At 37.3% G+C, this 72,089-nt stretch overlaps 3 protein-coding genes across 3 annotated transcripts; all 3 read left to right on the top strand.

Annotated features, from left to right (window-relative positions):
* Window positions 1–30,171: 30,171 nt before the first annotated feature.
* Window positions 30,172–36,212, top strand: LOC110899606 (protein phosphatase 2C 29). Its single transcript, XM_022146491.2, has 4 exons — window positions 30,172–32,105; window positions 34,038–34,151; window positions 34,646–34,910; window positions 35,677–36,212. Exons 1-4 carry the CDS (start codon window positions 30,318–30,320, stop codon window positions 35,799–35,801), a joined length of 2,292 nt encoding a protein of 763 aa, XP_022002183.1. The 5' UTR covers window positions 30,172–30,317; the 3' UTR covers window positions 35,802–36,212.
* A 9,927-nt stretch (window positions 36,213–46,139) lies between these two features.
* LOC110899607 (NAC domain-containing protein 71) lies at window positions 46,140–48,200 on the top strand. Its single transcript, XM_022146492.2, has 3 exons — window positions 46,140–46,634; window positions 47,250–47,527; window positions 47,614–48,200. The coding sequence occupies exons 1-3, from the start codon at window positions 46,478–46,480 to the stop codon at window positions 48,100–48,102; spliced, it is 924 nt and encodes a 307-aa protein (XP_022002184.1). The 5' UTR covers window positions 46,140–46,477; the 3' UTR covers window positions 48,103–48,200.
* A 2,008-nt stretch (window positions 48,201–50,208) lies between these two features.
* Window positions 50,209–53,650, top strand: LOC110899608 (bifunctional dTDP-4-dehydrorhamnose 3,5-epimerase/dTDP-4-dehydrorhamnose reductase). The gene is made up of 2 exons (XM_022146493.2): window positions 50,209–50,759; window positions 53,030–53,650. Exons 1-2 carry the CDS (start codon window positions 50,250–50,252, stop codon window positions 53,483–53,485), a joined length of 966 nt encoding a protein of 321 aa, XP_022002185.1. The 5' UTR covers window positions 50,209–50,249; the 3' UTR covers window positions 53,486–53,650.
* Window positions 53,651–72,089: the final 18,439 nt, after the last annotated feature.

Raw genomic sequence — 72,089 nt, 5'->3', positions numbered from 1 at the left:
TCAGTTATTTTAACATAACTTGAGATTACTGAATATTTTTTTGTAATTGCTTATCGATCATAACGTAAACAACTTAAATTTATACCGACCCACATATAAGAATAAACACCTAAAACTCGAATGGGTTAAAATAACATTTTACAAAAAGAAAATTGAATAGGTGTAAATGTTAATGTTAAAAATTAAAAGGGTAATTTTTAAAAGCAAAAAATAAAAATAAAAACAAAAACGATGGTCGAATCCACTGTAGCTAAGTGGTCAACCCTATAAATATATGTATAGGCAAATTGCATTTAAATAATCTCAACTTTCTTAATTTGGCCGATAATAATCCTAACTCAGTTATTTGCCGATAATAATCCGAACTAATCCACTTTTGACCGATAATAGTCTGCGTTAAAAATAACTTAACAGTGTTAAGGTCTTCTCCGAATTACAAACCGACGTTTTAGGGCTTTTAATTAGAACGAGGATACGAGTTGATTGATGTAAAATTTACCTCGAAATACTGCCCCAAACGACGAAAATGGTGCTTCAATCCGGGTGTTTAAACTTCCAATTAACGAAAATCAAGCCGTTTGGAGCACCGTTTCGAGATAAGTTTTACATAAATCAACTCGTATCCTCGTTCTGATCAAAATCCCTACAACATCGATTTGTAATTCGGAAAAAAAACTTAACTCCGTTAAGCTATTTTTAACCGCGGACTATTATCGGCCAAAAGTGAATCAGTTCCGATTATTATCGGCAAATAATTGAGTTAAGATTATTATTTGACAAATTGAGAAAGTTGGGATTATTAAATCGAATTTTCCTATAATATAATGACTTTGGGTATACTTTTATTCATCTAAACTCCACCTAAGTGTCACATTAACCTTTTTCCCCAATTTCATTTTACCTCACTCCAAAAAAATGGTTTAATCCCTTTAACTTCATCTAACATTATTTTTAGTGGTTTTTTGGTTTAGAAACTAAAAGAATAATTAATTCAGTCTTTAACATTCATTTAACATGTTAACATACAACACATTTAATGCCCTTTAACACAAGGAGAGAGTGGTTTGCAATCTCGGTTAACATGCCATGTCAGTTAACACCTCAAATGTTAGAGTACCCCATGACCTAATATAGTAATATTACAATGAAATAGTTGAAATGCACACCGATTTATTTATTTTTTCCAATCCTAAACATCTTTTCCTTTTGTTTCAAGGTTTAATGAGATCCATATAAAGTGAAGAACTTAAGCAAAATTCATCAAATATAAATGTTGTGGTTAGTAGAAGTAGTGCTATGCTTCTTATTTTCTCTAAAATCGATTAAGGATGACTACTTGCAGCAAAGAGAATAGCAAATCCATACAAAACCTCAAGGAGTAAAATCTGACTAATTTGTAAAAATGAAAAGACGAAACTCAAAAGTTTTAGATGTCAATCGATTCTTTAATAGGTGCATACAACACTAGCAAATAAACCCTATTGTTATTCCGTCCTTATATTATGGGAAAGACTTTCTATACTATTTATATATTCGATGATATGGTAAATAAGAGGAGTTGAATGAAGAATTAGAGTTAAAAAGAGATAAATATAAAGTTTGTGTAAAATAAGGGTAAAATGGTCGTTTATGTATTGTTTTTTATGGAATATGTTGAAATATGTAATTATTCCACTTAACGAAGAATATTAAAGAGGATTATGAGAGTAACAAGTGACTAAAGATAAGAAAAAAAAGAGAGATAAATTTAAACGTGACATGTGAGATAAGACTATCGGGTGTGCATTCCGAACATCTCCATTCCCCAACTTCCTCACAGGATCCACATCATCACCACTCATTTCATCCCTATCAATGGGGATGGTGTTCCTCCTTCCCGTTTTCTTCATATTCCTTCCGATCATAGCCATCCATTTCCTACCACTAGGACACAAGTCTCCATTAGAGAAGCCAAGTCTCTCTACCACTAGATCACAAGTGATGGATTAGCCACAACGCTCCACTTGTTTAAATAAATTATAGTTTAACCATCCCTATTATATCATATCATATTATTTATTGTGTTTTTTTTAAACGGCAAATGTTACATTGTTCCTACTTCTACTTCAAAATACACCAACAAATGGAAAATCACGAATTTGGCCATTGACTCACACAATAAAGTGAAAATAGCCATGTTTATTAAGGATGAGCATTTGGTACCGGGTACCAGTACCGAACCGTACCGGGTATATTCGGTACTGGTACCCACTTTCTCTGTCTTTCGGTAACGGTACCGGTATTTACAGGTAAAACACCGTAAGTACCGGTACCGAACCCGTGTATTCGATACCGGTACCCACTTTTCTTATTTTTCGGTACCGGTACTTTCAGTACCGAACGAGTACCGTACTCATCCCTAATGTGTAGAGTCTCTGTGGAGACTAACAGACTTAACCTTTTCATACGATAATATATGTATATATTTTTTTAAAGTATACCAAGTTAAAGATAATTTATTTTTTAAAATATTACACCTATCTTTAATTTGGTGCATTTTTAAAAAGATATTATCATATGAAAAAAAATTATTTCGTTTGAAAATTGTGATGAAAAAGAAAAGTTAAGGTAGCGTCTTTATGGAGACTCCACCCACATCGTTTTTTTTTGGAAAATTGGTATTTAATAAACCAACCTTTGCCCAGTTGGTAAATAATAATCCAACCTACAGAATTGGTATATAATAATCCTACCTATCAATATGTTGGTATTCAAAGAACCTCCGTTAGTTTTTTTTAACTAAAGTTAGTTTTTAAGTTTTATTTATTACACAAACAGTCCCTGTAGTTGTAATTTACTAGTTTTAACTATGAGTTAATAGCCAAAATGGTCCCTGAGCTTAATAGCCGCATCACCGCCACCACCACCACCACCACCACCACCGCCGCCGCCAACACCACCGCCACCACCACCACCGCCACAGCACCGCCACCACCGCACCGCCACCACCACCACAACCATCGCCACAGCACCTCCACCACCGTAACCATCGCCACATCACCACCGCCACCACCGCACCGCCACCACCACCACCACCACCGTCTCTAGAGCTGTTGGATCTGTGATGTTTTTGGTCAGTCATCGTCTGTTGCTGCATCTGAATTCAAACCCCTTAGGCGTCGATGATCAAAGACAGAGATGGTGGTGGTGGCGGTGCGGTGGTGGTGGCGGTGCGGTGGTGGTGGTGGTGGCGGTGCTGTGGCGATGGTGGTGGTGGTGGTGGTGGTGATGGTGGTGGTGGTGGCGATGGTGGTGGTGGTGCTGGCGATGGTGGTGGTGGTGGTGGCGGTGCGGTGGTGGTGGTGGAGGTGGTGGCGGTGGTGGTGGTGGTGATGGTGGTGGTGGCGGTGCTGTGGCGGCGGTGGTGGTGGCGGTGGTGGTGGTGGTGGCGGTGGTGGTGGCGGTGGCGGTGGCGGTGCTGTGGCTATTAACCTCAGGGACCATTTTGGCTGTTAACTCATAGTTAAAACTAGTAAATTACAACTACAGGGACTGTTTGTGTAATAAATAAAACTTAAAAACTAACTTCAGTTAAAAAAAACTAACGGAGGTTCATTGAGTACCAACATATTGATAGGTAGGATTATTATATACCAATTCTGTAGGTTGGATTATTATTTACCAACTGGGCAAAGGTTGGTTTATTAAATACCAATTTTCCTTTTTGTGTTGATCAATTGCCAAATTCGTGATTTTCCCAGTATAAAAAGTAGTTATACACTAATACAGTAGCAACTCGATAAATTAATACTCGATTATTTAATAAACTCTCTAAGATACTATTTTTTGCCGCTCCCGACTCGGGGATAGGGTGCTAAATTTATAATTCGCTAAAATTATAAGATAATACATTTTTGATAATTTCTTTAGATCCCATATAAAATATAAATTAATAATTCCTTATATATAGCATATTACATGAATGATTTATGAAGGTTTCTTGAAAAATGACTCAATTGTCTTTTGTTTTTTGTTGAAATCAATTTCCCCTTGAATCTCGTCTCTATTTTGATCTTGTATTTATATAGAAAATATTTTTAATGTCCATAAAGTGATACATTGAACACAAGAAGCATAATAAGGTGGGAGATTGAAGGTTTCTTTCAAATTGGGCCGTTCATTTGATATACATGCATTGTATACAATAATTAAGTGGAAGCTTGAAAGGTGTTTGTAAACTAAGTATTCTTCTATAAATTAATAAAATATTAATTAATATATAAATTAATAATTATTAATTTATCGATTAATAAATAACTCTTTTAATTAATAAATTTTGGTGGTCCCAAGTGTATTATTTTATAGAGTTTCTACTCTATATTAATAATTATACTATGATAGAGGATCAAATATGAAGTTTATTTTGGCTAGAAAGGATAGGAAACAATAGAATTATGGCATGTGACAAAATTTAAAATAAAGGAGAAAAATGTTTTAGTTTATCCAATCTTCACTTACTTTCTCTGTAACTTCAAAACCCACTAACTTCAACTTTTTCTTCACTTTCTATCTCAATAATCACTACATTATAGTGCGATTTTCGTCACCAATCAATGATTCAAACACCCAATCAACGTGTTCTTCAACTTTTTTTAAGAAAACCAGTTTAATTTTATACAATATCTCATTTTTTTCCCGTGATTTTGAAGCGAATCACTCGATTCATTCCATTCGATCGCTATAAGTGTTTCTAGCATTCAAATTTCGTCAATCGTTGAAGAAATTTGAAGAAATCGGCTTCGATCCATGTAAGAAAATTTTGAATTGCATTTTTACGATCTGAGTTTTTGAATTGAGTTATTGCGTTTTACAAAGGAATGCATATTTTTTTTTTGTATTTTTAGTCCATAACACATTTTATTGTGTTTTTAGTCCATTGCGTTTTAGGTAAAACACATTTTATGTGTTTTTAGTCCATTGCGTTTTAAAAAAAAATACATTTTCTTTTGTGTTTTTGTCTATTGCGTTTTAGAAAAACACATTTTGTAGGGTTTTTAGTCCATTGCGTTTTAGGTAAAACACATTTTTATGTGTTTTTAGTCCACTGCGTTTTAGAAAAAAACACTTTCTTTTGTGTTTTTAGTCCATTGCGTTTTAGAAGGAACACTTTCTTTTGTGTTTTTAGTCCATTGCATTTTAGGAAAAAATCATTCTTTTGTGTTTTCAGTCATTGCGTTTTAGAAATAAGACATTTCTTTGTGTTTTCTGCCCATTGCGTTTTAGAAAAATAGTAATTTTTTTTATGGTTTTTGTCCTTTGCGTTTTACGTAGGGTTGTAAACGAACAGAACGTTCAGCGAACAGTTCGTGAACCATTCGGCGGGAAGTTCGATTATGTTCGTTCGTTAAACGAACGAACATGAAAAAGAAGTTTCGTTCGATTAGTTAAATGAACAAACACAAACAGAGGTCTCGTTCGTTCGATTGAGTTTGTGAACGTTCGGTAAGGTTTTCGTGAACGTGTTTGTAAACATTCGTTCATTTGCGTTCGTTTATGTCGTATATTTGTGGTTTAATTAAAGATTTTTGTACTTCCAGATTTTTTTTCTATACTTTTTATATTATTAAACTCTTATTTATTTTATTACCCTAACAATTAATCTAGGAAACCCTATTTCAACCTGTTTATGCACCATTTCCCTTTCCTTTCTCATTAATTACATTGACGAATACGATCGACCTCCGTTCCATAATAAGGGATTCAAGTTCCAGTTCGACTCTCTAGGCCATCCACCTTTATCCTTCGCCACGTTCGCCAAATTTATTTGTGTTCATGAACCATTCGCGAAACGCTCATGTCCTTAATGAACGAACACAAACATAAAATCTCGTTCGGTAAGTGTTCATGAACCGTTCGTGAACATATTTATTTCCTTAACGAATGAACACGAACAAGGCCTTGTTCGTGTTCGTTCAGTTCCTTTACAACCCTAGTTTTAGGCAACTGGGTTTTTATTTTATTTTTTGAAAATATAGCACTAGTATACTCGTTTTAAAGATAAAAAACGCTCATTTTTTTGGTGCAATTTTTATAAAAAATAATGTCGTATGAAAGGGTTATTAACGTTTAAAAAATGGGGGGGGGAATTGGAGGAGAAAGAATCTATTGTGTTGGATTGACTAGAATGCCCCTATACAAACCCATGCGTCTTTTTTTTTTCTTTCAATTTCACTCATTTAATCTTAGCCTTTAATTAATAAATAGATGGTCATTATTACTTCCTAGTATTCTTACCCAAATAAACTTCCTATTATATCCTACCCTATTATACTATATGTTAGAATTTAGACTCTGGTTTTTTCCAACAACCTCTAGTTAGGGGGGACGGGGCGTCTTCGTGATGGTTGTCACACCCCAACCGATGGCAGAATCATCGGGGCGCGTCACTATGCGAATCAAATTGCTCAAGAGAATCCATAACAACTATATTTCGACATTATTTAATGTGTTCATTATCCCATACTAATAAACCATACAATCATATAAGGTATCACAGATTTCTTGTCCTCTCGAACAATACAATCCGACAACATAGATTTTTAGGTGAGTTTCTAGACTTCCTAGCTTGATTTGATGTAGACTGCTACTAAACCTCCAACATACGTTAAAACAACGTCAATACAAAAGTATTGGCGAGTATACAAGTTTTGATAGAGTAGCATAAAATAGTTAAAAGTGTTGCGAATTACCAAATACATAAACGGGATACCTCAACATACATGCAAAAGACAAATACTACCAGCTAAGTCACTCGAGCTGCGATTGCGATTGCTATTCATCCTAACTAGACCACGTCGGGTGCTATAGTACTATACTAGTTAAGGCGGGACCTCGCGAGTATAAGTCCTAACACATATGTAACTAGCATCACGTATAAATATGTATAACAGTTATTCGCAAGTGATAAATAGTTTAATTGAATAATTCGTTTGCATAAAATCGATTTAATAGGAACGTATGCTACACCCAAAATGCGATAAAAAAGGGGTTCGAGTATACTCACAGTCGGTGCTCAACAAGCAAACACAGCTTGGTTGGATTGAAGGGAGCGCGTCTGAGATTATCCTGATTATAGATTGATAGCGTAAGCGATGAACGGCGCGTAAATCGGTGCAAAGTGTCAGAGGATCGGGCGGTAATCTGATCGGATGGCAATTCGATCGGGTGTCCGGTCGATCGGGTGACAATCCGCTCGGACGGTCATCCGGTCGGGTGACTTTTCGAGTGCATCGTTTCCTCCTCTGGGAAGGATGTGTTTGTGTATGATGGTTTGCCTTTTGAAGTTTTTGTTGTAGCATTTTGAAAACAGAGAAGTATCTCTACCTTTCAGGTCGGTCGATCGAACGGCTGTTCGATCGGGCGATAACCCGATTGGTGGACACTTTAGTGAGAACAAGTTCACAGCAGTTGTCACTCGATCGGACAACAATTCGATCGGGTGGCATTCCTAGTGCATTGAACACGTTGAAAATTGTTTAAGTGCTGAAATAAAAGTCAAATGTGGGACCCAAGGTGCAATCCGATCGGATGGTAGTCCGATCGGATGACTGTCCTGTCCGTTCGGACGACTGTCCTGTCCGTTCGGACGACTGTCCGATCGGATGGCAGCCTGTCCGTTCGGATGCCTGTCCGATCGGATGACTATCCGATCGGACGACAATCCGTCCAAACAATCTAGTCGGCCTTGGCACTAGACTAACTTTGAAGATTTTCAGCGGTTTTGATCGAGTCGGTGTTGTGACGTGCTAAACAAGAGAAACCCCATTTCGAACCAAGGGACCTGATCGGACAGGAATCACCCAAGTCTGACTGGTTTACTGATTCATGATGGTCATTCTTGTTTAACCCGAAATCGGTCGTCTCTTTGTTAGAAACCATATCTTGAACCAACACGACACCTAGAATGAGTAGAAGGTTGGTACAAGCTCTGATTCTATCGGTCTTAAGTGCATTGAGTGTAAAAGAGTTGAAAGAAAGTTGGAAAAACCATCTTTCAATCCCTTTCACCATGAATATGTCCAGATCTGTGCAAGATCTTTGTTTATTTATGTGGAAATCGTCCAGATCTAAGTTGTTCTTGGTGGATTGAAGCCAAAACATGAAGTTCATAAGAACACCATGATGACATCATCCTAGAACACCTTGAATCTAGTGATTTCACGGTTAAAAGTTGAGATTCAAAAGATAGAAAGGTGTATAAGTGCGTGTAGATCGAGAAAGTACAAGATTTAGGTTGAAAACTTACAAGAATCATGAGAAATCAAGAGAAAATGGCCCCAAAGCGTGCTGGTCGAGTGGGAGCTGTCACATCATTATTCAAGTGATGTAACATGTGCTATTTATAGGCAAGAGAGGAGAGAAGGCGGTGCAGTGTGTTAGATCGGATGGTTGTCCGATCGGATGGCTGTCCGATCGGATGGCCATTCGATCGAAGTGCCATTCGATCAAACGCCTCCGGTGAGCTGAGTTTCAGCGTTCCGTTTCGATCATTAAGCGTTGCAATAGTTTGGGTACGCATTTTCATCAACATTTTTGTATATTTAGAATAATTAGTTACATTGGGTCGTATATACATATCCATATTTCATATCCTGCGATAATCGAGTCACGCGTGCCTGCGAGTGCGCTTTTGAGTATTGAGTTGCACTGCGACACATCACGGCTATCAAGAAGGGTAGAATTGGTCCTCACTTGACATCTTCGTGGTTATCAGCAAGTACAATATGATGCGATAAAATATTCGTAATATGCGAAAATACTGCGAAATAGCGGTGTATGCGATATAGTTTCATTATGATCCAAATCTCTGGTGCCAGGCGTAACGAGTATAACGAGTAGTAACAACGCACGAACGTGCGGGTTGTTACAGTCTCCCCTGCTTTAGGAAATTTCGTCCCGAAATTAATCCACAAGAAGGGTCGCGAGAGTTGATGCAAATGAGCGTAGCGATTAAAAGTGACGAGATGGCGAGCGATAGATAGAGAATTAACGCATGCGAACATTGCGAAGACTAAGCGAGAGCGACGAGTTAAAGTGATTCGTATGATCAAGGCGATAACACACATGATGTGCGTGTAGTGTAATATATTTTTGGTATATATTTTAAGCCCTTTTTACACTTTTTAGCCAAGTTTTAAATTTATAAAACACGATATTTACTAACACTAAACACACATATGGGCAAGTGCACCCATCGTGGACGTAGTATAGTGTTGGTAAGATACCGAGGTCGTCCAAGGACACAAGAGCTTTTAGTACCGGTTTATCCTCAACGTCTAATCAAATCAAAATGTTAGAAAAAAAATTTTAAACTAAGAAAATAAAACTAACTAAATGCTGAAAAATAAAATAAAAATAAAAACATATAGACAAGATGAATCACTTGGATCCGACTCGTGTATTAGTATAACCTTTGATTATTTTCGCACTTTTGCACTTGTTTAAGAGATTATCTTAGTTATTGTAGTAGGCCCCTCTTTTGAAGGCGACGTTACCCTCAACCCAGTAGTTTGAGTCAGCAAGGATACAATCCTAAAGGGTCGGATTATTGAAAGATAATGAATTAAGTTATTAATGCAAATTATGGTAGGCCCCTCTTTTGGAGGTGACGTTACCCTCGACTAAGTAGTCTGAGTCAGCAGGGATACAGTCCTAAATAGCTGGGTTATAGTATTAATAGTAGTTAACTTATGAGGGGATCAAAGAGTTTGGACCCCCGCCATCCAATACCTTTGGGTATTGAAGGAGGTCCTACTAAATTTGACCCAGATCCCTTGCAGGACCTCTAAACGCAGAACAAGGGCAAGACCCTTACCAAACCGTTCCCTTAACCCCCGACCAGGTAGCCAACATACCTCCATATAGACCGTGGAGATATGAATGGTGAAAATCTTTTATTTTATATAGACAGTAAAATAATGCCAAGACACCACGGACAAACGATAAGGAAAAGTCACCTTCAACATAAGCAACTAGTTATTAAAGTCATTAATACAAAACCAAATAAAAAGTGCAAAAGATTAAAAATAAAAAGTATTATACTAAACACTTGTCTTCACCAAGTGATGTAAGAGACTTAGGCAAACATGGCCTTGATTGTCAAGAACTCTTACGATCAATCTTGGATCCCGAGACGACTCACACACTCTACGATGGACAATGGATGACGGTGGTGGATGATGGTGTTGTGATGGTGGTGGGTGGAGGATGAAGTGTGAGAGAGGTGGTGTGCCAAGGGATGAGTTGCAATGAAGCCAAGCACTCCTATTTATAGGCTGAACAGAAGGCTGGGCACGGCCCCGTGTCCACTGGGCACGGCCCCGTGCCCGTCTGACACTATCTCTCCTCATTAATTGTAATTCGCAATTACAATTAATGCGCCTGCAGTACTTTGGGCACGCCCCCGTGTTCACTGGGCACGCCCCCGTGGTGAGCAATAGAAGCTTCTATAGGTTTGTCTTTTCTGCTGCTTCTTGGGCACGGCCCCGTGCTCGCTGAGCACGGGGCGTGTTCAGTCTTCTGCCATCTCTGTTTTGCTTGGGAGGATGCAGTCGAGGGGTCGGGCAATCCACTTTTGTTCCTTTTCTTGTATTTATGTTAGATTTAGGTGCCTTTTTGCTTCTTTTGTTAATTAGAGCTCATTTAATCCTGAAAATACAAAAGGAAGACAAAAACACACTTTTTCCAACATTAGTACTTAAAAAGGGTTAGTTTTGTGCCTCATTTGATGTAATTTATATGTTGCATTTTACACACATCAAATACCCCCACACTTGAATTTTTGCTTGTTCTCAAGCAAAACTCCTTAATATGTGGCTTACACTCCCAAATGGAATGGGTAGAAGAGAAGGTTTTGGCTTGTCATAGAGTGTCGGGATTTTCCAAGATTGTTTAGGTTTTATTTTTACTTATTTACAATCCTTATTCGTCATGATTTATTAAAAACTTTTCATAAGGTAAATTATTTATTAAGGCATAACATATCTTTCTAAAATTCCATTTATATAAAAGTTCACATACCTCACGGGAGAAATCACTCACACTCGGCCGAAGGTGTATTTTTAGTGAATCACTCGAGAGCGGCACGGAACTTATTCCTACCATAAGCTTGCCAAGCAATCAATCCTCCTCCTTTTTAACTTTATACCTTTGTAAATATCAAGAGGACTTTTTGGGAGAAGGGTTAGGCTTAGGCTAAAGGTGGGTAGTTGGGTTAGTGGTTAGTAGAAAAGGGCGAAAATCGTAAAAAGCGTCGGTTTTCGTAAAACATTTTGTTTTTGTGACTTTTTATTTTAAATGAAGTATTTATCCAAACAAGCTTTTGTTTGTGGAGCTTTGTTTGTTTGTTTCTAACTTCATTGTAATATATAATTTTTTTTATTTTTTAGTCACACGAAAACCGAGCTTGTTACTAAAATAAAGGGTAAAAATAAAAAGGGTTTTTGGTGGGAAAAAGGGGTTTTGGGTTAAGAAATGGAAAGGTTTAGGCTCAAAGGGGTTAACTATGGGGAATTTTTTTGGGTAGGTGAAAAGAAAAAGAAAAATAATGGTGTTGAAAGAAAAATGGTTAGTCCTAATGCCTCCATCATTTACTTACTTGGGTTTAAGTTGGTAAGGACCGGGAATGAATTGTCGTGGCAAGTTCTAGAGTCGTAAGAACCAAGCAGCTATTCACACAAGAAACGAAAAATGAGCATTTAGCGTAAAGATGTATATTTGTATGCTCAATAAAGGCTCAAAAACTCACTTTTGTGGGAATGGGTTTTTATGTGATCGAGTATATATAATCGAATTTTAACTAAGCTTGTCATGCCGTTTCATAATTTTCTTATGTTGGTTCTTTTTATCACGACGCTATCGGTTGTAAACTTATAAAAATATAACCTTGTTAGTCTTAGAATTCCCAACTTAAACTTAGACAAAATAAAATAAATTTTTTTTTTTGAAAAAAATTTGGGGTGATTAGCGGTTCCAATAGAGTTTTGTGTAAGGCTTGTTATTAGGACTTGCAAAATTCAAGGTTTTAGCATCCCCCCCCCCACACTTAAATTACACATTGTCCTCAATGTGTCCCAAAAATAGATTTTTAGGTTGATTGAATGTGTAACATTGTGTTTAAAAGCAAAAATTTATGTTACTGGCAGTCTGGACACGGCCCTGTGGGGACCGGGCACGGCCCCGTGTTCAGGTGCCAGTAACAATAATTAAAGAAAAGAAACAGAAGCCTGGACACGGGGGCGTGTTCGGTGAACACGGCCCGTGTCCAGTTACCTGAACTGGGCGTTTGTCTGCAGGGTGTTCAGCACGGGGCCATGTTGGATGGGCACGGCCCGTGCTGAACTGACTGTAAGGGAGAAATTGTTGTCGGGTGCCTTGTTTTTGTGCATGGGTTTATGTTTCTCGTTTCCCTTGTCATCCTTGACCACCATAAGTGTGTTTTATTCCTTACGACACCATCAAACCTTAAAATCATCATTCCATTAAAACCATAGAGAATTACATAGTCCTAAAATACTAGTAGTTAAGTAAACATAAGAAGTTTTTAACCCAAGGAGCCTCTAGCCTACAAGTTATTTTAATTAGCAAAATTTCCGAGAAGATAGTAGTCTCGGTTGAATGTGGCTTCATAGAACTCCTTCCTCCGGTTATGGGTTCCTCATATGTCAGCGAGCCATTCCTCTATCTCCCTTGGGAGGAGAAAGGAGGGCTCATTGGCATCGGTTTGAGGAGGTGTGACTTCCACCGGGACCTCTTGTGGATCTTCAAGGGGAGGTTCTGCTGGAATATCATCCCATCCGGTAGGGTTATTGACTCCGAATGCTAGGTTCCAATCCTCTTGAGGGAGGATGGGTTCCATGGGAGGAGTCACAAGAATATTTAACCTCTGGTGCAAGAGGTTAATTTATTGAAAACTATTTTCCAGCCCTACCGTAAGATAATTTATACGGTCTATTAGGACCTCCTCTACCGAAGTCATTTCATCGATTGCTTCCCGTAGTGCCATGACGTAGTGTACAAGGGTAGCTTCAATGGAAGGCCTTCTTCCACTTCTACTGTTTCTTGAATGTACGGACGATGTTTCACTGTTTTCACTTGACATTCTGTGAAAATAAACCGAAAACAGCTTATTTACTGAAACAGTATCTTGGACACGGCGCCGTGCTCAATGAGCACGGCCCCGTGTTCACCTTTCTGCAGAATTTTGAAACAAGGAATCTTGAAGTTTTAAGTTATTTTCTCTAACTTGTGAAGCCTTTTTGAGTAATAGTAACTTAAAACAATGTTATACAACTTGTTTTTTAACAAGATTCCTTGAACAAAACCCAATATTTCTTGCCATAAAGCTTGAATTCTCAAACTTTAATGGAGGTTTTTGGAGAAAGATGAAGAAGAGGAAATGGATAAAAGAGGAAAGGACAAGAAGGTTGTTGGAAACTTCTTTTAGAACATACCTAGGATAGTTGAGAGAAGATTCCTTCAAATCTCTGTCCCTAGATGGTCCAAATGTGTAGAATTCTTGGCTTCATTTATAGAAAACGACAGCGTGCTGGACACGGCCCCGTGTCGGCTGGACAAGGCCCCGTGTACAGATAGAATCCTGACACAGTTTGTCCGTATTCTGACGTAAAAGTCAGAAGAGAATCTTTTGGCGGACACGGGGCGTGTTGGCTGGACACGGCCCCGTGTCGAGGGGCTGATTATGAAGTTCGTCTATTTCTAAGGAGCCTATTCGGATCGGGCGGTTCCTTACTGGATGGAACAACCCCAAAGTGCCTAAGATACCTTAATTGCTCTAGACTAAAACGAGAACGCAAAAGGTTGTCTGTGAGGGTGATTCCTATTTTTATTCTAGGTGGACAAGTCCAACCCTTTCCCGGGCTCTCGTTAAAGAAGGTACATGCCGAATCGCTCAGGTCTATGTATGCACCGAACGAAGTCGATGGAGAGTCCTTCATGGCACAATCGGCACAGGGACGACTGTCGTCCAAGTCTTCGCTAGAACTAAAGGTATTTTTGGAAGCAACGAGGTTGTTGGAATGCGACCCCAACATTTCTTCATGGTCGTCGTCTTGGGATGGATTACTGAAATCCTTCCTAAGCTCCTTTAACCAATTTAAAATTAGATTTTCTAGTTGAAATAACTCGTCAAGAAGCATTTCTCCCAGAATATCTGGCTGGGCGCATTCGAGGGAGAAATATTGATTATTTTTACTTTCGCCCCTCTTAAGGTTATAGGGAGACGGTGGGTCTATATAGTGGGGCCTATAATTTAGAAAGTAACATTCTAATTCTTTATGTTTGCCTCCACATAATTGACACCACGTACCATAAGAGTGCCGAAAGTAAAAAGAATTACCATTACTCATGTTTGTGTCAGAAATTACCAACCACCAGGATCTAACGGTTCTGTTTTCAGTAACTGAATCTTGGGCACGGGGGCGTGTTGAGTGAGCACGGCCCCGTGTTCAGCTTACTGTCTGACTTAAAACAAGATTGCCAGTTCCAATGATTGAGCACGGGGGCGTGCTCAGCAGGCACGGCCTGTGCTGAGCTCTGCAGAAGCTGAAAAACTAAGAAAATCCTAATTAATTAAAAAGAAAATAAAAAAATGATTAGGCCGTTGATTCCTAACTTTCTTAAAATCCTTGTGTCCCCGGCAGTGGCGCCAAAAACTTGATGTGCGTGTAGTGTAATATATTTTTGGTATATATTTTAAGCCCTTTTTACACTTTTTAGCCAAGTTTTAAATTTATAAAACACGATATTTACTAACACTAAACACACATATGGGCAAGTGCACCCATCGTGGACGTAGTATAGTGTTGGTAAGATACCGAGGTCGTCCAAGGACACAAGAGCTTTTAGTACCGGTTTATCCTCAATGTCTAATCAAATCAAAATGTTAGAAAAAAGATTTTTTAAACTAAGAAAATAAAACTAACTAAATGCTGAAAAATAAAATAAAAATAAAAACAGATAGACAAGATGAATCACTTGGATCCGACTCGTGTATTAGTATAACCTTTGATTATTTTCGCACTTTTGCACTTGTTTAAGAGATTATCTTAGTTATTGTAGTAGGCCCCTCTTTTAAAGGTGACGTTACCCTCAACCCAGTAGTTTGAGTCAGCAAGGATACAATCCTAAAGGGTCGGATTATTGAAAGATAATGAATTAAGTTATTAATGCAAATTATGGTAGGCCCCTCTTTTGGAGGTGACGTTACCCTCGACTAAGTAGTCTGAGTCAGCAGGGATACAGTCCTAAATAGCTGGGTTATAGTATTAATAGTAGTTAACTTATGAGGGGATCAAAGAGTTTGGACCCCCGCCATCCAATACCTTTGGGTATTGAAGGAGGTCCTACTAAATTTGACCCAGGTCCCTTGCAGGACCTCTAAACGCTGAACAAGGGCAAGACCCTTACCAAACAGTTCCCTTAACCCCCGACCAGGTAGCCAACATACCTCCATATAGACCGTGGAGATATGAATGGTGAAAATCTTTTATTTTATATAGACAGTAAAATAATGCCAAGACACCACGGACAAACGATAAGGAAAAGTCATCTTCAACATAAGCAACTAGTTATTAAAGTCATTAATACAAAACCAAATAAAAAGTGCAAAAGATTAAAAATAAAAAGTATTATACTAAACACTTGTCTTCACCAAGTGATGTAAGAGACTTAGGCAAACATGGCCTTGATTGTCAAGAACTCTTACGATCAATCTTGGATCCCGAGACGACTCAAACACTCTACGATGGACAATGGATGATGGTGGTGGATGATGGTGTTGTGATGGTGGTGGGTGTTGGATGAATGTGAGAGAGGTGGTGTGCCAAGGGATGAGTTGCAATGAAGCCAAGCACTCCTATTTATAGGCTGAACAGAAGGCTGGGCACGGCCCCGTGCCCGTCTGACACTATCTCTCCTCATTAATTGTAATTCGCAATTACAATTAATGCGCCTGCAGTACTTTGGGCACGCCCCCATGGTGAGCAATAGAAGCTTCTATAGGTTTGTCTTTTCTGCTGCTTCTTGGGCACGGCCCCGTGCTCGCTGAGCACGGGGCGTGTTCAGTCTTCTGCCATCTCTGTTTTGCTTGGGAGGATGCTGTCGAGGGATCGGGCAATCCACTTTTGTTCCTTTTCTTGTATTTATGTTAGATTTAGGTGCCTTTTTGCTTCTTTTGTTAATTAGAGCTCATTTAATCCTGAAAATACAAAAGGAAGACAAAAACACACTTTTTCCAACATTAGTACTTAAAAAGGGTTAGTTTTGTGCCTCATTTGATGTAATTTATATGTTGCATTTTACACACATCAACACACAAGGATGCGATCCCAGAGCGTTTTAAATTTTCCAAAAGACGATTTAATTAGAAGGAACTTGTTTATGAAAATCTTCTCACGGGGCGGCTATGAAAAAGGGGTTTTATCCCGACAGATGCGCGGACACGGCCCCGTGTCCAGCGGACACGGCCCCGTGTCGATCAAAGTTTTTGAATTTTTTGTTTTATTATTTTGAAAGTGCTCGTGTGAGTGCCCTGTTCTCCCAAAACTCGGTTAGAAGACTTACCAGTTTCGATGTTTATCCGCTTGTTCGTAACTTACCAGGTATGATGTTGATGCCTTTATTCGTCAATCGTTTGAAGCGAGATTTCTTCCTCCTCATCCTTAATGAATCCTTGATAGAGTTTCAGCCGTTGGCCATTGACTTTGAATGGAAAACCATTCCGAGATTTAATTTCTACTGCACCATGAGGAAAAATATGGGTGACGGAAAAAGGTCCTGACCACCTAGATTTTAGTTTACCCGGAAATAATCGAAGTCGTGAATTAAACAATCGAACTTGATCTCCCACTCGAAATTCATTAGGTTTAGTGTGTTTGTCGTGTAAATTTTTCATTCTTTCCTTATAAATTTCAGAGTTAGAGTATGCATAATTCTTTAATTCGTCTAATTTATTTATTTGACAAAATCGATTTTTACCTGCAAATTCTAAATCCAAGTTTACATTTTTTATTGCCCAGTAGGCCTTGTGAGCTATTTCTACCAGCAAATGACAACTTTTTCCATAGACGAGCATATATGGGGTGGTGCCTATAGTCGTTTTATAGGCAGTTCGAAAAGCCCATAAAGCATCATTTAATTTATCGGCCCATTCCTTTTTATTTAATCCTATGGTTTTTTCAAATATTCGTTTTAAACCTCTATTAGTCACTTCGGCTTGTCCGTTTGTTTGAGGGTGATATGTTGTTGAGACCCGGTGATAGACCCCATATCTTGTTAAGATTTTTTCGAGTTGATGATTACAAAAATGGGTACCTCTATCACTTATTAATGCTTTAGGTGTTCCAAAACGAGAGAATAATTTTTTCAGAAATCTTACCACGACTCTTCCATCATTTGTTGGAAGTGCCTCGGCCTCGGCCCATTTAGACAAGTAATCTATTGCCACAAATATATATTTGTTTCCTTTTGACGGCGGGAAAGGTCCCATAAAGTCGAGCCCCCACACATCAAAAATTTCACAAACGAGAATGCCATTTTGTGGCATTTCGTTTTTGGAAGAAATATTACCTGATCTTTGGCAAGCATCACATGTCTTAACTAGACTTTGCGCGTCTTTGTAAATGGTCGGCCAATAAAATCCTGAATCAAATACCTTTCGTGCGGTACTAGCGGCACCATGATGTCCTCCGTATGGACCTTCATGACAATGACGGAGAATTCTTCTTGCTTCACTACCATGGACGCACCTTCAGATGAGTTGGTCGGCACACATTTTGAAAAAATAAGGATCTTCCCAAAGGTAATGCTTCACATTAGCAAAGAATTTTTTTCTTTGGTGATGTGGCCATCCTTTGGCGACTATTCCACTAGCTAAGTAGTTAGCATAGTCGACATACCATGGTTCTTCCTTGTATTCCACCATTTCTAGGGACTCCGTTGGAAATTTTTCGTTGATTTGCTCGTCCCTAGTTGCCTCCAAAGCTGGGTCTTCTAAGCGTGAAAGATGATCTGCAGCAGTGTTTTCTGCTCCTCTTTTGTCTTTGATTTCAATATCAAATTCTTGGAGGAGTAAAATCCACCTGATCAAACGGGGTTTTGCGTCTTGTTTCTTGAAAAGGTATCGAATGGCTGCATGATCTGTATAAACTATTGTTTTAGAAAGAACAAGATAAGAACGAAATTTATCATAAGTAAATACCACAGCTAGTAATTCTTTTTCAGTTGTTGTGTAATTTTCTTGTGCATCGTTAAGTGTTTTACTAGCATAATAAATTGGGTGAAAATGCTTTTCTTTTCTTTGTCCCAAGACTGCTCCAACTGCAAAGTCGCTTGCATCACACATGATTTCGAAAGGAAATTTCCAATCAGGCGCTATCATGATAGGTGCATTGACTAGCATTTCCTTGAGGGTTAGAAATGCTTGATTGCAATCCTTGTCAAAGATGAAAGGCGCATCTTTTTCAAGTAATTTTGTTAGAGGTCTTGAAATTTTAGAAAAGTCCTTGATAAATCGCCTATAAAATCCGGCATGCCCTAAGAAACTTCTGATTGCTCGAACGGAGGATGGTGGGGGTAATTGAGAAATAGTGTCTATTTTTGCTCGATCAACTTCCATTCCTTCGCTTGAGATCTTGTGACCGAGCACTATTCCCTCTGTTACCATGAAATGACATTTTTCCCAGTTAAGGGCGAGGTTAGTTTCCTCACATCGGGATAGCATTCGTTCAAGGTTATCGAGGCATTGGTCGTATGAATCTCCAAAGATAGAAAAGTCGTCCATGAAGACTTCCATTGTCTTTTCTATCATGTCATGGAAGATGGCCACCATGCAACGTTGGAATGTTGCGGGGGCATTACATAGACCAAATGGCATGCGTCGATAAGCAAAAGTTCCATAGGGACATGTGAAAGTTGTCTTTTCTTGGTCTTCGGGCGCTATCGGAATTTGAAAGTAACCTGAAAAACCATCCAAGAAACAATAAAATTTATGACCGGGTAATCTTTCTAACATTTGATCAATGAAGGGCAAAGGAAAGTGATCTTTCCTTGTTGCTTCATTTAATCGTCTATAGTCTATACATAATCTCCATCCTGTGACGGTTCTCGTTGGTATTAATTCATTCTTTTCATTCGTTATTACCGTCATACCTCCTTTCTTTGGAACTACTTGGACGGGACTTACCCAGGGACTATCTGAGATAGGGTAGATAAGTCCAGCGTCAAGTAATTTGATGACTTCGTTTTTAACCACTTCTTGCACATTGGATTTACTCTACGTTGTGGTTGTATTACCGATTTGTAGTCATCATTCATTAAAATTTTGTGCGTGCACATGGAAGGACTTATTCCTTTAATATCTACAAGCTTCCAAGCGATCGCATTTTATGTTTTTTCAAAAGTTTAATTAGTTTTTCTTTTTCTAAACTACTTAATTTAGACGAAATAATTACAGGTGATTTACCATCTTTGTCTAGAAAAGCATATTCCAAACCTTTCGGAAGTTCTTTGAGCTCAAGAGGTGGGTCTTTAGGAGACTCCTTATTTTGTTGCTCATTTTGATTAAGAACTTTAAAAGTTTGTTCTATGGCGACCTCTTCTTCAACAAAGTGGTCAATCTTTTCACTTGTATCGGGTGGCTCATCTTCATCTTCAATTAGGGGGTCATTGTTGCCAAAAGGATATTTCATTGAGTGCTCAAGATCTATGCTCCTTTTGAATGCCACTAGTTGAAGAGGTAGATTGTTGAACTTCCGTTTTTTCAAAGCTTCATGAGTTTTTACAAAAGGTCGTCCCAACACTAGAGGAGCGTCATCGAGGATGACAAAGTCGGTTGGGATTACCATTTGATTTGTTTAAACCAAGAGATCCTCAACTACACCGATGGATTTTATTACTTTCCGATCGGATAGAAAAATGGGTATTTGAAGTGGAGAAAAATCACTAATACTTAATTTTTCGAAAATGTAGTTAGGCATTATGTTAACACAAAGATCTTTATCAATGGCGACGTTACTAATAAATGAATTTTGAAAGAAACATGGAACCAGTGTAATGTTAATTTCAAAAGGGTCTTCTTTTATTAGCAAAGTTTGATCATTAGTTAACTTAACACTTACCATTTCCTCAATTTTAGTGTTAGTGTTTAACTCTTTTAAAAACTTAGCATGAGTTGGTACTAAACAATGATTTTCAAAAGAAGGTGACAAGAGATTAATTTCTTCAAAATTAGACTCTTCTTGAATTTTAACGCTATCATCCTCACCCCTTTCGTTGTTTAACTCATGAGTCGGTTTTTCACTTATTTGTTCTTCCATTTTTAACTCTTCAACTATCGTTTCTTTATTTAATTCTTCTCTTGCGCGGGACTCCTCTTCCCTTGCGTGAGATTCTTTTATGTATTGCTCGATAGTTTTAAGTTTTTCACCATTTCGGTGATAGAGAAAGGATCGGGATCCTCAAAGCTCGAATCCGGTTGTTCGATCCTTGGTTCCTCATAGTACTCATATGAAGTAGATGGTTCACACCATTGTTCTTCATTGTAAGTATATGATGGATAAGGGTTGAAATTGTGTTCTTCATAGTACTCATATGAGGTGGGTTGTTCACGCCATGGTTCCTCATAATAAGAGTATGAAGGTGGTGGCTCATATCTTGATTCCTCAAAGTATGAGTATGACGGCTCATACCTTGGTTCATCAAAATATGAGTATGAGGGAGAAGGTTCATACCTTTGGTCTTCATATGATGTGTATGAAGTCGATGGCTCGTACCTGGGCTCCTCATAATAATTGTATGAAGTGGACGGTTGAGATGAGTTGTAATATTGAACCGAGTGCGGGTTACCACAATTAGTGCAATAGTCTTCCCTATAATCATCCTCCTCATAGGTGTAATTGTAGCCTCCTGAGTATTGATCCATAAGAATCACTCAGCAGGCCACAACAGAGGCTCGGGACCAGAAAATAAAAATAAAGATGGAAACAGAGGCTGGACACGGCCCCGTGTTCAGTGGACACTGCCCGTGTTCAGGATCTGTATCTGGGCGTTTTAATTAAAGTTACTGGTTTCGTTGAGCACGGGAGCGTGTTCAGTGAGCACGACCCCGTGTTCAGACTCTCTATCTGGGTGTTTTATGAAAAATATGCAGCTCGGCCCCGTGTTCAGGCTACTGTAAATGCAAACTAAACTAAAATGCAGAAAAATGTGCGCGCGTTTTGAAAAGGTTTTGAAAAACTGATTAGGCCGTCGATTTTAAGCTTTCTTAAAATCCTTGTGTCCCCGGCAACGGCGCCAAAAACTTGATGCGTGTCAGTGTGTATATATTTTAGGTATATATTTTAAGCCCTTTTTACACTTTTTAGCCAAGTTTTAAATTTATAAACACGATTTCACTAACACTAAACACACATATGGGCAAGTGCACCCATCGTGGACGTAGTATAGTGTTGGTAAGATACCGAGGTCGTCCAAGGACACAAGAGCTTTTAGTACCGGTTTATCCTCAACGTCTAACCAAATCAAAATGTTAGAAAAAAGGTTTTTAAACTAGAAAAATAAAACTAACTAAAATGCTGAAAATAAAATAAAAATAAAAACAGATAGACAAGATGAATCACTTGGATCCGACTCGTGTGTAGTGTAACCTTTGATTATTTTTGCACTTTTGCACTTGTTTAAGAGATTATCTTAGTTATTGTAGTAGGCCCCTCTTTTGAAGGCGACGTTACCCTCAACCCAGTAGTTTGAGTCAGCAAGGATACAATCCTGAAGGGTCGGATTATTGAAAGATAATTAATTAAGTTATTAATGCATAATGTGGTAGGCCCCTCTTTTGAAGGTGACGTTACTGTCGGCTAAGTAGTCTGAGTCAGCAGGGATACATTCCTAAGTAGCCGGGTTAAAGTTTTAATAGTAGTTTAACTTATGAGGGGATCAAAGAGTTTGGACCCCCGCCATCCAATACCATTGGGTATTGAAGGAGGTCCTACTAAATTTGACCCAGGTCCTTTGCAGGATCTATACACTGAACAATGGCAAGACTTTTACCAAACCGTTCCCTTAACCCCCGACCAGGTAGCCAACATACCTCCATATAGACCGTGGAGATATGAATGGTGAAAATCTTTTATTTTATATAGACAGTAAAATAATGCCAAGACACCACGGACAAACGATAAGGAAGAATCACCTTCAACATAAGAAACTAGTAATTAAAGTCATTAATACAAAACCAATTAAAAAGTGCAAAAGATTAAAAATAAAAAGTATTATACTAAACACTTGTCTTCACCAAGTGATGTAAGAGACTTAGGCAAACATGGCCTTTGATTGTAAAGAACTCTTACGATCAATCTTGGATCCCGAGACGACTCACACACTCTATGATGGACAATGGATGATGGTGGTGGATGATGGTGTTGTGATGGTGGTGGGTGGTGGGTGAAGTGTGAGAGAGGTGGTGTGCCAAGGGATGAGTTGCAAGAGCTCCAAGCACTCCTATTTATAGGCTGAACAGAAGCTCGGGCACGACCCCGTGCCCATCCGACTCTCTCTCTTCATTAATTGCAATTTCATTAAATGTTGTCTGCATTAGTTGACCACGCCCCCGTGTCCGCTGAGCACGACCCCGTGTGCAGAAGCATATCTGTACTATTGAGATTTGCCTGGATTTAGCGAATCTTATAGTTGACCACGGCCCTGTGGTGGGCAATAGAAGCTTCTACCACTTTGTCTTTTCTGCTGACACTTGGGCACGCCCCCGTGCTCACTGAGCACGGGGCGTATTCAGGCTTCTGTCTTCTTGTTTTGCTTGGGAAGATGCTGTCGGGAGGTCGGGCATGCCATGTTTTGTTCCTTTTCCTGTATTTATGTTAGATTTAGCTGTCTTTTTGCTTCTTTTGTTAATTTGAGCTCATTTAATCCTGAAAATACAAAAGGAAGACAAAAGCACACTTTTTCCAACATTAGTACTAAAAAAGGGTTAGTTTTATGCCACAATTGATGTAGTTTATATGTTGCATTTTGTGCACATCAGGACGCACCTCCTTCACCCGTGAATTCCATCGGATCACAGGCTTTGAAGTGTTTGTAGAGGAAAGCAGATTGCGGCGCTTCTGTCTTGACGTCTTCCGTGGTTCGAGAGTGGCTGAGAGAGTGCACTTGAGCGACAACTTGAGGAACAACCTTGGCCATTTCCTTGACCACTAGCGAGGCAATCCTCTTCTCGGCGCTTCGTTTGGCTCTTCTCCTAACTGCTCGTCTCGAGATAGATTCATGTGAAGGCATCTAGACAGAGAGAGATTTGGAATGAGATTCGATCATAATGATTTTTGAGTTTGCGGTGCGATTGAGCGCGACCAAAACTTGTAGCGTGTAATATATTAGATTTCACATAGGAGCCACATAGGAGACACAAACTTCCTAGGTTCTCACACAATGGTTTGTTTGTAGATAGTTGTAGTTTACACTTATACACACATATCGATGTAGAATATGCGAGGGCGCGATGAGAGGGAGGGAGCGAGAGCGTAAGCGAGTAATTAGGCATTTGTTTTATTGCGAACATTCGGTCTTCGTTTTAGATTGCAATGGTTGTGCGAGTTATGCGTTTTGTAAAACAAGGAGCGAAAATTGATAAATCGAGAAATCGATAAGGCGTAAAGTAAACACATAAAGCGTAATCAAGTTCATTAAAGCGTAAAACAAGCGAGTCGTAGGCTTAGTAAAATAATCGGAGTGCCTCGGGTGTTTAGGCGTCGACTACCCAAGGTAACCCAACTATACTCAACAAGTTCGTGCACGCGCGTTGACCCTAGATGACTTATGCTTCCACTGGGATGCAGCTCATGGCATTCGTCCTTCTAGTCATCGCGTGGCTCGAGTCATCGTTATGGTCGAGTCCTTGGTGAGAGCTTTTCGAAAACCATTTTAGAGAGTGGAACGGTTTATTAAGATACGGGTTTCACCCCTGACTTAACAACTTCGTTCCTATTTGTGGTTATACTCCTCGAATAACTTCGTGAGTTCCACTAGAAGTCGAAATGGAGTCTTTCGTCGAGATGTGGATGTCACTCCTAGCTCGATGAAAGGTTCTCGTGCTGGAAAAATGCGCTGAGTGAGCGATCTCATCGAGAGTTCTTGGTTTTCACACCTGGTCTCGACTGGATCACTCGGTTTCGTTATGCGAGTATTTTCGAAAACGTTTGCATTGTGTCAGCCTAGGGAAAGGCTAAGTAGTATTTCAGCCATAGGAAAGGCTTCTTCGTGTGAAGCTGTAGTACGCGATGTTCACCCAAAGTTGTAGTTTTTTTAGCAATTTCGATCGAGAGTATCAAGTAGGCCCAATGCAAACCCTACTGGGTTCGCACGAGTCGGCTCGTTGGTACTTAGACAATAGACTAGGTTATTTCTAAGACTTCGACCCGGACTAGGTCGAGTCTTGCCTAATTCCCTATAGTTATGGCTCTGATACCAATCTGTCACACCCCAACCGATGGCGGAATCATCAGGGCGCGTTACTATGCGAATCAGATTGCTCAAGAGTATCCATAACAACTATATTGCGACAGTATTTAATGTGTTCATTATCCCATACTAATAAACAATACAATCACGTAAGGTATCACAGATTTCTTGTCCTCTCGAACAATACAAATCCGACAACATAGATTTTAGGTGAGTTTCTAGACTTCCTAGCTTGATTTGATGTAGACTGCGACTAAACCTGCAACATACGTTAAAACAACGTCAATACAAAAGTATTGGCGAGTATACAAGTTTTGATATGGTAGCGTAAAAATAATGAAAAGTGTTGCGAATTACCAAATACATAGACGGGATACCACAACATACATGCAAAAAGACAGATACTACCAGCTAAGTCACTCGAGCTGCGATTGCGATTGCTATTCTTCTTAACTAGACCCCGTCGGGTGCTATAGTACTATACTAGTTAAGGCGGGACCTCGCGAGTATAAGTCCTAACGCATATATAACTAGCATCACGTATATAACTGTCCGATCGGATGGCTGACCGATCAGATGGCTTGTCCGATCGGACAGCTGTCCGATCGGATGGCCATTCGATCGAAATGCCATTCGATCGAACGCCTCCGGCGAGCTGGGTTTTGGCGTTCCGTTTTGATTGTTAAGCGTTGCGCTAGATTGGTTACACATTCTCATCCACATTTTCATTTATTTAATATAATTATCCACGTTGGGTCGTATATACATATCCATATTTCAAAGTTGCGATACAATAACCGGATTTTGTTTCGAATATGCGTTACTTTGCGATGCTTCACGGCCATCGAGGAGGGTAGAATAGGTCCTCTCTCAATGTCATTGTGAACATTAATGTGTTGTTTGAGTAATGAGTTGCCCTGCGACACATCACGGCTATCAAGGAGGGTAGAATTGGTCCTTACTTGACATCTTCGTGGTTGTCAGCAAGTGCAATGTGATGTGATAGCGATAAAATATGCGATAATATGCGAAAATATTGCGATATAGGTACATTACGATCCGAATCTCTGGTGCTAGGCGTAACGAGTATAACGAGTAGTAACAACGCACGAAAGTGCGGGTTGTTACACCTTTATACAAAGAGTGACTATAACCAAGTCGATATATCTTGAATCAGCAGCATATGACAATTTTTTAACCTTATTAGTCATTTTTACAAATCCATGTTCAATATGCCCAGACCGCTTATGTTTCTTGAGCTACGATCGACGGATGCTCCTTGTTTAAGCCTCTTACCACCTAGTTTTCTTCATCCTCAGTATTCGTTCTACAATGGGTGTTTTCGATTGCCTTTCGTTCATATGTGAATTGAAAATTATGTTGAATACCCTCGCTTTCCTCATTTCAACGGCTTTTTATTATACACACTTATCATACTACTCATTTCAACAGCTCTTTAGGAGACCCACTTGCCAGATATGTGTGTTTCTTAACCTACTGTCAACTGATGCTCCTTGTTTAAGCGTCTTAAATAATTTGACACTAAAAATACAAAGAGAGCTCCTAAAGACTACTGCAAATGTGCTGATTTAATGTACCATTTACTGTACCTTGTGATATGAAAGATCGATGTAGTATCTCAAGTAATAACCAAAAGAAATTACTCCGGCCATCAAAGCTTAACTTGGAAATGATTTTTACTTGGAAATTTTCTAAGACCGTGTAACTATTAGTATAGAAAATAAACAACGATCAATCACAGCCAATGCAGGAGTCCAAGTCCAGTTAGCTAGTTATAGTAAGAAACAAACTAAATAAGTCTGCAAACTCCTACATGTGCACCCCATTGTTCACTACACTCAATAACCACGGCTACTCGCTTTTACAACCACTCATAACCCAAAACAAAAAGCTCCAATGACCTATATCATCATCAAAACTCCATGCTTAAAAATAACAAAAAACAGAACAACCCTACTTACACTCAAGACCATTAAATCAACTTTTATGCATGCATTCAATCAAATTGCACCAACACAAACCTGCAATTGCATAATTATACACATAAAATCCCAACAACAAGCCCTAAAAACATCTCCTAACCACTACCGACCCTAGGGTTTTAACTGCACACAACAATTCATCCAATTCTAGGGTTTCTGAATAAAATACCTGAACTCTGCAACAATTTGAAGCTCACAAATGTTCCCCCTGCTATTATGATTCTCATTTGATGTGTGTAGCGTCAATTTCAAATGATGAATACGAACCTACGACTTACTCCGGTGGACCTTCATTGAACCGGTCGTCGCCGAAGCGGCCACCTCTGCCGCGTCCGACACGGCCTCCGCCGTCCCTGCCGCCCCTGAAACCCCCGCCTCCGCGACCATTGCAACTGAATCCGCCGGTTGTGTTGCGGTGGTGAAAGCACATAGCTATTGTACGTAGGAGGGACAATGGTAAGTGTCAGCAAGCAAAAAAGAGGGACTAATAAAAGAACAGGGGTGAGTATTGTCGGTGGCAAAGGCTACCGACTTTGTACTTTAAGATAGATAGAAATATCTTTTATTAATATGTGAAAATTCAAATTTACAAAATTTCAAAACATTTTTAATTCAAATATTGGTTGTAATAACTTCTCATAAAACTAATTATTTGTTCAACTTTGAAAGTAGATATTGGTCGTTTTATGAAAATAATTTAATAAAGTCTACAAGATGTAGACAAAAACAAATGGCCTTTGACTATCAGGTACAGCACATAAAGCGACAGGCATCATCCTTCATCAACACTTCATATCCACCGTACACGTGTACAGATGTCCCCCAAAGTTCCTAGTTTCGTACAAAATTAATAAATTATTTACCTAGGGTTTACTGTCAAGTCAAACTTACACATTTAAATATATTAAATAATTCTTACTTTTCAAATAAAACAACCATCTTTATATTTTATTCCATTAAAATATTCAATACCTTTTCGAAACTCAATTTAACCTGTAGTTATTACAATTATAAAATTACTTTCTTTTATAAACCATACATATGATAAAATTACCATGCTTCAACCCACCCCTTTGGTGAATTTACTGATTAGATTTTAATAATCCAAATTATAATTTTTATTCAGTAATAATCCGTGCCGAAAATACAACCAATGTTACTTGTAAATTTTAATTTTACAACAATTTCATTCTAAGGGAAAAGTAATTCCCGGTTGTCTCTAACCTTCAGTTGTGTCGTTTCACAACACCTTTTACAATATTTTGTCAGTCGATTAGGGGCGTATAAAGTTACTTTTCTGTTAAAGCAAGGGAGGAGCAAATGGTATCTGGTACCAATAACCGAACCGGTATTGTACCGTACTGAGTCATTTTCGACGCCAACTTTTTTCCATATTTGGGATCGGTACTTTCAATTTGGTATGTACCAGTATTTTAGGTTAGTTTACCTTCGAATATTATATCATTCCGAGCACACTTGATACCGGTATTGATACCCATTCTTTAGGATTTTTGTGTACGGTTCAGTATGGAGCTTGGAGCTGGTCCCTAGTTAAAGCGGTATTGTTCTTGTCAACGAGAGTAAAAAATTAAATGACTAACTAAACGCCCATGACATTATAGCCTAGTGACATCTTGGGGGGTGAGATAAGGCTTAGGGACTATTAGGTCATCGGTTTGATTCTCACAAGTTGGTTTTTCCCAAATTTATTGGGTTTTCTCATGAATTGGTGTATAGACATTATTGCCTAGTGGAGATGGATATGATCGGGTGGCTCTGCTAGTGCCACGATGATACTCCATTGGTCCTATACTATAGCACCGACACCAAAAGTCGAGCATACATACAACGATCTTCATGTGTGAATAGTGGGGATGAAAGAAAATGCTGTAGATGATAATGAGAAAAGGCGTCGCGTCTGGGCGGGCGGAGTGGATGAGCGAAAGGTGTCATGCCATGGAGCGGGTAATATCCCGAGTCTCATGTAATATAACTAAATGCACCTTGAGGTGCTGCTGAGGGACCTTCTCGAACACATGATAGGTAATTGAGAGATAGAGCTACCTATTCGTTATGGGGAATAAATGCTCCGGGCCGAATAGAGCTTACCTACGACACCTGGCTTTCTCTGATGCATATTAGCTTATTTGCGCTTAATAGGCCAGTTTGCCTTCCTCTCTGGCGGCCTCCTTACCTTACCCCCGCTACATTCTCATTCTAAGCTACGCCCGCTGAGCAAGATGCATTGCGATTTCCTCTTCTGTGGACACACCTATGGCCTGGGACGGGAATATAAAGACTTTTTTTCTATGACGAGCTTTATCTTGTAAAGCCAAAGACGCCCCAAGACAAGTTCCAAATGCTGGGAAGGGGACATGATCAATAGAACCTGGTTGGATTCGGGTTGGGAGAGGGCACCCATTCCTAACCACTTCCGAAAAGGTTCGCTCATGCTAGAGGAAACATCCCCACTTAGTGATCGGTCCGCTAGTCGTCAGTGATCCAAATTTGTCATTAAAAAAAGACTAACTAAACACTTTATAAATTTATCGGTAAGAAGTATTATTAGACCACCCGTAGTGGAAGGGGTTTTGGGTGTTTTCCTCCAAAAACGCCCAATCACGCTTGCGTCACCGCCCCGTAGGGCGTTTTTGATGTTTTTTTTGTTGGCTGTTTCCTTAAACACGCCGGATCGAAGAGAGAATGACTAATGGAACGTTAGGCAACAGTAAAAAAGTAACACCTATTTTTTTAATTCAATATCAATATCTATATATATACACACACTCACAACCCACAATACCTCAAAAATAAACACAACACCATACCATCTTCTAAAAAAATGGATTCACCCACATCTTCCTCATCCGTTGGCAATTATTATCACAAAGTGTTTTTAGCCGATGAGAGTAAGTCGACCGACGAGGAGGTCGAGCAAGAGACGTCTACGAATGCATATTTTAGGGTATACGGTGTGGTCGGTAAAAGGGCGCGGCAAAGTCGGTTTGCCGAGCGGCAACACCGCCGCCAACCCCTTTACCGATCGGTGTGGTAAATGGAGCGGCAACCGCTTGCCGACGCGGGGAAGAAGAGAGAGAGAGTGAGGGAGCAGGAGAGAGAGAGGGAGTGTATGAGAGAGAGGGTGTTGTGGGGTGGGGTCCATGCCATCTCTCAACCAATCACACCTTTTTCCTTTTTTAAAAAAAAAAAGTTTACCACTTCACCAAGTGTTTAAACCATTGCCAACACTTTTCACCAAAGTTTAAACACTTTTCACTGATTGACGTGGCACACTCTCATTGGTTGATTTTTTAGTTTGCCACTCCAAAGTGTTTAACCACTCCTTACACCCTTAGTAATATGTCATTTTTATTTATTTAGTGAAATATTATTTATTTTAGTTTTCAAAATTTAAAAAAAAAATAAATAATAATTAAGTAACCATTGCAAGAAATATTATACTACTACATGTTTAATTTTTAAGCCCCATTACACATAGGAGTGATTGTCTCATAGTTTGAATTTTCAAAAATCAATTGAACAACTCAACTTGCATTTATTTTTCAAAATTCGTCAATAATAATTTTATAAAAGTTGCTTTCACTGACGACAATTTTCCTCCTATTTAAACACCAAAGTCTCATCTCTCTTCATTTTTTCAACTCCACCAGGTCACATTCTCTCTCTCTCTCTCTCAAACAACTCCACCATTATACATATACATACACACTATATCTCTATAATGGTCGACACTCTCATGAATCTTCATCTTCATCTTCTTCCTCAAATGTGATGGGAGGCGGTTTCTCGCACCTCCTCCCCTGCTTCAATCCGGCTGAGCACCGCCGTAACCACTCACCGGACCTCATTTTCACGGCCGCCGAACCTCTTGACGAAACCCTAGGTCACTCCTTCTGTTACGTCCGTTCCTCCGCTCGCTTTATCTCACCTACACACTCAGATCGCTTCAATTCGCCCTCTCAATCGCTCCGATTCTCGCCGGAATCCTCATCTAGGTCACGCCAGGTTAACGGCGTTACGGAGACAGGTTTCAGATCCATTTCCGGTGCTTCTGTAAGTGCGAATAGTTTAACTCCTGTAACTGTTGTTAAATTAGATAATATTGTTGATGATGATGTTAATCGTGTTGGTGTTGGCGGTGGTGTGAGGTCTAGTGGTAGTCATATTGTTAGTGGATTTGAGAGTACGTCTTCGTTTAGTGCTCTACCGCTGCAGCCGCTGCCGCGAGGCGATTCGGCTAGGGCAGCGGTAGGGCAGATGGAGAGGGCGTTTTTTATGTCTGGACCGATTGAGCGAGGGGCTTTGTCTGGTCCGTTGGATTCGAGTATGAATATCGGTTCCGATTCGGTTAATAGTAACGGTGTGCCGTTCTCTGCGCCGTTGAATGGTGGTGGTTATGTTAAAAAGAGGAGGAAGAGGTCGGTTAATGGGATTCGGAAGGCGTTTAATCGGAATTTTCCTCGGCCGTGGGTGGTTCCTGTTAGGAATTTTGTCGGACGGAAGGAGAGTTCGGTTAAGGGAGGGGTGGAGCGATCAGATGTGAAGAATGATAGGGATGTGCAGTGGGCTTTAGGGAAAGCTGGTGAGGATCGGGTGCACGTGGTGGTTTCGGAAGAGCATGGTTGGTTGTTTGTCGGGATTTACGATGGGTTTAACGGTCCGGATGCTCCCGAGTTTCTGATGGGGAATTTGTATAAGGCTATGTATAAAGAACTCGAAGGTTTGTTTTGGGATTTAGATGATGCAGCTCAAGCTCCCGCTCCAGCTCCTGCTCCTGCTCCAGCTGAATCCTGTTCGGCACAATTACAAGAAGAAGCAACGGATGTAAAGAATGATTCGTTTCGTTCAGGAGGAGAAGAGATAGTGACTAGACGGAAACGCTTATGGGAATATCTTGCAGAGGAAGGACCTAGAGATGGACTTGATCTTTCCGGTTCCGAACGGTTTGCGTTTTCAGTGGATGATGCACTCAGTATAAGCAAAACGAGTTCAGGCGCTAACCACCGGTCATTTCTTCTGTCAAAATTAAGAAACGGGCTTACTAAGCATAAGGAGGGTAGTAAATTATTCGGTTGGAAACTCGGGTTGGATTCCAAAGAGCAAAAAGAAGCGGAAACCAGAGTAGAGGAGACAGATAATGTTGTTAAAAACGGCAGGAAGAAAAAAACCGGTCCGGTAGACCATGAACAGGTTTTGCGAGCAATGTCAAGGGCTTTAGAAGTAACGGAGTTTGAGTATCTGGATATGACTGATAAGGTTATGGATCAATATCCTGAGCTTGCGCTTATGGGTTCGTGTTTACTGGCTGTTTTGATGAGGGACGAGGATGTGTATGTGATGAATTTAGGAGATAGTCGGGCTATCGTTGCGCAAGATGATGAAACCAAAGAAGCTGTTCTATCTCAAACAACGGATAGTGGGACGGTCATTGAGGATGTAGTTAAAGAATCCATTGATGCAGACGGAAAGGAAAATTGTACGGAAAACGAGGGGCACGCTCACGATAAGAGGTTGACCGCGTTGCAACTGTCGACTGATCATAGCACAAGCATTGAAGAAGTAAGTTCTGACTTTTGACTTGATCTTTAAATTAAACTTAATTATATTATGATATATCAGTTTAAATGTTCTTGTTTATTTAAAAAAGAGGGAAGTTCTTGAAATCTGAATTCTTTATCGTATAGTTCGGTGATTTGGATTTTGGAAAACTAAGCAAACTATCTAGTATCCATGGATAGGGCTGTGTAAACGAACCAAACGTTTAGCGAACAGTTCGTGAATCGTTCAGTGAAGTTCGTTCGTTTGCTAAATGAACAAACACACATGGTTTTAAAAAACGGTTGAGGCGTGCGCCTCGAGGCGCGCCTCAAGGCGAAACGCCCAAAAAACGATTATGAGGCACGCCTCATGGGGTTTCTATTGTATGTGCGCCTCAGAGGGGCTGAGGCGCTAAAAAGGCTGCGCCTCATGGGTTTCTGATGTTTTTGATTTTTTGTGTCAATTTTAAGCAATTTATGCCTTTTTTATGAGTGTTTTCGATGATTTTGATGATGAATTTAGTTAGTATTATTATTTTTATAAGATATATAATTTTTATATTTATTTTTTAATTCCGCCTCGGGCTTACGCCTCGGTTCGCCTCGAGGCTTACGCCTCTTGAGGCGAAGGGAAAACGCCTCGAAACTCGTTTTCGTTTTTTTAAACCTTGCAAACACAAGCAAGAAATTTTGTTCATTTGGATAAATGAACGAACATGAACAGAGGCCACCTCATTCATTTATGTTCGAATGTGCAGTAACATGTTCGTTTATGTTCGTTTGTGTTACATAGTTCATTAGGGTTTTTAATTCTAATATTGTATTTAAGTACTTCAAAGTTCTCACTAATGAAAAAATTATAATATGCTGGTTTGTGTTTGTTTCCGTTCCCGTTCATGTACGTATGTTTGTGTTTGTTACTTAAAATTAACAAACGGACACAGATGAACATGAACACGTTCACTTCCTTAATGAACGATCACGAACAGAAAATCTTGTTCGGTAAGTGTTCATGAACAGTTTGTGAACACATTTATTTCCTTAACGAACACGAACAAGGCCTTGTTTGTGTTCGGTTAGTTTGCAGCCCTACCATGGATCTTAGGAGGAAAGATACAGCTTGCAAGTCCAATATTGGTAAATGACTCACATTTGGACCACATTTCAGCATTTCCGATTACATGATCACTTGAAATTTTATTTCCATTGGGATGTATTCTACTACCCATGACACATGTCCATAGTTTCTTGTCTTATCTTTACCCAATTTTTCTTTCGTCCCATTAATTTTTTTTTTGAGTAATGTGCTATGAAGATGACTGTTCGAGGAGTACAGGCCCTTAAGTCTATTATTTTTAGAGCCCCTATTTATCTAAACCTTATGTGAGAGAAAGCCAGCAGTCAAGCACACCGAATTAGAAATTCATTAGAAGTATTGTCTTTGCTCTTTGGAATATATGTCATGTCAGTAAGTGTAGGGTCAGTTTTAATCTAGTTTATAAAAAGTAGTTGCACTAGAAAAAGTCAATTTTATCGTGCTGTATGCAATTTAAAGGAGCAAATATAACTGATATCAACCAACTACTGGACATTTTTTGCCATAGAGCTGTGTGCTTATTGCGACTCCAAAAAAGATCAAGGTTTTACACTTTTACTGTATATAGAGTATATATTTTGTCTAAAAGTTCTGATGAGTGAACTCATATGCATGCATAATCCGGTAATTTTGACCCATTTACTTATGAACGGGTCAATTTGGGTTATTATCTCTTAACGAGCGAAATTGGTGAAGAGAAACTAGCTTAAATGGAAACACGTCAAGTACCCCTTTGACTTGAATCAAGAGATTTTCCATAATATCAGAAATCGCCTTAATTATTATGTCTATTGTCTAAATAAGTAAATATACCAGAGATTATCCGAAATTATAGCAGAAATCTTATTACTTTTGCAGGAAGTTACTAGAATCAAGAACGAGCATCCGGATGACGATCATTGTATCGTCAATGATAGAGTCAAAGGTCGTCTTAAGGTTACTCGTGCTTTTGGGGTTGGTTCTCTTAAACAGGTTTGTTGCTTAACTCTCTCTCTCTCTCTCTCTCTCTCACACACACACACACACACAAATAGAGGTGCACAAACCGGTTATTTTCTTTAACCGGTTCGGTTTAACCTAACCGCCGGTTATTTTCTCATTTTCTTTTCTTTAACCGGTTATTACTTTAACTGGTTCGGCTATTCACTTTAACCAGTCCAGTTAATAACCGGTTAGTTTCGGTTTATTAACCGGTATTAAAAAAAAAAAATTTCCGGTTTTTTTCCTGGTTAACCGATACATCAGTTAAAAGCCAATTAAAAATAACTGGTTATTTCTAAGAAAATCCCTAACTGGTTACTAAGCTAGTGTTAAAAATAACCCCTAATCAGTTGCTCCTCGATCAACCATTAACCGGTTACGGTTTTGGTTACTGTTTACGGTTATCTAACCGGTTATTTTGTGCACCTCTACACACACATTCTTTTATGACATTAAAGTTAATTTTTGTCACATTAATGTTTCAGGCAAAATGGAATGACTCATTACTTGAGATGTTTCGCAACGAGTATATTGGAAATGCACCCTACATATCGTGTGTACCTTCTCTTAGACACCATCAACTATGTAAAAAAGACCAGTTTTTGGTACTTTCGTCAGACGGTTTGTATCAGTATTTTAGCAATCAGGAAGTCGTTTCACATGTCGATAGCTTCATGGAGAAGTTTCCGGATGGTGATCCAGCTCAGCACCTGATAGAAGAGCTTCTGTTACGCGCAGCCAAGAAAGCTGGTAATCTTCTTTCTTATGATCTTCTTATGTTTGTCGTTTAAACTTTAATCATCATGGACTGACCAACTTTTAGTATGGGTCAAACGGGTCGGGCTGGGTTGACTGACCAACACTTCTGGTTCCACTATCTTTTTTGTTAAAATTATAACAAATTGAGTAAAATGTCATTTTTCGTCCCCGAGGTTTGGCCAGTTTTGCAACTTTCGTCCAAAGGGTTGTTTTTTCGCATATGGAAGGTTTAAAATCTTGCCATTTTCATCTGGCTTGTTAACTCCATCCATTTTCTCCGTTAAGTCAGGGATATTTCTGTCTTTTTTGCTAACTTAAAGGGCAATTTGGTCTTTTTTTGCTTTATGTAAAAATACCGAATACCCTTGAAAAAGACCAAATTGCCCTTTAAGTTAACAAGAAAAGATAGAAATACCTCTGACTTAACGGAGAAAAATGGATGGAGTTAACGAGCGGGATGAAAATGGCAAGATTTCAAACCTTTTGGATCCGGATGTGGAAAAATAAACCTTTGGATGAAAGTTGCAAAACTGTTCAAACCTTAGGGACGAAAATGGCATTTTACTCTTAACAAATTAATATATTTAATATGATTACAAAAGCTATACTAATACTTCTGCCTATTTGACCCGTTTGCAGTTTAGTCAACTCCTTTAATTTTATTAATTTCACTCCTTGACGAGTGGATGATATATAACACGAGTCGGATGTATTTAGTTGTTTCTATTAAAAAGATAATTTCTTGATCTCCGAACAGGGATGGATTTGCACGAATTGCTCGACATCCCACAAGGCGACCGCCGGAAATACCATGACGATGTTACAGTCATGGTCGTTTCTTTAGAAGGACGAATTTGGAAATCATCAGGAAAATATCTCTAAAACCACATCGAACCCGGACATAATTTCACATCATGACCCCAAGGCAAACCCCGACAAAACAAAGTAGAGACTTCATGTCGGGTCTCAGAATTCTTGGTCTCGAAGCGTGTACTTCAAGAAACGTTCCAAACTCGAGGCGTGTATCGATCAAGAACTGAGCTTGGTTGAAACCGGAGGAAATGTGCAGGTAAATGCTCTTGACAAAAAGGGACTTGTTTTTCTTTTCTTCTAATTTTGGTGATGGGATTGGTAAAGAATGGATTTTTTTTTTTTAATTTATGATTTCGGTTTTTTTGTTAGATTTGTTCATAGGTGGGAAATGTTGTTTCATTACTTAACCTAAGAAGGTTGTAATTGATCAAACTGAGTAGATTTTTTAAAAAAAATCAGATGCGTATTACATTCTTGTTTGTTTTATTCTACCAAATGGATTAGTATTTTAGTGGTATAACTTTTGAATCAAATATAATATATCATTAAGAGCAGTAAATTCTTATTTTTAGTGGAGGGGCTAAATTGTTCAATTGCAAGAAGAATCAAGTAAATTATAATAAATAACTAGTTTGTGGAATAAGGGGTATGATTGTTGTTATATGTTTCAGTTTCACCTTTTATACTATAAATAACTTTTATACTATAAATAATGACATACGCTTTTAACCTATTTAATTTTTAGCTGATTTGATTTTTCTTTTATAAGTTACTTCGTTAACTTTTTTTTAATAAAAAATTTGAATACGTAGTTGTGTCAATCTTCTCTCAGCATTCTGGTATAAATTTTGTTAAAGACGAAATTGTATTCAAAGCATGATGGTTTTTTGTATTGTAAGCGATAATGAGTATGCCAGTGTTGTGCTGAACCAAACTGATTCCGACCGAACATCGGTACCGGTATTGGTATAATCGGAACCGGTATTTATTTTTTATGGTTTTCGAGCAATAGAAAACATGTGTCGTTATCTTTTTATGCATATCACAACTTTAATTTTTTGACTCTCTATTGATTGATTGCTTTATGAGTGCTGGTACCGTGCAAATATTGTCATGGCCCGAACTATGCGTGACCAAATTCCTGCTGTAACATAAAGGGAATGTTATAATCAAATACCAAAAGATGTTTTTAGATAAAACTTTAGGTTCTTGTTTTGTTCATTTTTATAAGATAAAAAGGGTTACCTTGCAATACAATTAGTGTAATTTTATTAACAAATTAATTTCAGAACCTTATATAACATGATGCCGATTAACGTACAATATTCCTTAACATATGAGCGTATGCTGTTAAATTACGCACGTTGTAAAACTCAAAACCCTAATTACGCATGTTGAAAAGACATAATCACGCATGTTGAAAACCATAACATGATTCATTACATAATTATAACATGCTTCATTACATAAGTATAACATGCGTAATTATGGTTTTTTAACATGCGTGATTGGAGTTTTGAATTTCACAACGTGCGTAATTTCACAGCGTATGCTCGTACATTAAACAATATTGTATTTTACACTTTCACTGTATAACATGTGAGAAAATAATTTTAAGAAAAGAGTGAATTTCAAGTTTTGTCCTTTATCTTTAGGCCACTTTGCAAGTTTTGTCCTTTATGTTTAAATTTGACGAGTTTTGTCCTTTATATTTAAAAATCAAGCACGTTTTACCCTTTATGTTTAAAAATCAAACACGTTTTATCCTTTATGTTTAAAAAATCAAGCACGTTTTGTCCTTAAAAATCAAGCATAAAGGACAAAACGTGCTTGATTTTTAAACATAAAGGACAAAACTCGTCAAATTTAAACATAAAGGACAAAACTTGCAAAGTGACATAAAGATAAAAGGACAAAACTTGAAATTCACTCTTAAGAAAATGTTAAATCTAAACCCGACCCCACCAAAACTCCATGCTAGCCCGCCCGGAGCTCCACGAACGTATATGGACGATGACCACGAGTTCTAAGAGCGAAGACTCCCTCAACACTAAAAACGGACAAAAAAGCGCCCTATCGGGATGCTCTAAATTATGCATTGCATAATTACATAAAACAAAATTAAATGATGCTGTCACCTTTCTTTTCTTTCAAAGTCAAATATTTGTGACTTCGGATGCTACGATGTGGACAAAACTTAAATCATATGTCCTATATTATAATCAACATACTATATTTTTTTGATTTCTTATATTTTCTTGTTGATTTGATCATGTATTATTGATTTTTTTTTTAATTTAATCTTATTGGTTTTCTTGACCACATGTTTTCATGTTGAGAAACATTTGTGTGTACTTTTTTGTTATATTATTTAAATTAATATTAATAATTGATAAAAAGTTAGTAACACGTTAAGGAATGCATTTGCAATATAGTAATTTAACACAACATTTGAGTATTTTCTGTTATATATTAAACTAAACCTTGTTTTTTTTTCTTTCTGAATCCAATAAATTTGCTTTTTTGTTTTTTAATGATTGTTATAAGATATGAAATTAATCATGAATTAATTGTAAACACAATAATATAATGCAAATCAACCTTTAATTCTTGACAATGAATTTTTGTATAATATCTTTTTTTAATCCATTATAGACAACGAAGCTTATTTTTTTTCAGTGATATGTAAGAACTATATCTGTATTAGAAAAACGTTTTAGTTACTTTAATAAAATAGTGATAGATAAGTTACCGAATATGTGCTAAGAGCATACGTACTGGGGCGCGATATGCCCCTATAGCGCCAGTATGGCGCCGGCCACACCAACACGAAGGGCGCTATGCCCAAAAAAAAATTCACAGCGTTATTATTTTCGCGGCGTTATTCGATGGATGTTTTGAATTTTTGACCGTTGTCAAACGGTCATATATTAAAAAAAAAATCAGTTTTTTTTAATTTTCCCACTATAAATACATTCCTACTCTTCCATTTTTTTTACAAATCAATACATTCCAACTCTCATTCTCTATATATTTTTAAAAAAGTGTTGAAGCTAGTCTTACCTTATTCAAAAAAATGGGTTCCCCGTCGGAAGACTCTTTCACCGAAATTTACCGAAATTTTTTTTCGCCCGACGAAGACGCGGCCGAGGAAGAAGCGGTTACGAGTGCATGTACTTTTGTGATACAAGCATTTGAGCACATTCGGCCTACTCCCCCTCCACGACCCATCTTGCGACGCACCTATATCTTGCGAGATCGTGAAGCCGCGAACGAGCGTTTGATGAAAGACTATTTTGATGCGACATCGGTTCACGGACCGAATGTTTTTAGACGTCGTTTTCGGATGAGCCAAAGGTTATTTTTGCGCATTAATAATGATTTGGAAAATAGGTATGATTTCTTTAAGCAAAGAATGGACGCGCGAGGATATCTAGGCTTCACCTCAATTCAAAAGGTCACATCCGCCTTACGCGTATTATCATGCAAACGGGAACGATTACGAGCATGGCTACTACTTGGCCGATGGTATCTACCCGGAGTATTCGATTATTGTTAAAACGTTTTCTGAAACGTTCGATGAAAAAAGAAAGTATTTTAAAAAATTACAAGAGTCTTCGAGAAAGGATATCGAGAGGTGTTTTGGGGTTCTACAGCAACGATGGCATTTTCTCAGAAATCCTTGTCGCATGTGGCATAAGGATAGAATACGAATGACCATGTATGCTTGCATCATTTTGCATAATATGATCATTGAGGATGATGGAAGAGCGATATGCCAAAACTATATTCCCGAAGATTTAGTCGAAGGAACCCAAGCGACAATGGAAGAGAGACTCGCAAATGCTCAACTATTGCGATCTAGAGAAATACATAACACGTTGAAGGCGGATTTGGTTGAGCATGCTTGGGCGATTCGCCCAATTCGATTCAACAGTGATCACGACGAAGATTCCGAGGAAGAAGAGGTTGAGGAATTCGAAGACGGGAACTTTGAAGACGTAGGTTTGGATGCTGGAGAAAACGAAGAGGAAGAAGGAGAGAACGAAAATGAAACCGAAGAATAAATTTATTTTTTAGGTGTAATTTTTTTTCTTTAACTTTTTTTTTAATTTTAATGTATTGTTTTTTATTTAATGGAATGTTTTTTAATTTTATAAAACTTATAAATTAATTAAAAAAATGAAAATTAAATTAATTTAGTAATGATGACGAATGGGCTTTATGACTACGGCCTCAAATTGCATAACGCCCCATAAAGCCCCTTGCTGACGTGTCATGCCACATGTCGCATAACGCCCCCAAAAGGACTTTATGACTACACATGGCCTAACAAGAAATATATACTATTTTTACTAATGAACTCGATTACGTTTTAAGCCAAAAAAAAAAAGTCTTCGTAACTTATAAAGTATAAGTATGACGCGGTTAATAATATTATTTATAATTTTTTTTTTAAAACATGAAACTTTAGTTTATATTTCACTAAAAAACTTGTCAAGTTACATCAAAACGGAAGGTAGACGGACAACAAGCTGTGCCGCCACTTCTTTCTAAATTGCAAACCCAGACTGGACAATTGTTGTGGATAACCCGTTGGACCCTGATCCAGAAGTGGATAGCTTCTGGCGTTAGGGAGCCAAATGTATCAAAGGAAAAAGGGACGAAGATATGCTGGTTCTCTGCGCAAGCTTTAGCGTGCTTATCCACTTTCTTTGATTTTGTCTTTCTTGCTGCTTGTCCAGCTACAAACCCGTTTTCCCTTAAACCAACCAAAGAGGAAACCCCCATGAGGTCCACACAAACATGTTTCCCCTAGCCCAGCCAAAGACGAGCAGATCCGTTTGTCGCAGAGTAGATCTCCCTTTCATAGAGTCCGTGAGGAAATTCATAGGGCCTCTTTCTTAGCAGAAATCCCAACTCTTCTCTCGAAAATATTCCGCTATAGTTAGGGCCCGATGGGGGTTCTTTTCACCCTTCCCAGGATGTTCTACAAAACATCCCGTACCCAGTCATGCCGAGGGAGCTCTTTACAATGATCTGCGTGCTCACCGTATTTGAGAATGACTCTGTATCCATACAAGCTTTACGGCATATCGGGCAGGTTTCATCTTCCGAGTACATAGAGATCATCAACCGGTATTTGAGAATGACTCTGGATTCTACTGCAGACATACATTGTCCTAACCCTTCAACCGGGATAGCGATAAAAAAATCTTGAGCATGAGGACCTTCACGCACTAAAGAAATAAAAACATATAAAGTTTTGTTTTAACAACAATTCAATTTTGTTGTTTCTAGACGTATGATCATAATACAATCCTAAAAAAAGACAAACGGGTTGAATTTTGAAAATAACATTAGAAAATGACATGAGTCCACTTAGTATAATTGGGTTGAATTTTAAAGAGCCACGAGCATAAACCAGCCGTTAATTAGGGTGAGACCCATGGGCCATGGCTTCAGAGACAATGAGCCAACATTGGCCCCAACAAGAGAAGGATAGGCTTATCTCAGTCATTTTCATCTCCCGATTATAACATCATTTTTTTCCTAACCCATTTCACACCAACACAATAATTAACGGACATCTAATTTTTGGATTATAATAAACATTTTCATAGCATTTTTTTTTGTTGGAATGTGCTTAAATAATAAACAACTATTTCCCTGTATTTTATTTTTCAAATTAGTATTTTCATCTCATATATAAGTGCATTCTCAAACTAATCTAAATGACACGGATATGACGAGTTTGAAATCCTGGAGGAAGTGTTCGTCATCCTGGTAGAAATAGTTGAGGGAAAAACAAACCAACTTACAACGTTAATCAATTCAAAATGACTATTGATAATTTAGACTCAAAAATTGATCGACTAACCGTGTTTAAGGAAGAAAAACAAAAAGCCCTTGATTTTCAGTTCCTCAATTCTAAAATCAATCATATGACTGAGGTGGATCGACATCTTCGAGTAGAGGAAAAACAAAACCAGAGAAAAAAACCACGAAAAATAAATTTAATAATTTAATCGATCTTTGATTTATCATTCGTTTGGTCATTTGATTGGGGTACGCCTCGCTAAACAACAACACACTATCCCTTTGTTTTCCCTCTTTTGAGCCTAAAACATGAAGTAAATTAGGTTAACGAGTCGGTCTAATTAATTAATTATGTGTATCTTAAATTCTAGTTTTGGATCAAATCAAAAGACCGGGCAAAAACTTAAGACGGATAACTAGATTGACTAATGATTGTTTACGGTTAATTAAGGCTTCCTTAACATCTTCAAATGGTATACATCACGTTTAAAAAAACAATTCGGTCCCACCTAAGAGTTCTAAACACGTTGATGACTTAAAAGCATGTATGAAATGGGAACTAATCAACTAAAAAAGAAGATCACCAACCAAAAGCTTTAAGCTGTCATCATCAAGCTTCATGTTATCACCAAAAAAAAAAAAAAAAAAACCGATTTTGTCATCTTCCAGAGACAAGATTGCTAAATCCAGAATGATGTACATCTAGTAATGAAGAAAAATACAAGTCACTGTAATGGTGTTGCTCTGTAATTAGGTATTATGGGTCTGGAAATAAGGATTTGATAGTCCAAACCAAACTCCAAAATGTGGCCACTAAACTGAAGAAATACTTTTTGGTTGATGACAATGATTAGATTCTGAGCTTTAATAACACGGTAAAGGGCAAAAAAGGAATTTTGTCCAATTTGATTGGTACTTTCAACTTTTAAGTCGTCTCGAAGCCAATGAGGTAGTGGTGGATTGGTTGGAAAAAAAAACTTGGTGTTCCTTTTGACTCAGGTTCGACTCTCACTCTCCCCATTATTTTCTGCGGCATCCAGGTCGAATACGGGTGACGCTGGTTCGTCTTGGATGAGAGGCGAGGTTTTACCGATTATTCCACTGCCGTGCCTTTAGACGAGTGAAGGTCGAGTCTCCACGCATCTGGGAGAGTCAAGGGGCTGACGACGATCTAGTAGTCGACCTTGGTCACAACACCCAGTGTCACAGTAGTTGACACGTCATTCTTGCCGTTAAAAAAAAGTCGTCTCTCCAAAGTTATACCACCATATCATTTACGAAACAAATATAGTATATGTTCTTTGGCTTAATGAAATATATAATATTTTGTAGTTAATTAAAAAATATTGTCAATCTTAGTTTTGGTAAGTGTCCTTACTTAGTATAAGATTCATTATATCATTTATAGCAAAAATGTAAGATTATGTAGGAAAGGTTATATCACAAAATTAGGATGTGTTCTTCTCTATTTGTTATATCTAATATCATTTTATGTTCGTTTTCTTTCAATGGTAGTATGAAAGGCTTTTTCTTTTTAGCGCTAAAGCTAAAAAAACAAATAGTAATGATTGATAGAAACAACTATGATATGATTCTATACATCAAATTTGTATTGTTAGACACACGGTTGTAATAGATTATACACATCATTTATATTTATGTGCATTAGAATTCATTACAATGCCGAATTAAGTGATGAACTTAGAGATGAATGGTTGTAATAAGATAGATGCTTAGTTAGATACATGTATGTCAAAACTAATTACAACAACAATTAATCAAATCTAAGAAATCAGATGCACATGTATAAAAATTATTTATGTCTCAAATGATTAACTGCTGTAATTATTTTTGACACACAAATATAACATTTGATACACATATATAAAACTCGTGTCTCAAAACACCTTATAATAACACACCAAACTTGCGAAAGTTTGACGCGCTGGACCCATGCTTCTACCTCCATCGGTGAACAAAATTGGTGTTGTTGCCAAATAAGTGGAAAAAGAAAAATTAAAAATCCTCAAAAGTCCTCGACCAGGTTGAAGCCACAACCCTTGGTTGTTATTTTTTTAATAATTTAAAGAAGGCCACTTGTCAACCATACAATGGTTGAAATATTATTAAGTTTTTTATTTTTATTCTATAACAATTAATTTTACATAAAACATGATTTTCTTTAATAACTTATTAATACTTAATTTTTTTAAAAATCTGAAAACACGTTCTTCTTTAACTTTTTTTTTAACATTTCGATATAAATTTTATTAAAAATCGAGTTCATTCAAAAAATATATATTTTTTAAAAATATTATATATAAAAAATGCATTAGCTTTGTTTTTCCACATGTACAGATCCTATTGGTTCGTTAGATTTTTTTCGATAACTTTATTATCTAAATCGGTTTCAAATAAAAATATTTGTGTATGTATTTTTTTTAAATTTCTTATATTGTTGTTATTTATTTTACGTTTAAAATAAATCGGTTTTAAATGAAAATATTTGTTTTAATTATTTCTAATACATTTTATGGATAAATAATACTTATAAAACTATATATTTAATAAAAAATGTTTTAAAGGTTGGTTGTGAATAGGGCTGTTCAAAAAGTTCGCGGCTCGGAGCTCGCTCGGAGCTCGCTCGGATTTAGCTCGGAAAAAGCTCGCTCGATTTGGCTCGGTTTAAAAGTGAGCCGAGCCGGCTCGGCTCGGTTAGAAAGTGAGCCTAGCTCGGCTCGGCTCGTAACGAGCCGAGCTGGCTCGGTTCGGCTCGCTTTGTAGCTCGGCTCGGTTTAGCTCGAATTATTTTACTTATAATAAGTTTTAATTTTATATACATTATAATATATTACAAAAAAACTGATTATTATTTACATGTATATAGGTTTGTAATTTGATATTTATGGCATATTTGAAAATTGATTACCATACTAATGAACTAATATTGTATTTTATTGAAATTAAAACTTATTTTGCGTTGTTAAACTTGATTTTGGTTTGAATTGTATTAGGTTGAACTTATTTTGAATATATTCTTTTAAATTATTGAATATTTTAGGCTATTAAATTTTAAGAGGTATATATTAGTTTTTTTTTTTTATAAAATCGAGCCAAACCAAGCCGAGCCGAGCTAGCTCGGTTTAAAACCAAGCCGAGCCCGAGCTTAGATTTTCAGCTCGGTTTCAAATCCGAGCCGAGCCGAGCCAGCTCGGTTTATAATTGAGCCGAGCCCGAGCTTGGCCTGGCTCGGCTCATGAACAGCCCTAGTTGTGAATGTGAGTAAAAGGTTGAGTTGGGTTGGGTTGGGTTGGGTTGTATATTTGGATGAGAGAAATTAGTTTTTTATTAAAAAAAAATGGTTGGACAAGGTTTGTGGATGGAGATAGCCTTATATAGACACATCATTATACATAGTTTGACACAATATAGTAGCAATACACATAATTTTATAGGTACGTAAAACATTTGTAATACCACCACCTTATTCCATTACCAAAAGAATTTCTCTTCTAAATTTTATTTAGAGTTAAATGCCATTTTAGTTATTGTGATTTGAACCATTTTACCAGTTTAATCAAAATGTTTCATTTTTCATTTGTGAGTCTAAAAAAGTTTCACCGTTTCTATTTTAGTCCACTAGGTTAACTTAATTCATTTTTTCTTGAGTAAACTGCCAAAATGGTCCCTGAGGTTTGGTCACTTTTGCCACTTTAGTCCAAAACTCAAACCTTTTGAATTTGTGTCTCTGTGATTTCAATTTTGTTGCCATTTTCATCCAAAATCAAAATATGGTCAGACTTTTCAATTAATATCTAGTTTTTTGGTCTTTTTCTCACTTTTAATAAATGGCAAAATGGTCTTTTAATGTTTTATTATAACAATTAAAAAAATATGACCATTTTGCCCTTCATTAAAAAGGGAGGAAAAAGAAAAAAAATTTGAATGTTAAATGAGAAATCTGACCAGATTTTACTTTTGGAAAAAAAATGGAAACAAAATTGAAACCACAGGGGACCCAGATTCAAAAAGTTTGAGTTTTGGATTAAAGTGACAAAAGTGACCAAATCCTAAGAACCATTTTGACAGTTTACTCTTTTTTCTGTTAAAAAAAAGGGTAATTCAGCCATTTTAGTTAACAGAATTACATATAAAATGACAGAATTGCTTTTCTCATTAACAGAGTAAATGTATAAAGTTAACCCAATGGACTAAAATGACAATGATGAAACCTTTTTGGACCCATATGCAAAAAATGAAACCTTTGAGCTAAACTGACAAAATAACTCAAACCACATAGACTAAAATGACATTTAACTCTTCGCCCATAAACAAATTTCAAAAAACAACACCATGCTACTATCGTGCTTAAGTCAATTGTACATTATGCAATAGAAGATATAAAACAAACTCAACGGCCACCATGCTACTATGCTGTCTATGCTTTTCCGCGGGAATAACCGTTTAGGTGTGAACCCATAGGTAGTTATGAGGACTTTTATCTTCAAATTTCTTTATTATTATTTTTTATAATAATAATAATTTTAAAATCTGGATCTTCTATAAAACCCATCTGCACCACAATCTTACACCTCCAAATCTTGAAACCCCACAAAATTTTCATCAACAAAATCTTGAAATTTTTCATCTTTTTTGCTTCATGTGTTTACAAAATTCAATCTTTTTACATAAATTTAAAAGAATTTGATTATTGGGTGGTGAGTGAGGGTTCTTATCCTCAAGAATCCATTGAAGTTTTTGAAAAAGATGATCTTGTTGAACAAAACAAGAATTCTTGAAAACAAATCTTGTGTTGAATTTTTTTTATTTTATTTTTGGATCTTTCAGATATTCAACAGCTACTTTAAATCTTCTTTTTGTTCCAAATTTTCTGTAAAAGATTGATTATTTTTGAGTTGGAGATAATGGACAAAGCATTGTTGCCACCCGGGTTTCGGTTTCATCCCACAGATGAAGAATTGATTGGTTATTACCTTAAACGGAAGGTCGAAGGGCTTGAAATTGAACTTGAAGTGATTCCGGTTATCGAATTGTACAAGTTTGATCCATGGGAGTTGCCTGGTAAGCTTCAGTTTTTGGGTTAAGTTTTGAAGGTTTTAATGAATGCAAGGTGTTTGTTTTAATGCCTCAGTGAACTCATTTGTTTTAAAGCTTGAGATTATGAAACTTTATTACACCATAATCATGTTTAGGGGTGTAAACGGGCCGAGTCAAGCCTGAGCTAGGCTCGTTGAGCTTATAAGAGCTCTAGTTCTGCTCGAACTTGGCTCGTGAGTAATTATTCAAGCTCAAACCCAACTCATTTATCATGTATTAATTAAATTATTAGTTATAGTTATTTTTTATATTTATTTATAATTATAAATTTTTATTATAACTTAACATAAATTACCAGTTATTTTTATCATAATTTTATATGTTTTATTAAATATGTATTTATATATATATAATAGGTTCATTTAGGCTCATGAGCCAACACGAACTTGATAAGTGAAGCTCAGGCTCGAACTCGTTTATTTAAAGAGCTTGTTTTTAGGCTCGAGCTTGGGCTCGGGATCATATAAGTGCAGCTAGTTTACACCCATGATCATGGTGCAGAATCTTTCTTTTTATCTTAAGAGCAACAATAGAGTTCTTTAATCATATTATACCTTCTGATTAGTGTGTTAATCACAGATAAATCTTTCCTTCCAACGCGTGATATGGAGTGGTTCTTTTTCGTTCCACGCGATCGCAAGTACTCAAACGGATCACGCACAAATAGAGCAACAAAAGCCGGGTACTGGAAAGCCACAGGCAAAGACCGAAAAGTGATGTGCCAGTCTTCTTTAATCGGCTATCGTAAGACCCTCGTCTTTTATCGTGGTAGAGCACCATTAGGTGATCGAACTGATTGGCTGATGCACGAGTTTCGGTTATGTGATGATAATTCTAGAGGGGCACCAATATTTCAAGTAACACTTCCATAAAACCTGCATTTTAACAATTTTTTGTTAAAAGATTTTGTAATAATAAGTTTAATAACAAGTTGGAATCGCAGGGACCGTTTGCTTTGTGTCGTGTGATGAAAAGGAACGAGTTAACAAAGGAAGTTGGAAGTACTGCCAATGGGGTTATCATTGAGCCGTTGGTTCCTCAAACAAGCGCCCCTTTGTGTAACGAGAGTAGTTTATCGAGTCCTCTTTTGTCTTATGAGAAAGCGACTACTTTAGAGAATGAACCGACTTCATCAACGGGCCTTAAGAGTCCTTCGATGTTTTGGGTCTCACCTGATTTGATTCTTGATTCATCAAAAGGACAAGAAGGGCACTTTGGGTATTTGACACAAAACGAGGTTCCAAACCCGACAAGTCCATTGCAACCATATCAGCAGTTTGAGATCTCACCAAGTTCATCGTACTCGAATTATACAGAGGAAGTTGAACTTGTTGATGATGTAAACCGATTTGGCTACTTGTCACCGTATTCAAGTAGCCAAAGCTTAACTGGATTATTTGGAAACGACGATCAGTTTTCGTACAAGTTCTAATTCATGTAGAATTGTAGAATACAAAAATTGCCCATGAGTAACAATCACTTGTATAAGCTTTTTGGTTACTCTATTGCCATGATAGTTGTGGTTGTTAATTAAGTTATTTAAACTAATTGATAGTTGTAGTTGTTATTTAAGTCATATGACAGATAAACGGCTAGTAAAGGGATCTATCTAAACAACATAGGGACAAAGAGTACTAAAATACAGTATTAGTAAGCTACCAATAACAGAATAAAAAAATGCAAGTTCTTGCTTGGATATAGATCTTATAGTTATTTGAGTGTGTAATCTTCATCTAATGGACGTATTCTCTCTAGCTATTGTAGTAGTGTGGATGGCATATCATTATTCATTTATTTGTTTTCATCAACTTTAGTTAATATCGTCGTTTTTGACTTTACTAAAACACCTTTGGCTCACTCTTATCATTTGAACATTCTTATCCGAGTGTCATCCGTTGATTGCCATTGTTGTAAACTCATAAGTTATACTTTCGATTTTGTTGTGTATTTGATAGAAACTATTGAATTTTGTAAATCAAATATCATAACTCATATTTTCACTTAACCATGGATCTAGTGTTGGGCCGTTGGCTGTCTATGATTTCTAGCCCAATGGGCCAAGTATTACTTTGGGCATAGCACATGCCACATAGGTAAACTTCTGAGGTGTTTTGACTTTTGACTAATGTTTTAAAAAATTAGGTATTTTAATCGTATCGGGTTAGACTTAGAAATGGTTTAACCGGTTGAACAGAGTTGTACGGGGCAGTTCAACCGTGTTGACTAATTAACTCTATAAATCCATAAATATAATTTCAACTAAAAAATAATCCAAAACTAAAGTTTGAATCGTTAAGCCACGTGCACGTTAAGGGGCTTTTAAAATACTAAAGGAATGTTAACGAGTGATAATGGAATTAATAACAATGGATGAACCTTAAGATGGATCCATCGCCCACAGATTTGGTGTTTGTACGCTTGCAAGGATTTAAGGCACGCAATGCAGGCCACACGTGTGAAGTACTTGCTTGATGTTGTTTACGGATGACATCTAATGACGTCACTGAACTGCTTTTGTGCTCCTTCACTTAGTCGGGTGTAATGGGCTTTCTTGCGAACAGTCTACTCGATACGCATAGCTAACCATGTGAGATTTGATGACCCAAAGATTACCCTTTATGTGGTTTTACGATGACGAAAATATAATGATGAAACAAGGAAGGATAAATAACAAACCACATGATAAGGACAATATGATAGGGAAATAACTAAAAGGATAAATATGGTAAGTGGAGAAGAAAAAAATATGATAAGATTAGTTTACGGTAGGCATGACCTTAGGATGAGTTGTTAAAATTTGTTGTCTTGAATCATGACTTGCAATCTGACGAAAAGAGTCAATGAATTTTAAATGATGAGTAATTATAAAATGATTTATTAATTTATGACTTTAATGTTTATCTGGCTCAACTTTAAAAGTTTGACATTTATTTTCTAAAATCGACGTGTACCATTTTAGGTTAGTTGGCACGTCGTTGGTTAGAAACGCGTAGAGGGACTTTGGCAAGACGACCAACTCGGATCCATCGTAGGATAGTAATCGGGTACCGAAAAAACGTTTGGGTTTGGATTTGGATTCGGGTTGTTTGAATTGTATGGATCCAAACAAAATTAAAAAAAAAAAGTGAAGAATTTTATAAAGTTGAGAGAGAATTTGTGTTGAAATGGTTTAAAAATTGGGGTGAAAGATGTGTATTTAAAGGTAAAATAATTAATTTTTTTATAAAGTAGCCGATAAATTGATTTTTTCTAAAAGTAGCCGTTGAACGGCATTAAAGTGATGAGGTGGAGGGCCGGCTGCAACGTCTAGGCCAAGAAGAAGAGGACGACGGCGGGTTAGAGGAAACGGTGTTGAAGACCGTCGACGAGGTTAGACAGGCCACGGCCGTCGCAGTACCGAGTAGCCTTATATTCAAGATTTTATTTTATTACACACCGACAAAACTAAACTAAACAACACAAACAAAACAAAACACAAACATTGCATTTTATTACACACCGACACAACTAAACTAAACTAAACTACACAAACAAAACACACACTTGTCGAATCTCCATCCCCATAAATCTCTCACTCCTATGTTTTATAACTCCCACACTCCACCGGCAACAAACTCGCCATCTCTCTCCACCCCACCAAAACAAAACATGGTCTCCCAATCCACCAGTTTACCCTTAAACTTCCTCATCTACGGTCGAACCGGCTGGATCGGCGGTCTACTTGGCAAAATCTGCGAATCCCAAAACATCAACTACACCTACGGCTCCGGCCGGTTGGAGTCACGCGCCACCCTCATCGCCGACATTGCCGCCGTGAACCCGACCCACGTGTTCAACGCTGCCGGAGTCACCGGCCGGCCGAACGTTGACTGGTGTGAGTCTCACAAAGTGGAGACTATTAGAACTAATGTTGTTGGTACGTTGACTCTTGCTGATGTGTGTCGTGAAAAGGGGTTGATTTTGGTTAATTGTGCTACTGGGTGTATATTTGAGTATGATTCGGAGCATGAACTCGGGTCGGGTGTCGGGTTTAAGGAGGAGGATAGTCCGAATTTTGTTGGGTCGTTTTATTCCAAGACTAAAGCTATGGTAAGGTTTTAGTTAAAGATTTTGTTTTTATTTGAGTTTTGGTTATTTGTGCAATGCTCATTTGGTGTGATTTTTGAAATTGGGTTGGGAAAAAGAAAGTCAAATACTTGGTTTGTTTGGTTTCAAGATCTTATTTTTATTTAGATTTTGGTATAGTTTTGAAGATTTGTGCAATGCCCATATGACGGATTTGTGTTTTTTAGTTTTTATGATATTTTTGTGTGATTTTGTTGAAAAAATTGGGGGTGTATCTAGGATTTTGATGTGTATTTGAAGATAAATTTCAACTCTCATTGGTCTTTGTAGAATCTTGTGCCTAATTTCAAGTAATATTTGTAAGAACATTGGGGCCCACCAAATATGAGAAAAAAATAAGTCAAAACTTGGTTATTTTAATTGGGTGCTACTTTCTACACCCCCTATTTACTTTTTTCACCCCCCTCCTCTCACATACTTACAGGTGGGGCCTGCGTGGGACCGACAGTTTTCCTCTCACAAGAGGGGGTGTAATCAGGAAGGAGGGGGGTGTGTATAGAATGAGCCTTTTAATTTCAAGATCTCATTTTTATGTTGATTTTAGCATGGTTGTAGAAATCCCTACTAGAGTCCGATTAGTTGCCGATTAATCACTAATCGGAGGTTCACCGATTAATGGCCGATTAATTGTTAGGCGGTGGTGCTATTCTGGCCAAATTTTGGCCAGACACTTACTGGGCAAATTTCGACCAAACCTTGTATATTCCTTCCAGTTACTTAAAAAATGTGTCAATGAGAGATTAAAACATGTCTACTTTAGAAAACTACATATAAAAACGTATGTGTATATATATAACAAAAAAATACATATTAAAATCTTGATCCGATTAATTTTGATTAATATCTATTAATCCTGATTAATCGCTAGTCGGTACCCCACCGCCCAACTAGCGCCTAGCAATTCTTACAATACTGGATTTTAGTACAGTTTTGAAGATATGTGCAATGCCCATTTGATGAATTTGTGTTGTTCGCCCAACTAGCGCCTAGCGATTCTTACAATACTGGATTTTAGTACAGTTTTGAAGATATGTGCAATGCCCATTTGATGAATTTGTGTTGTTTTTATGTTATTTTGTGTAATTTCTTTTGAAAGAAACTGGGGAAGGCCGAAGGCCATGTAGGCTCCTCGAGCCCTTCCGCCATCCCACACCCTATAGCCTTATAACGTTGGCACCCACTAAATATGAGAAAGAAAGTCAAAAGACTTGGTTTATACTTTAAAAAAAATCAAGATCCCATTTTTATTTAGACTTTAGTATTGTTTTGAAGATTTGTGCAATGGTACAATTTTGTGTTTTTGTGAAATTGTTGATAAAATGGTGTGGATCTAAGGTGTGGTACACTTTTATGTTTTGGGTCATTTTCTTCAACTCAAACTAGAGCTATGATCTAAGACCCACTAAAGAATGAAGCCACAGTGTAGGAAAACATGATATAAGATTCAAGATTTTTTATTATTAAACTTTAAGACAATGTTGAAGATTTGTGCAATGACCCTTGTGATAATTTTGTGGTGTTATGAATTATAATATTTTTGTATGAGTTTGTTGATCATAAGACTATGGATCTAAGATCTTGAATAATGTTAGAACTTGTTTATGTGTTGGACATTGAGGTTTGAGGTTCTTCTTTACCTTATTGTTTTTTTATTTAATTTTAAAATTTTAAATTTTAAGTTGATTTGATGCAATCTGGTCTTTACTTTTTAGTACCCCGGTTCAACTAGTGAACCGGCTCGGTTTTGGCCACTAGCCTTTGTGATGATTTTGTGTTGAATTAGATGGAAAATGTGGTGGATCTAAGTTCCAGAAGTGTTATCGAAAGAGAAATCTAAGCTTTTTTCGATTTATACTTTATGTTCTAGCGTCGGCTACCTAAAGAAGATGATAAAGACTGGGTATCTGCTTCAATCTTCTATTTCTTTTATACGTTAATACGCATTCGACAATTTTGTGTTCTTAGGATATTTTTAAGCCAGTTTGCTAGTTATATATGTTACAAAATTGCTAAATACAAGACTTGGTATTTTTGTTTCACTTTGTTGAACTTTAGTACACATCTTGAAGATTTATGAAATGATTCATTTTGATGCGTTATTATTTTTATGATATCTTTTTTTTGTTTGAATTTGTTTATCGATGTGGTAGATCCAAGATCTTGATGTGCATATTCGAGTCGATTAACAGTCTTGATAAAAGTCAAACCTTACCTTCTCGTTGTTTGACCCGCAGGTGGAAGAATTGCTCAAAAACTACGATAACGTATGCACATTACGCGTTCGCATGCCTATATCTTCAGATCTTACAAACCCACGAAACTTCATCACGAAAATAAGTCGTTATGACAAAGTGGTCAACATCCCAAACTCCATGACCATTCTTGATGAACTCCTCCCAATCTCCGTAGAAATGGCTAAAAGAAACCTAACCGGGATCTACAATTTCACAAATCCGGGCTGTGTTAGCCACAATGAGGTCTTGGAGTTGTATCGCGAGTACATTGACCCGAGTTACACGTGGAAGAACTTCAATCTTGAGGAGCAAGCAAAAGTGATCATCGCACCAAGAAGCAACAACGAGCTCGACACCACCAAGTTGAAAACTGAATTTCCGGAGCTCTTATCGATCAAAGAATCACTAGTGAAGTATGTGTTTGAGCCAAACCGAAAGACACCCATTGCAGCCTAACCGTAAGGTTTGAAGTTGCGCTTGTTACGCGTTTTCTTGATGATATTGTTGGTGTATGTTCAAATTGACAAGGTGGTCTTTGATAAAATTGCGTATTTTTCTTGAGTTTTGTTTTCTGGATTGTTTTGATTAATAAAATTGTTGGAAATGATAGTTTGATAAGCATCTGGTCATGTGAATTTGCATATAAGGTTTTGGATCATGTGTGTGGTATACTATGTTTTATATACCAAACATTGATAGAACTAAAGGTTAGATGGAGTGGTTGGGAAAAGACTTGGTGTTCCTTGTGACCCAAGTTCGATTTCCACTCTCATTATTTTCTGCGGCATTCAGGTGAAGGGCGAATACGGATGGCGCCAGTTCGTCTTGGATAAGAGGCGAGGTTTTACCGATTATTCCATTGTCGTGCCTTCGGGCGGGTGAAGGTCGGGTTTCCGCGCATCTGGGAGAGCCAAGGGGCTGGTGGCGGTTGAGTAGTCGACCTTGATCACAATGTCCGGTGTCACGGTGGTTGGTATGGCGTTCCTTGCCTTTAAAAAAAATATTGTAATGTTCCAGGTGGTTCAGGTTGTTGTGACATTGTGGACCTTACTTTATGTCGAAAACATTCTATCTGGGCAAATAGTTGCATGCATAGGCAATATTCATGAACAGAGAATTTATGGTATATTAGAATATGGGGTATGGGGTGGGGTTGTGGCGTGTGTTGGGTACAAATGCCCAAGTCATCACCCTAGGTGGGCTTGGGTTTCGGCGTGCCCCCTTGGGTGGGGTACCTTTTTCTTTTTAAAAAAGGTCCACAATGATCATTATCATGAACAGTGAATTTATGGTATATTTTTGATGGCTATACGCAAGTATATTCATTAGAAATACGAGACAACTTGTCATCCTCTGACTCTTCAACAGAAGACTCAGAATGAATTATGTCCACTCTTTTATTTTGATTTTGGCAGGTATTGTTAAATGAAGAATCTCAGTTATTAACTACATCCACATGCCCAAGATGATCATTATCAATAAAATGAAGAATCTCATTTTTTTAAAAAAGAGCAACATAGGCAATATTCATGAACAGTGAATTTATGGTATATTAGAATATGGGGTATGGGGTGGGGTTGTGGCGTGGGTTGGGTACAAACGTCCAAGTCATCACCCTGGGTGGGCTTGGGTTTCAGTGTGCCCCCTTGGGTGGGGGTTTCAGCCCGGGCGTTGGACGGGGCTATCAAGATGACATGGCGGGATCTCATTGGCCAAGACAAGTAGCCGTTTGGGCTAGCCGTTGGCCAACGGCTATGTGTTTAAAAAAAATTTTATTCACTATAAATACTCACACATCTATTCATTTTTTTACAATATGGGGTATGGGGCGGGGGTTGTGGCGTGGGTTGGGTACAAACGCCCAAATCACCACCCCGGGTGGGCTTGGGTTTCGGCGTGGCCCCTTGGGCGGGCGTTTCAGCCCGGGGGCGGGGGTTGTGGCGTGGGTTGGGTACAAACGCCCAAGTCACCATCCCGGGTGGGCTTGTGTTTCGGCGTGGCCCCTTGGGCGGGGGTTTCAGCCCGGACGTTGGACGAGGCTATCAAGATGACATGGCGGGATCTCATTGGCCAAGACAACTAGCCGTTTGGGCTAGCCGTTGGCCAACGGCTATGTGTTTAAAAAAAATTATTCACTATAAATACTCACACTTCTATTCATTTTTTTACCACAACTACTCAACCTCTTCTATAATCATCTCTATCTTATTTTTTAAAAAAAAATTCTCATCCAGCCACAATACGAAAAATGAATCCTCATAATCGTGGTTTTGACCCGAGCAATCCGTTGGCATTCCAAGAAACACCTAGCCCAGCATCCAAACGTCCAATTGCTCCCTTTTTAATACATTCCACGATACCGGATATGGCTGATTACGCATCGTTTATCTCGAATCGTTTGAAGAATGATGTCGGTCGAAAACACCAATACCTTTCGCGCAACGCGCGTCATTGAAAAACACTAGTTTGTATTTAAAAGAGAACTAAAATTCTTAATATGGTTTATATTAATAAAAATGTAACATTTTAAATGTATAATATGTTTTTAAGTTTTTAGCAAATAGAATTATTGGCTAACTATCTTAGAATCTCGTTGAATAAATGTAATATTATATGCTTAGTGTTGTCCATTAACGCCTAAGCCACATCACCATTTTGATAGTTAACCTACGCCCCCTTTTAATGGCGACACCAACCACAACCATCGTCATTCCAATGGTGGCGTTAATGATGAAAGGGGGGGGGGTTCTAATCAATCATATTATTTCTTCTTTTTTCTAAAAAAAATTATTCCACAATATATAGTTATTGCAAAAATTTTTATGTTATAGTGACGTGGTGACGATATGGCAGCAGGTTTTAGTTATTTCACAACACATAGCCTTAGTAAGGCTATGTGGATGCTCATCACCACCTTACACCTCAGTTTTAAAAATAAATGACCAATGCAACTCCCACCCCAACAACTACTTTCTCTCATGGCCTTCGTGGAGATCTTCATGCCCCTCACGATTACTAGTGAGGAGGTGGGGCAGTGTTCCACTAGTGGTCACAATGCTACCTCACTCCACAACAACCCTTCACGAATCCGTACCGTTTATTCTAACAAAAATTGTCTTTTAAAATTCAATGTATTAAGCACGAGTTGACACAAGATCTAACCTTGTTATTATAACAAGATAAAGACATAACTTATTTATTACTAATTTTGTAACCAGCGGTGGAACTAGCCCATTAATTTAGGAGTATCCAAAAAAAAAATTACCGTTCAATCATACAATAATAAAAAAAATGATAATAAATAAAGTAAAACAGATACCTAATACATTTGTCTTCTTCTTGTTTTCATAGCTTGAAATTGTTCCATTACATCGTCGTCTTTTACCTTATCAAAAGTTTCTTTCTCGACCACACAAATCATAGTATTTGTCCTTAAAAGTTTCTCAACGCCGGTCAACGAGCAGCATCAGGGACGCTGAGTAGCAGCAGGGACGATCGCAATTCGCTGTGACGTTCTGTTTCCCATACACAAAAGGATATTTTATTGTTTTGGGACTTAGGCTAGTTTATCAATTGAGTCTCTTTTAATTATATTATTCTTAATTAGGGTTAACTCTATCATTTGGGTTTAATTATTATACAAGTTTGGTGTTGTAAAAGGTTTTGACTTATAAAAATTGATTCGGAATTTTAGTAAATTAAAGTATCCTATTTTTTAGAAGTATCCCCGTATCTGTTCAGGGGTATCCTTATATAAAACCGAGAAAAATATAAATAATTTGCACTACAAAGACTGAGTTAAGCCGTAGCCCATGCTACTCCTCCTAACACTATACAACATTTCATATTTAATGCATATATACACAAGCTTTTAACTAACCTAGTTATTATAATATGATGTGTGCCTTCTCTTAACCCAAGAAACCCATGAAATATGCATATACAAGTAGTAAACGTGCATCTCTAATTTGCAATTCCTTTTATTTCTTTTAGAAGTTGTTTATGTATTTCCTACTTTTTAGTAAACTAGTAGTGGATGGGTTAATAGTGGGTTGTTTTTTATTTGTCATGTGTTTAAGGCTATTTATAAGCCTCAAACTTGTATCAGATGGATTATGAAGGATAATGATAAATTGAATCTCTTCTAAAAAGTCTATCAATTCTCTCAAGCTTCTATATTTTTTCTTGCATCAATTGGTTAACGATTAGATTCGTAACATAATATTTATGTCGAGTTTCTAAAATAAAAAAATTGGAATAATATCAACAAAACAAAATATAAATAAGGTACTGTTATTCAATAGGATAAAAGTACACTTAGAAACAATAAGGCTGAAAAATCAGATGACATTTTAACGTTAGATAAAACGCATGTGTATGGTGATCAATCAATCACTTACTCATACCGAGTAAATCTCATAAATAGCAAAACTACTTGTAGGGTTTTAGGAGGGTGGGATGTAGGCAAACATTACCTCTATCGCTAGAGATAGAGAGACTACTTCCAGAGAGACCCCTAGCTCGAGAACAAACAACAGACAACAAACTAAACTGCAAGATCATAAGAAAAAAAAAAAACAACCAAACTACACAAGCAATGATGAGAGAGTAGCATAGTAAAAAGTAAACATATAAAACATCAAGAAAGCACATATATATGACAATACAATACCTACATCAAGACAGTCACATGCATAGTCACCCTAATGTTTAGGAAAATCTAAACCCCTAAGACCCATCTAAATTCTAAAGCTCTAGACTACCCTAGTGTTCATGGAGGCATGTGTATGGTGATGACATTACGAAACTAATCTGTCTTTAAGGTGGGAGGAGCTCGGCGGTAATGGGCAATGTCGTGGTGGTGGCGCGCGGGTGGATGGTAAATGCTTACGAAGGTGGAAAGACAGGAATTTTATAGATCAAGACCGTTATATACTAACTATCTAACCAAAAAAAGAAGCATGTGACTCAACACCATGGAATATAATGAGTGGCCTAATAACAAGTTATATGCCACTTTTTTTTGTTAATATTAAGATCATACCATCTTGATGAACAATCTAGCCCTTCATCGATCTATGATTATGTTCTAATCTCATATTAAACAAACCGGTTGCAGGGCAACTCTCCTTTGGCAGATCACAACTCCCTAAGCCCTCCATTAATAACTAGTTACGATATGTGTCTGCCAGAGGAGAAAAGCCCTGAAACTGATTTGTTTATCGAATGCTTGACTATGGTTTGAAACTTGTTACAAATAATGAGTGATAATAGGTTTATACCATGGATATTCTTGCATGTATGCCAAGGTTCTTGATGAATGAGATTCTTGAAGTGGTAGTTCGAATTGTTTGTGAATAATGGTCGATGAAGAGATAAAAGGAGATGCTTTGAAGAAGATAGAGACGGTTTATGGAATTTTGGAGAGGATATGCGATTTTATATACTTTTTATGTATCTCTAACATTAAGCTAGCCAGGAAAATGGGTGAAGTTGGGTAACATGGTTGTAAAACAAAGTCTCCAATATCGAGTACTTCCTGAGTAGTCGCTACAAGATAGTCAGCCGATGAGACTTTCTTCAGCTTCGCCTAATCACTCGGAATCGATGAAACGCGGTCAACCTCAACTAGAATCGGACCTAATAGGTCAACTCGGACCGAGTTTGACTTTAAAAAGATAAAACATAATTTCTACGCCTATCATATTAAAGAATGAATATCATTTTCACGTATTTTGTTATAAATATTAGTAAATTTATGTTATTTGACATATATTTAATTTCCAAAAACTAATTTCTTTATAATTTAACATGTCCGAGTGCTTCCCGAGTACTCTCCGCCCAGGCCAAGTACTCGCAACTCCCTGGTCAACCGACTAGGGAGCGCCTAGCGACTTTTGCAACCATAGTAAGGAGTCATAGCTCAAAACTGTCTGACCAAAACGTGTTTCGGTCAAAATGGGTCATTTAAATAGGTACTAATTTATTCAAGTTAAAACGGGTTTAGAAGAGAATCTCTATGCTTTTAAAGAAGTCATGTTAGAAGGAAAAAAAGTATCATAATTTGTTCACCGGTTTGTTTTTGTTTTTAGGAACGCTAGTGATGACAAATGATGGCGGTGGTGGTACGTGGAGGTGGTGGTGGTGGTGACAGTGACGGTGGTGGAGATGGTGATCATGGAAACAACGTTGATCTGGCGATGGTGAGAGAATCAGCGAGATTCCTTGATCCGGCAATATTTAGAATGTAAAATTTCCTAAGCCAAAACCTTACCATGAAGAGGCGCAAATTGGCCCAACGACAAATTTGAAACATCTTTTAACGTATTTTAAGTATAATGTTCAAAGTATGATTTCAATGTAAGTTGCAACATTAGTTTATTTAGAAATAAAACAAGTTCGTTGGAAATATCACTCATTAGCTTGCAAGACCAACAAGGCTTATAAATAGAGGATTTGTGTAAAAGCTTGAACATGAATGACAATTGAATCTGTGAAATCTTGGAGCTTGATCTTAAATTAAATTTTGCAAACTTGAAAAATCTGAAGGGATGAGGGTGGGGGTTTCGCAGAGACAAGAGAGGAGTGTGAGTTTTTGTGGTGTTTTGAGTGTGCAAATATTATTGATTTTTATGGTGGATTATCTAATGATGGGCATTTGGTACCCATTTTCCAGTTTTTCGAGACCGGCACAGGTATCGATATATTGGTTGATTGATCAGTGAATATTATCGTATTGTACCGATTATATTTTATACGAGTATTGGTATCCATTTTTCCTGTTTTTCAGTCCAGTACCATGCTCATCCCTAGTATGGTATGGTGCATGGATTTGGATTTAAGATATCTATATTTTTTTTTTGTAGGCATTAACTGCCATGAACGGAACAGATAACATAATGGATACCAGTATTTACCGGTTACAGGTTCTAAATAAATAATGCACAAAACTATAATTATGGTTGCATATATATATATATATATATATATATGTATATATATATATATATGTATAGATACATATACGGGTGGGTTCATTACCGTTAACCTTTATAATATGTAGACGCGTGAGAAAATATAAAGGTTAAATCAAATTATATTTAAACGCATATCCTAATATTTTATGCATAACATGAAAAAGTACTGCATTGCTAAACATTTGACGACCTAATGAATGATAATAAATTCTAATACACGTTTTGAAAATTAAGCATGTTTAGTGTTGTGTACTGAATACGACCGGGATTTTTGACGGCTGTCACAAAAGCTTCAACCAAAACCTCTAGTTGTTCACCATGCACATAAAGATTTTGCAAATCCGTTGGTGTAGACCATAAACAATCTTGTGCACAAATCAATCCCTAGGCGGTTTTAGAGTAAGAGAGCTCCTATATTTATGAGTCACTCTACCGCTGGTGCTGAAAGCTGACCGGATGCAACAATTGAGATTAGCGTTCCTAAAATATACTGTCACACCCCAATATTTACAGCTCAGTCCGGTGGGCCCGGTGGGGAGTATCGTGACGTAAGATTGATATCGTCATAGTTAAACATACACAGAATAGCACAGCGGAAGTCTTGGAATATAAAATATTATTACAAACCCAATTGTCAGAAAAATACTGAAAAGATAATTACATTCAAGCTTGTAATATTAAATCCACAGGCGGATCTAATCAGTCACATGTGTTCAACAAACATAAGGCATTACGGACTTGCAAGATTCTCTACTTAACACCCAGAAACTTCCAGCCAATTACGTGTAGTACCTGTCACTTAGTCTTTTGAAAATACGTCAGTTTACACTGGTAAATACAATTAACCGACTCTTTTGAAAACATTTAAAAAAATTGATTTAAATGCACACGGCACAAATATTCTTTTATAACTTGGGACAATTATATAAGATAATCTTGTATGCAAATTCATATGTTTGTCGTACGTTCAGGGCCCGGGATAGAAGCCGAGACAAGATTAATAGACACACCACTAGTATAAGCCCATAAGAAGTTATCCTCACGAGTGGGATACCCTTTTACATACGCAACTGTCAGGTGCCCCCGTGCTTAAGTCGTGGCCATTTAAAATGAATGAGTCGAGGATATCCAGGACACGATCATTAACCCCCAAATGCTTAGATCAAACAAAAAAAATTAAAACGGGTTATATTAATGATTTAACCACTAATCGATTAAATATTCAATACCCAACCAAGCGGTAATAATTTACCGTATCCCAAGCCCGTATAAGGGAAAATAAGTTAAATGTATTTATCTGAGCTTTTAAATGCAAGATTTATCTACTCAGCCGTATGATCTATTCAAACTAGTGCAAGTAGCTTTTGTCAGGGCTCCTAATCTGGAACGAAGGTTTTAATAACCTCTTAGATTACTAACGGGTCTTATTTAAGTTATAAACTTAGACCGGTTAGTTTAAAGAAATGTTTACGGTACGAAACACTAGATTAAGCGATGACCGGATTGGAATGTAATTTAGACCCTACAAGTATGGAGACTTGTATAAAATGAGTAAACTAAATACATTCTGGATTTTGAAGTAAAACTGACAGGGTTTGACCCGTTTCGGCTAATTTATGCAAACTAGTTACATAAACCGTACCGAACGCGTATATGCATAACGGGTAACCGGATGAGTCATGTACAAGTTCCATTAGTTAATATGCTTTAAATATGATATGATATCAGTAGGATATCAACAATTATGCCCCACAAGAATTTAAAACCAATTTAAGTCCCGCAAGGGTATTTTGGTAATTTTAAAGTTTACGAAAGGGGTTTATTGTAAACTTAGGTTCTGGTATAAAACACTTAGTAAAAACATTTATTTTATCATGTTACATCAGTAAGATATCATGCATATGTGAAGTTTACCATTTATGGCCAAACTATGCACCGTAGGGGCATTTTGTTCATTTCACATATGCTTTTGAGGACAAATTTGGAAATCTGAGTTCATGACTTATACTTACTGTTAAAATATTAAAATTCATTTATAAAATCAATAGGTATCATGTCTTAGGTGCTAAATATGGTTTTAAACCATACTATGCGCCTAATTTGCGTAAAAGTCGATATTTTACGATATTTGAGATGTTTATGAAATTCTAAGATTTTTATCAGTCTTGAATGCTTAAAATATTTTATTTAATATATAACATTAGTAGGAAAAGGTTTGGCATGTAAATGATATGTAAAACTCATTTTATTAATGAAAAGGGCATTATCGCCAATTACCGAATTCATGCAAGAACTCTATGTTATGGTCAGTATAAAATCTAAGAAAAAATTCCAAAATTCCCTAAAAATTATATTAAAACAGTAGGTAATGAGTTTGGTGCCAAAATTCGGATTTAAACCTGATTTATGCTAAAAATGTAATTTAATTAACAAAAAGTTTCATTTTACGATATCTAGCATAACTTTTGTTTGAGACAAGATACTGATGTCAAATTTATTGGACATACTTATATATCAATAATAAAGCTTTTTGTCCTCTCACATTTTCAAAAATCACGTTTTTATAACATAAGGGCATAATAGTCAAATTTTAAGCAAATAACGGAACATGTGCAAAAACTCATATTTTTAATATGATCGTGTAATATAACCTTATAGGGTTATGCTACATTAAATTACGATCATAACGGAACCTAAAATCAGTAGCAAACTAATCTAATTCGGTTCATAATCGAAAGTCAACGCAGAAGTCAAACTTCGCGACTTTCGGTTGCAAAGTTACGCGTAACGTCACTTATTGGCATAAAAGCCTTAGATGGCCAATATTGGGCATTTGCGAGAGTATAAACACACATCATGAAGCTCTCGGTTTGTTAAATGGTCACTCAGAGGTAAGAATTAACATGTTGACGCTTTTGACCCTTCGACGCGCAAACTTTCAAATAATTATGCAAACGGCTCTTCTAGACCAACGAGTAGCTTAATTATAATTCTAAATACCGTGTATTGTTATTTAGAGGCTTAGTTTAAGCATGTTAACACTTTTAGTCCTTCTACATTCAAAGTTTTTGATTTTTCGCAAAATTAGTCCCTAATAGTCAACGTTTGACTTCATTAGAGTTTAGTACACGTGTCGATACATCATTGGACGTGATTTTACGAGGTGTTACATCCTCACCCCCTTAAAAGAAATCTCGACCTCAAGATTTTCTCAAAAGATGGAAGTACTTTCTATCGAATAATGGGCTTAACCTCCACAACATATTTGGGGCCTCTACGGGTACCCCAATTGACCTTTATAATAGGTACATGTTTTCTTTTAGAGCTTCTGATCCTGTCGATCCTTATTCGATATTGGTTTCTCATTAAACCATAAGTTTTCAGTAATCTGCATATCATTATGTGATAATGCTATTGACTTATCGACGAGACATATCCTTAAATTACCAGTGTGGAACACACTGTGATTACCATCAAGTTCCTTAGGTAAGTTTTAGCTTATAGGCTACCAATCTTGATATACTCGATTTTCTTGAATGGTCCTATATATTTGGATTTAACTTGTCCGTTACATCAAAAGGCAGTACACCTCTCTAGGGTGGTACTTTCCGTTGAATCTTGTTCCTCATTGAGAACTTAAGAGGTTTGCGACTCTCATCAATATTGATTTTCTGCCGATTATTGGCAACTTCAGATGATTACGGATTCGTATGATCTTATCTATTGTCTCCAAGGTAATTTCAGGTCCTGCTAATTGGACTTACCAAACTTTTGTCCAACAACGGACGTTTGACATTCCATATATACAAGGTCTTCAAAGGAGCAGCCTTGATGCTTATAAACTAACTGTTAGTCGTAGGAGAACTTAATTATAGTGAGATAGTCACTCTAATTATCACCCAATTCAATTTTAAAGAATAACCAACCTCACGGTTAGTCGAACAAATCGACGATCCTGGGCGGCTGATAGTGACTCTTAATCGTTACCTAGATAGGGTTGCGGTAATCAATGCATAAGCGCATGAAACCTTCTCCAAAACCGTCTTTCTTAAATAATAATACTGGAGCTCTTATAATTATGAGTTAGGCTTTATGAAACCTTCTCCAAAAGCTTATCTAATTGGCTCTTAGTTCTTCCATTTCCGTCGGTACTAACCGATATCGAGATTTTTCAATAAATGCAGTCCTAGGTGGGATGTTAATCTTAACTCTACTTGCCTCCCAATAGGTAAACAGGGTAGTTCTACTAAGAATACAATCGATATACACGATATAAATGGCACATTTTCCTTACGAATGCATGGACGCCTTAATTAGTGACACTTATTTGGAGATTTCTATATTGGATATCTTCTTTGAATACCATTAGCCGACTCTAGTACAATATGACCATTGGGATATCTCAGTGGTTCCATGCATTAAACCTCCATACTGATCAGGCATGGAAGCAATCTATGGGACACACTAGGATACGCCAATCCTCATATGGCGCTTTTATCAAGCATAATCTTCGCAGTCGATAGAAATCAAAGAGATAGTAAAATAAATTAACATATATTGTCGTACTCCATCCGAAGAAAGAGTACCCAAGATTTTGAACGGAGATTTTCGACAAGAATAGAAGAAATGGTTCCAATGATTTTCGTTGGTAAGTTTTACTTTACACTTAATATCTGGAGTTCTTACGTGAAAAAATCTAAAAGTTTGCTAAGCTTATGATCCATGAAAGACTTAGTAGTACCTTAATCAAATAGAATTCTTAGCAATAATATCATTGATTCACAACAAAGGGATGTACCTGGTGTCATTATTGATACGAACTGCCTCTGGCATTCATCAGGAGGGTTTAGGCGCCTCCATTCTTAGTCTCTTTAAACTTAGCTATACTATCTTTGGCAGTTTTAGGGCAGTCTCAACTTTGACTGGTTTATTTCTTAACCCATATAACGTGAGTGGCTAAGAAAGATCCATAATGGATCTATAAGAAGCAGGCTTTGAAACCTTAATATGCCCTCTTATTTCCGATGCTAAACCACCAATAATTAATGTATTGAGCTTAGATTTTTGGGTTAACCGAATAGGGCACTATCTCAGATAGTGAATTTAAAGTCTGTAACATACTGTCTACAGTCTAGATCCTTCATGGTGAGAGTCAGAAAATTCTTATTCCACCTTTTCCATTCCGTGTCGCAGACAATCGGTTTTTCTGATAAGTTCGTAAACTTGGACCATCCCATATTGTATAGGGGTATCTTTCCTGTGGACTTTATTAATGTCTACACCAACTAAGAGCATCGTCATTGAATGACTGTGATACATACCTCACAATGTCTTTCTCAGCACAAACGCTGATATACACAATGGCTTCTATTTCATCCATCTATTTAATGCAATCAGTGGCTCCTTTTTCGCCATTGAAGTCTCTTGGCTTGCAAGAGACAAAGCACTTTTAAGTACATCCTTTAGAGGAACAGGGCTCCTTGCTATATATCATCTTATTTGGTTTACTCTTCGCATTTGAAGTATGAACAAATCTTTTCTCATGAGCAGAGGAATGTGATTTTGAGCAAGTAGCATTCGGCTCTTTGAACTTTTTCATGACCTTTCTCATAGCTTTTCCAACAGTTGCGTCAATCATAGCTTGGAGATTAACTCCATTAATCTTGAGGTTCACATTTGTTGCATCATTAGCATTTGTCGCATCATTAGTATCACGACTGTTGTTTTGTCTGATCCGAGTTTGCCATACTTGAAGCTTCGTACTAAACGCCAAATTAAATAGTTGCTTAGCTGCATTACAATAGGTAGTCATCATCCTGACGACCTATCATAAACTAGCCATGGTATTATTAAACCATATAGGCTAATAGGTTTTTAACCTCCTTATAGTATGTTACTTAAAAGTATATCACTTATATTTAGCCTAGGTCACAAAAGGACCATCAATGGTATTTAAGGTTTAGACCTAGTCCATTACCTTTTAGACAAGGATCAATGCTAAAGTTGTACTTGTCGTTTTGACACTTTTGTATAGCTCGGCGGTCGTCACAAGGACTTTCAAATATGGAGCATAAGTCCGTCAAGAAGGACATATAGATGTAGCACGTAGATCTGTCATGAAGGACATTAATAATCATGTGGCACGAAGGCCTTGTCGCAAAGGACATATAAGTAAGGCCTGTCTTAGAGGATATTATAATGATATATGGCACAAAGACCTCGTCACGAAGGACAAATGTGTATGGCCGCAATCTTATTTGATCAGGGACTTAAGACTTGAACATGGTTCTTTTCCTTTGGACAAAGAGTCATAGACTACAACTGTCATTGCTTGAAAGACGATTTATTTTGCCACATAGGCAAATCAATGGACATCACTAATGGATGTTTATACATATATATATATATATATATAATTATCATAAATTTAAGATATTAGTCATGATCTTATCGATCTCATAGACTATAAGGCTTGAGCATTGCCCATTACCTTGGACGGTGAACCATAATGGTCACAATTGTTCATGTCACTAGTGGAAAATATAGTATATAGCCCATAGGTGAAACATCACTAAAGGATGTTAAATGATATGATCATCATATCAGATGATATTAGTCATGATCGCATTGATCATATAGACTATTATGCTTGGACATAGTCCAATATCTTTAGACAGGGAGTCATAGACCACAACTGTCGTTGTCTTATTGGACAATAAGTTTAGCCCATAGGCACTTCATCACTAATGGATGTTTATATTATGATCATCACATTGATGATACTTGCCATGATCTAATTCGATCATATAGGCTTTAAGGCTTGGACGTAGTCCAAATACCTTGACGGCTGGTGTGGTTTCTCATGTCACACTGGCAGGAGTGTTAACATGTTCTTAGATGTTAACAAGGATTAATTTTCTTAAGAGGGTTTTACCATCATAGCATGTCTGTGTTGACATATTGGCTAGGTTATACCATTAAGAAGATCTTTTGAAAATATTTAGCTGATCGATAAAATTTGAATAAAAATTGATACTATTGCTTGATAAAGGACGAAATGAATACCTATATAAAATTTTCAAAACTTTCCGTAAATCATTAAGAAATCTACAATAGTGCCTTAAACAGGACTTTTAGTATCATATTGTCCACAGAGGACTTAAAAGGAAATTATAAGTCCGTATAGGGACTGTAAAATATTATAAGTCCGTATAGGGACTATAAAATATCATAAGTCTATATAAGGACTATATTAAAACAGTTTGCCCATGAAGGAACTATTTCGAAATAGCTTATCCATAAAGGAATTTTAATGAAATAACACGTCCATGAAAGGACTGTATTAAAATGTCATGTCCACAAATGGGACCTCGCTGAACAGATGTCCTCTCAGGGACTCAGGTCAAAAAAATATATCCATTAAGGATTATGATAAACAAATGTCCACAGGGACTATACAGAAGAGATAGGTCCTTATATGGACTTTGAAGTAATGCCTATCCACGCGGGGACGAAAGGGAAAACATAAGTACGTTTAGGGACTATAAGACATGTCAACATCGGGACAATAGTGAAACGATATGTCCTCGAAAGGACTATGATAAATTATTATATTCGCCAAGGAACTTTAATGAAATGACATGTCTACAAAATATTTTTAATGAAATGACATGTCTACAAAATATTTTTAATGAAATGACATGTCCATGAAAAGACAATAACAGGGTATGATGTCCACGAAAAAGAACTATATGGAAATATGACGTCCAAGAAAGGACTATATTGTAATATAATGCTCACGAAGAGACTATTTTGAAACATAATGTCCTCAAAGGGACTTTATTGAAATATAATGTCCTCCAAGGGACTATGTTGAAGTACAGTGTACACGAAGGGTCCATGTTGAAATAATATGTCCACAAAGGACTTTAATAATCAAATGCCCATACAGGGATTTAAAGGGAAAAATGAAATATGATGGAAGAAGGGTTTTCTAATGTCTTCCTTGCTTTATTCTGATTGCTTGTCTTCTTTGTTTACCATATGCTATAGTGACACTGAAGATTTCAGTGAATTAAATAAGCATTCTTGTTCAGGATTTATTGCTAGGAGTAGGATCCAAGGATTAATGATAAGAAAATTTTAAATTGGATCATAGATTTGAAGTTTAATAATCATAGTCCAAGTTTGGAATTTCAATACTTGGAGATAAAAATAGGGATTAATAGCATACACATGCATCATCTTCAGTATGGGAGCCTCAAGGACCTTCTGGTATGGACTCCAAAGTCTGGTTAACAGTTTAAATAGGTTTGATTTTGGGAATAGGTCCATAAAGATCTTTCCTCCAATTGGTTGCATGCTTATACTAGCCGTGGTACGAAGCTTGATATATCTAGGCTTCGAATGTGGAGAATTTCCATCAATGGCTTCTTTTCCTGGTGACATAATCAAAACACATAAAATCAAAAACAATGTTTACTTAATAGGGATGAGAGCATTCCTATGTTAAGTCTAGACTCAGAAGGTCTAAGGAATATGCTACCGTGTCATTTGAGATTAAACACTAAAGGCCAGTGTTAAATTCACTCAAACGTTGGTTCTGATACCAACCTGTCACACCCCGATTTTACAGCTCAGCCCGGTGTGCCCGGTGGGGAGTATCGTGACGTAAGATTGATATCGTCATAGTTAAACATACACAGAATACCACAATGGAATTCTTGGAATATAAAATATTATTACAAACCAAATTGTTAGAAAAATACTGAAAGGATAATTACATTCAAGCTTGTAATATTAAATCCACAGGCGGATCTAATCAATTACACAACGTGTTCAACAGACATAAGGCATTACGGACTTGCAAGATCCTATACTTAACGCCCAGAAGCTTCCAGCCAATTACGTGTAGTACCTGTCACTTAGTCTTTTGAAAATACGTCAGTTTACACTGGTAAATACAATTAACCGACTCTTTTGAAAACATATAAGAAAATTGATTTAAATGCACAAGGCACAAATACTCTTCTATAACTTGGGACAATTATATAAAATAATCTTGTATGCAGATTCACATGTTTGTCGTACGTTCAGGGCCCAGGATAGAAGCCAAGACAAGATTAATAGACACACCACTAGTATAAGCCCACAAGAAATTATCCTCACGAGTGGGGTACCCTTTTACATACGCAAGTGTCAGGTGTGTGCCTACACCCCATGCTTAAGTCGTGGCCATTTCAAATGAATGAGCCGAGGATATCCAGGACACGGTCATTAACCCCCAAATGCTTAGATCAAACAAAACAGATTAAAACGGGTTATCTCAATGATTTAACCACTAATCGATTAAATCTTCAATACCCGACCAAGCGGTAATAATTTACCGTATCCCAAGCCCGTATAAGGGAAAATAAGTTAAATGTATTTACCTGAGCTTTTAAATGCAAGATTTATCTACTCAGCCGTATGATCTATTCAAACTAGTGCAAGTAGCTTTTGTCGGGGCTCCTACTCTGGAACGAAGGTTTTAATAACCTCTTAGATTACTAACGGGTCTTATTTAAGTTATAAACTTAGACCGGTTAGTTTAAAGAAATGTTTACGGTACGAAACACTAGATTAAGCGATGACCGGATTGGAATGTAATTTAGACCAAACAAGTATGGAGACTTGTATAAAATGAGTAAACTAAATACATTTTGGATTTTGAAGTAAAGATGATAGGGTTTGACCCGTTTCGGCTAATTTATGCAAACTAGTTACATAAACTGTACCGAACGCGTATATGCATAACGGTTAACCGGATGAGTCATGTACAAGTCCATTAGTTAATATGCTTTAAATATGATATGATATCAGTAGGATATCAACAATTATGCCCCACAAGAATTTGAAACCAATTTAAGTCCCGCAAGGGTATTTTGGTCATTTTAAAGTTTATGAAAGGGGTTTAATAGTAATCTGAGGTTCTGGTCTAAAACATTTAGTAAAGATATTTATTTTATCATGTTACATCATTAAGATGTCATACATATGTGAAGTTTACGATTTATGGCCAAACGATGCACCGTAGGGGCATTTTGGTCATTTCACATATGCTTTTGAGGACAAATTTGGAAATCTGAGTTCATGACTTATACTTACTGTTAAAATATTAAAATTCATTTATAAAATCAGTAGGTATCATGTCTTAGGTGCTAAATGTGGTTTTAAACCATACCATGCGCCTAATTTGCGTAAAAGTCGATATTTGACGATATTTGAGATGTTTATGAAATTCTGAGATTTTTATCAGTCTTGAACGCTTAAAATATTTTATTTAATATATAACATCAGTAGGAAAAGGTTTGGCATGTAAATGATATGTAAAACTCATTTTATTAATGAAAAGGGCATTATTGTCAATTACCGAATTCATGCAAGAACTCTATGTTATAGTCAGTATAAAATCTGAGCAAAAATTCCAAAATTCCCTAAAAATTATATTAAAACAGTATGTAATGAGTTTGGTGCCAAAATTCGGGTTTAAACATGATTTATGCTAAAAAATGTAGTTTATTTAACAAAAAGTTTCATTTTACGATATCTTGCATAACTTTTGTTTGAGACAAGAAACTGATGTCAAATTTGTTGGACATACTTATATATCAGTAATAAAGCTTTTTGTCCTCTCACATTTTCAAAAATCACGTTTTTATAACATAAGGGCATAATAGTCAAATTTTAAGCAAATAACGGAAGATGTGCAAAAACTCATATTTTTAATATGATCGTGTAATATAACCTTATAGGGTTATGCTGCATTAAATTACGATCATAAAGGAAGCTAAAATCAGTAGCAAACTAATCTAATTCGATTCATAATCGAAAGTCAATGCAGAAGTCAAACTTCGCGACTTTCGGTTGCGAACCGACCCTAAAACTGGAATTGACGAGCCGAACATGTTTACACATGTTCTAATAATTTTTATCAAGTTGTTTAAGTGATAAAACGTATTTTAGAACATTTCTAAGCTCATATCGCAATTATTTCAAAAACTGACCCGTTGACTTTTTAAAACAATATTAAGTTGACTCGTCAATTGACCAAGCAAACGTGATTCTTAGGAGGTGCCCTTTTGAGGGTTTAATACCTACCTAATTACGATCACGTAGCCATGTTCGTTGCGAAAAATGGCTCGACCGTTTACGGTCTTACTAAAAGTCAAAGCGTTTATCGAAAACACTTGACTTTTCGGCTTTAAAAGCCAAATAAAATACACTAGTCACGAAAGGACACTTACAAATGGTCCTATGGACTGAATAGAACTCAAAAGAGGTTCTAAAATGACCAGGATCCTCTAGGATTGAGAGATAGCAAGATTGAACTTGAAGGTGCAAGTTTGAAAGTGAAAAATGTTCACCTATTTATAGTTTTCAAGGGTTCCTCTGATCTTGCCAAGTGTTTCAAGGGTCTCTAGGATCCAAACAAGTGTAAAACCAACTTCTAAAATTTGTTAACTCCAATAGAATTGTGCAAATTGTTTGTATAAAGTTGTGGGCTTCAAGAAATAACTAGCTATTGCTGTTATTATCTTGGCGGCCCACGAAGGGGCAGGCCCATTGGGCTCGTGGCCCGCGAGGCTAGCTTGATCCAGAAACAGTTTCAGCAGACTTGGCAGTTCTGGTCCCTGCGTTAAAGTTTGGCAGTTTTGCGTGTTTGGTCCCTGTTCCTTTTTTTTCACAAACAACAACATATCAGTTGTTGTTTGCTGTTCTGGCAGCCCGCGAGAAAGGAGTTGGGCCTGGGCGTGACTCGAGACATGGTTCAGCCCAGACAACAATTTAGCAGACTGACAAAAATGGTCCTTGTCGTTCTTATATCCTTTTAATGTTAGGGGAACTTGAAACGTAAAAACGGACAATCCACAATACCATAATATTGCTGCTGTTATGCAGCTTGATGACCCGCGAGAGCAGGCCCGGACTTGGGTCATGACCCGTGACAAGGGTCAGCCCAGCCAACAAGAAATCAGCTTTAGCTGATTGGCAGGTTTGGTCCCTGAATTGATTTAGTTGTATTAGCTAGGAATAATGATCAA

Source organism: Helianthus annuus, chromosome 13, assembly GCF_002127325.2.
Source record: "Helianthus annuus cultivar XRQ/B chromosome 13, HanXRQr2.0-SUNRISE, whole genome shotgun sequence".
NCBI classification, from domain to species: Eukaryota; Viridiplantae; Streptophyta; class Magnoliopsida; order Asterales; family Asteraceae; genus Helianthus; species Helianthus annuus.
The sequence above is the reverse complement of the archived record's forward strand: the minus strand, read 5'-3'. Positions and strand labels throughout refer to the sequence as shown.

Bases quoted from the DNA above. Each gene is read 5' to 3' on its own strand.
- LOC110899606 (XM_022146491.2), top strand. From the start codon at position 30,318: ATGGGAGGCGGTTTCTCGCACCTCCTCCCCTGCTTCAATCCGGCTGAG. The intron at 32,106-34,037 runs GTAAGTTCTGAC...TTACTTTTGCAG, and splicing joins ATAGCACAAGCATTGAAGAA to GAAGTTACTAGAATCAAGAA. The intron at 34,152-34,645 runs GTTTGTTGCTTA...TTAATGTTTCAG, and splicing joins GGGTTGGTTCTCTTAAACAG to GCAAAATGGAATGACTCATT.
- LOC110899607 (XM_022146492.2), top strand. From the start codon at position 46,478: ATGGACAAAGCATTGTTGCCACCCGGGTTTCGGTTTCATCCCACAGAT. The intron at 46,635-47,249 runs GTAAGCTTCAGT...TGTTAATCACAG, and splicing joins TGATCCATGGGAGTTGCCTG to ATAAATCTTTCCTTCCAACG. The intron at 47,528-47,613 runs GTAACACTTCCA...TTGGAATCGCAG, and splicing joins GAGGGGCACCAATATTTCAA to GGACCGTTTGCTTTGTGTCG.
- LOC110899608 (XM_022146493.2), top strand. From the start codon at position 50,250: ATGTTTTATAACTCCCACACTCCACCGGCAACAAACTCGCCATCTCTC. The intron at 50,760-53,029 runs GTAAGGTTTTAG...TTTGACCCGCAG, and splicing joins ATTCCAAGACTAAAGCTATG to GTGGAAGAATTGCTCAAAAA.